This window comes from Populus nigra, chromosome 1 (genome assembly GCF_951802175.1).
Source record: "Populus nigra chromosome 1, ddPopNigr1.1, whole genome shotgun sequence".
Lineage (NCBI taxonomy): Eukaryota > Viridiplantae > Streptophyta > Magnoliopsida > Malpighiales > Salicaceae > Populus > Populus nigra.
Genome location: NC_084852.1, coordinates 15,107,189 through 15,161,740, shown reverse-complemented (window position 1 = coordinate 15,161,740; position 54,552 = coordinate 15,107,189). Strand labels below are relative to the sequence as shown.

Sequence of the window (54,552 nt, the reverse complement as noted above, 5' to 3'; positions counted from 1 at the left end):
TGAATAAACCTTGATAAAACAAAAAAGAAACTTATAGAGAAAACTAATATTAATGGAAACAAGTACTAGTTAAGTAATGCATAAAGATAATGAACTTGTAAGATAAGAACACAAATAATAAAATAAAGAGTGTAGGAGTAGAGAGATCAAACAAGAAAAATTTATCCTAGTTCAACCATGCCTAAATCTAGTCCCTAAGCATAATATGTGATTATTGAATCAACTTATGCTTTCCTACTTATATCACAAGAAAAAAGCCTATAAATCCTTTAGTTTAACATTAACACAAGTGTTGTTAATACATTGTCACTCTTACATACACGATATTTCAATTAAAAAAATAACTAAAAAAATTATGCCAATCTAAAGTGCAAATCAAACCAAATAAGCATGGTGACACAACGTATAAGCTTTTAACTAATCAAGTTTTTAAGAAAGATGTAGTTATAACTAAAATATTTTTTTATTTGTTTTTCTTCTTTTTCTTATCTCTAAAAACATATGAATGAAAATACTTTAAAAAACTAGTTGCTATCCTTTTTGTGGAAGTAATCATTGCACAAAATCTTACCAAGATATGTGTACTTATCCTGGTATCTCTTCTATTAGTTATGGGCTCAGTCTCCTTATAATCTTAATGTTCAATAAGTCATGAGGTATTTTTCTCAAGACCAATACTTGATTTTTCTCAAAATTTTCATTTATAACTAGTTTCATATGACCTTTATATCCTTATTCAACATGCATGATCCTCTTAAAAGTTTTTTTCAAATATGAATAGTAAGCATCATAGTTGACTTGTAAAATACATAAAATATTTTACAATATAATGCAAGAATTAAATAAAGGAAACTTGATCATTTAAAGATCCAATATATACATATATAAAATAATCTTCAAGGATAAAGCTTTTATATCTTGAGAATCATATAATCTCCTTTCATAATTGTAAAATATTATGTTTTCATACTTAAAATGTCTATTCATAACAAGTGTAATCAATAATGCTTCCACCTAGCTTGTACATATGCTAGATACAAAATTAGATAATTTTAAGTATAATAATCTTAAATGAATAAAACTAGTATGTTAGTCCTTTAAAATTAGAGTTTACAACCCTTGAGCCAATAGATTGGTTATTGGGTAGTCTATTTGATGCTTAGTTTTCTAAAAAGAAGAGGCATTGTTACATTAAATTTATTCAGGATAATATGTTAACTAGAACATATAAGGAGTATCAAATTCAATCTATAGTTAATAATTGCAGTTTAGTTTTTGATGTAAAGTGTAACGAAAGGATAAAGGGTTTTTTTATATTGAAAAATAAAAATAACAAGGTTTTAGAAAAAAAAAACTCATTTTTTATTCATCAATCTTCTTCTTCATCAAAAGGCTATTAGAACCTTTTTAAATATAAAACTCTAATAATATTGAAATAGAAAAATAAAATAAAAATAGATTAAAATTCTTAAGCTATTACTAATTTTCTAAATAAACACTTGCCTAATAAAAAATAGGTAACAAGTTTTAGGAAATATTAAGATTAAATAAATTTTATGATAAGAATAATTAAGTCCAAAATTACTTGATACACATCCTGTATTAGGCTCTCTCACTTAAAAAAAACATATCCTCTTGTTCACTATCTTAAATTAAACTCTTTATGCCAAATAATAATAATAATTGGAATATAATAGTATGATTAATTTTTGTTTAAGATAGTTTGTTTTAAACCTTTTTACTTTAAACTTCACATGATTGATAAAATAAATATGAAGATAATTCACTTTTAAACTAAAATCCTCAAATCCAATAAAGTCAACAAAATTTGCCTCTTTAATACTAGAAAAACAACAAGGATTCCCAAATAGACAAATTATATCATATTGTGCAGATTTCCATTTCAATTTTGGTAGACTTATTAGTCACTTGCACATGATGTCTTATAGTCGTTTCATAAGCCAATGTTCTTGCATTTTTTTGTCATTTACTCTAGTCATTACTTGCTTAATCTAGTTCATTTTCATAATTAAATATGAAAGTATCTTTGCTATCTCTTTCAAAATCTTTATTTGTCAAAAAAGACTATCTTATTTGTAGATTTTCTTTTCTTACATGGTTTATTGTTAATAAAGTTATTACATAGACCAACAACTTCTTTTATTAATATCTTAGTATAAAAAATAGCACTAAATCTTATAGACTCAACATTGTAATCTAACAAAATAAATCTATTTTTTAACTTATATCTCATACGAAACAAAATCTTATTAAACATTCTACCTTTTTCATAAAAAAAGTATTATAGATCTATTTACACCATCCAAAAGCTTTTTCTTTTAATCTAATCACAACCACCAATAACATATTCTCTTGTATCAATCTTAAATATTTCAAGCTAGTCCATAAAATTTTAAATACCTAAATATCTATTAAAAGTTTCAATATGGACTTTAATGGAAATTGTTTTCGGTTATAATTAAATTTATCATACTCACTAATGGATTATGATTTATTATTTTGAGTGTGGCTATGCGGCTCTTTGGCCAGGCGCCATCACCATGGTCTTATCACCCTAATAGGCCCAACTTCTCATATACTTGGGTTTAGGCATGTGCTGAGCTCAATGCAATGTGAGTTTGGTAACTTTCCAGACCTAATACACTTGAGTTCAACCATGTATTGAGTTCAAGACAACATAGGTCTTGAAAGTTTCCAGACCTAGTATAGATGGGTTCATCCAAGAAACAAGCTCAACTCTATTGGGTTCAACTAAGGGGAAGATCTCAGCTCTCATGGGCCCAACTACATTTTGTATCTTACTCTCACTACATCTCTAAATGTAAAAAATCTCTCAATGACCTATCATATTTATCCCTCATTAATGCATATGTAAGAGATATTTATTTCTTATTAAATGTTATTAGGAAAAATGATACTCCAGCCCTTTCTCTATATAAAAAAACAAGACTCGGGAGCTATCAATACTAAATGGATCCTTCAAGCTCCAGGTTCCTAATCTCTTTATTCACAATATTTTTAACATATATATTTTCAAAGTATATATCTCTAAAATATCATTGCACTTTATCTCTCTAAAATATCATTTTACTTTCTCTCTCTAAAAAGATACATACTCAAGCATTTGATAATTTTTAAATCTACAAAAGATAACCTTTTACGGTACTAACCATCAATCACCTTGGCCTACCAGGCCTCAGGTACAAGCTACCAATCACTTTAGCTAGAGATAATGAATCAAATTACTAGAACTAAGAGATTAACTAGTTATCCTACTCATAAATCTTGGTCTTAAGCTACTTGGAGTTTTTGGGACATCATTAGTGACGCTGTTTGTGGGAAATGATAAAAAAGCTATCGATTTCTTCCTAAAGCTTTCTTTTGATATTTTCAAGCAATTTCATGGCATAAAACCAATATCTACCTAGGCTAGGACATGAGACAAGTCTACTTGTTACTATGGACACTCCTACCTTCTTGGATTTTCAACAACTCACTAGTCAGGTGCAACTTCCAATAAGGGATTGATTTGATCTTCTTAGTGCAATAACACAATTATCTTAAGAATGAGCAATACTCCCAAGAAGAGATTGTCTTGGTATCCTTAGTGTAATAACACAATTATTCAATGAATATGCAATACTTCTAGGAAGGGACTTGGTCTTCTTAGTGAAATAACACAATTATCCTAGAAATATGCAATTCTCTTAGGAAGAGATTGACTTGCTTTTCCTAGTGCAATATTACAATTATCTAGGAATATATTCTAGGAAGGGATTGACATGATTTTCCTAGTACAATAACATAATTATCCAATGAATGTGCAATACTCCTAGAAAGGGATTAACTTGGTCTCCTTAGTGCAATAACACAATTATCATAGGAATTTGCAATTGTCATAGGAAGGGATTGACTTGATCTTCCTAGTGCAATAACACAATTATCATATGAATGTGTAATTGTTATAGGAAAGGATTGATTTGGTCTCCATAGTGCAATAACATAATTATTCTAGCAATGTGCAATTCTCTTAGAAAGGGATTGACTTGATCTCTTTAGTGCAATAACATAATTATCCTAATGCAATAATACAAGTATCCTAGGAAAGGATTGACTTAGTCTCCCTAGGATAATAGTTCCATCACTCTCTAAGGGATTAACTTGGTCTCCCTAGTGCAATAACACAATTAACCTAGGAGTGTGTAATTCTTCTAGGAAGGGTTTGACATGGTCTCCCTAGAGTAATAACCCTACCACTTTTCAAAAGATGAACTTGATCTCCTTAAGCTCACCCCCCCTTAGATTTTGCATAGCCACGTAGAAATTTTCTAAATATAGGCTCACTCTTTTTGGGCTCCATATAGCCACTTAGAAATCTTCTAAGTATAGGCTCACCTTTTTCCGGTTCCACCTAGCCACTTAGAAATTTTCTAAATATATGGCTTCCCTCCTAAAAAAATCTTCTAAGTATAGGATTACCCCTCATAGTTTTATTTACCTAATAGAAAATTATTCTAAGTATGAGTTCCTTTATATTTCTCCTTTTACATATTTATAAAATCCTTTTCAACTATGGTGCATACTCTTACACACGGGATCTATAGTATATCACCTGGGGTTTCAATCATAGTTTTGAAACCTGGCCCGGCCTGGCGGGCCGAGTCCGGGCTGGAACCGGGCTAGGTTGAAAAAAAAATAGGGTAAGAAAAAACTTGGTGTAACCCGGCGACTCGGTTGACCTGGCAAGACTCGTTGACTTTTTTTTTACTAAAATAATATCGTTTTGATTTTTTAAAAAAAAAAATTGACCCGACTGACTTAGTGACCTGGTCAAAACCCGGAACCCAGGCCTTGGACCGGGCCGGGTCTGAAAACTATGGTTTCAACCACCTTCTTATATGAAAAAAATTATTAAACTTGTCGTCCCGAGCATTTTTACAAGACTTTGTGTATAAATATCACAAAGACTTAAGGGGCTACTAATGGACCAGAATTTATCATTTTGAGTGTGACTTTGTGGCCCTATGGTCTTATGGCTCTTTGGCCAGGCACCAACACTATAGGTTTGTCACCTTATCAGGCCCAACTCTTATATATACTTGAGTTTAACCATGTGCTAAGCCTAAGGTAATGCAAGTTTAGCAATTTTTCAAATCCAATACACTTGGATTCAACTATGTGCTGAGTTTAAGACAACATGGACTTGACAACTTTCCAAACCCAATACACTTGGGTTCAACCATGTGTTGAGCCCAATGCAATGTAGGCCTGGAAAGTTGTCAGACCTAGTATAGTTAGGTTCAACCAGGGGACACGCCTAGCTCATTTAGACATAACTAAGGAAAGAGCCCAACTCTCTTAGGTTTTGATAAGGGGAAGAACTCAACCCTCATGGGCTCACCTATATTTTGTATCCTACTCTTCCTACTTCTCTAGGTGTATAAAGATATCCGAATGACCTACCATATTTATCCCTCATTGATGTATATGTAAGAGATATTTATCCTTCATTAAATGCTATCAAGACAAAATAACACTTCAGCCCCTCATCTCCATAAAAGGACAAAACTCGTGGGCTATAAATATCTCATAGATCTTTCAAGCTCTTGATTCATAATCTCTCAATTCTCAATATTTTTAGCGTACATATTTTCAGATTATATCTTTTTAAATATCATTGCACTTTGTCTATCTAAAAAGATACTTTCTTAAGCATATGAGAGTTCCTAACTCTATAAAAGGGGACCTTTTGCATGTACCAATCATCAGCTACCTTGGCCTACCAATCCTCAGGTACAAACTACCAGCCACCTTGGCTAGGAAGAATTGATAAGATTACTAGAATCAAGAGATTAATTAATTATTCAACACATAAGCCTTGCTCCTAAGCTACTTGGATTTTAGAATATCATCACTTACCTCTGTTATAATCTTCTGTTAAAATTTCATAAAAAGTAGGAACAAGACTATAAATAGACTAACTACAAACCTTTTTCACTAGTAAAACACCCATTATAATCACGATATTTGTTGGCATCTAACATCAAGATGTCAGGATCTTCTTCAATCCTTGTGAAATTAACATCAATTTTGCTCAAATTGACAATCATACCTCTATTTTAGATTTATCAATGTCACATTATAGACTTGCATAACACCCCAGAAGGCTTGTATCCTTTGAAGTATGTTATCGGGATGGTTGCTAACACTTTGTCCACCATGCAGGTCGATCCAACTCCGATATGAATTGACATAGCTTATTGCGAAAGGATATATGTCATGCTAAAAAACTCTAAAAAAACACATACGCCAAGGTTATAAGAAAAGCTCACAAAATTTATTTTTTATTTGTCAATAGTCTTTTTTTGTAACGAAAAAATATCTATTGCAACCCTTTAAATAAAAAAAATCCTAATAATACTTAATATAAAAATAATAAAATAGAATCCTAGAGTTATCATTAATTTTGTAAATAATCATTAGCCTCGTAAAATAAAAGTAATAAATTCCAAAGAGTTTTAAAATTAAATAAATATTACAATAAAAATAATTAAGCCCAAATTCTTGTGATATACATTTCATTTGAGGTTTCTCTTTCAAAACATCCATGTTAATTAAAAAAAAAGTTGGATTTATAAGTATTTATGATCTAACTATTATTTAGTATTCAATAAAAATAAAATACTTACTATATATGTTTAAAGTGTGTGTATATATATTAAATTATAAAACTATAAATATTATACATATATGTGTGTTTTATATCTATATTGAGGTATGCATATATATCATATTATATAAAAAATCATAAATATTCTACAAATATATTTATATGATATAAATATATATTTTTGGTTAGGTTTGGATGAGTTTTAAGTTAGATCGGATAATATTCATATTTTATTTATTATTCATTAGGTAAGATAATTATAAAAAAAATATATATATTTTTATGTCGTATTGGTATCCTTCGAGTTCATATTAAATTGTTATTCCTATAAAGAGATCTTAATCTAATTCTAAATCTATAAACTCATTTTTAGTTTCCCGAACTTATAAATTTTCTTAATTAAGTTTCAAATATATTTTTTTAAAAAAAATTCTTAATCAAGTCTTTAGTTAATGTTTATCAATATTATTATCAAAATCTCTTAAATCAATGCGTTTTAGTGCATAAATATACATATTAGATAGAAAATGTTAATGTTCATTAATTTTTCCATCAAATGTTTTTTCAAAAGGACACTATTTTAGTGTATAAAAATATGAAAAGTAGGCTTAAACTATGAAAGAAATTGATAAAAGATACAACATTTGGGACTTAATTGATAAAATTTATAACTTTGGGATATAATCGAAAATGCATATATAGGTTTGGGAATAAATTGAGGTTTTCCCTTGGATAATACTAAAGAAGAAGTAGAGGAGCAAAACAAGAATCTTTGAAGACCGCACGTCACAACACAAGGTTGAAGCAGTCAGTCAGTCAGTCAGTCAGTCCACTCGTATGTCCGGTTTTCTTGCTTTCTTTAAACCCCGCGAAAATCTCCTCCACTGTTAAAAATCTCTCCTCTCCTTGACGGACTGAATTCGACGGCTCTGATATTTTCTTCAGAAATGAAGCAAAAAAGCGAAAAGCTTTACACTGCCAAGCAAATAACCTCTGCTCTGATCGCCTTCATTTTTCTTCTGGGCTTGCTCTGTCTGTACTATGGATCTTCTTTTGTTCCTGCTCTCTCCAGATCTGACGGCGAACATGACGGCACGGATCCTGTTCTCGGCGGGAATATCCGGGATTTTGATGATTTGTTTGAGGACCAAGAACATAACCCAGAAGTCCCCAAAAGCATTCCCGTATGTTTTCCCCATTAATTACTAACAAATATGAACTGGGTTTTGATTGATTTTGTGTTTAAGCATTGTTTTGTTAGTATTAAATTGTGCCCAAGTATGTTTTTTCCTTCTTAGCATTTTGTTAATATTTAATTGTGTCAAAGTATGCATTTTTGTTTTTGTAAGTTTGTGAAAGTAATGATTTTTAGATCAACTTATTTGTTATTTTTGTGTGTTTTGGTCGGCTATTACAGATCTGTGATATAAAACACTCAGAGTTGATACCATGTTTGGATAGAAACCTTATCTACCAATTGAAATTGAAGCCAAATTTGACTTTAATGGAGCATTATGAAAGGCATTGCCCCCCTTCGGAGCGGCGTTTTAATTGTCTTATACCACCTCCTATTGGTTACAAGGTTTGTGAGAGTGTTCTTGCTGGTGTATGTGTTTGTTTAATTTTTGCTTTGCAGTTAGTTTTGATTTGGACGAAATCAATCAATTTTTAGAATTCCAGATCCCTATAAGGTGGCCGGAGAGTAGAGATGAGGTTTGGAAAGCAAATATACCTCATACACATCTCGCGCAAGAGAAGTCGGATCAGAATTGGATGGTAGTGAATGGGGAGAAGATAAATTTTCCTGGTGGAGGAACCCATTTTCATGATGGAGCAAATAAGTACATTGTTTCTCTTGCTAGGGTAATACAATATCTTGATCTTCTGTTTTGTTCGCTTAAATGTGTTATAAAGTGAGTCTAACCAAGCTTATGTTTTATTTTTTTGCTGGTACAGATGCTTAAATTTCCCAATGATAAACTTCACAATGGTGGGAATATCCGAAATGTTCTTGACGTTGGTTGTGGAGTTGCAAGTTTTGGAGCTTATCTTCTTTCCCACAGCATTATAGCTATGTCCATTGCACCTAATGATGTACATGAGAATCAAATACAGTTTGCGCTGGAGAGAGGGATTCCTTCAACTCTTGGTGTCTTAGGCACTAAAAGACTTCCTTATCCAAGTAGATCATTTGAACTGGCTCACTGTTCTCGATGCCGTATTGATTGGCTCCAGAGAGATGGAATCCTCTTGTTAGAACTTGATAGATTACTAAGACCTGGAGGGTATTTTGCCTACTCCTCTCCTGAAGCCTATGCACTTGATCCAGAAAATCGAAGGATCTGGAATGCAATGCATGACCTTTTAAGAAGAATGTGTTGGAGGGTTGCTGTGAAGAAAGATCAGACTGTTATTTGGCAAAAACCATTGGGTAATGGCTGTTACTTGAAGAGGGATCCTGGGACGCAGCCCCCGCTATGCAGTACTGGTGATGACCCAGATGCAACTTGGAATGTGCACATGAAGGCCTGCATAGCCCCCTACTCAGCAAGTAAGTAGCAATAGAGTGTACATTTACAGAGCAGAAGTCACTGGATTTGTTTTGCTGATACTCTCATCTTTGGTGGAATTGCTAACTTTGTTTGGATACTGGGAATTCAGATCAACATACACATATAATTTAAAACATTATACTCTATTACTGGGCCATATGACGTAATATAACCAGATAAAGAAAGAAAAGTCGATATCCTTGACTGGGTTGAAGTATGGATGCATTTTGAGAATAGATTCTTTGGTTTGCACCTAATACCTGAAAAATGACTATGAAAATGCTGTTTATTGCTCTTTTTTTTTTTTAATGACCTTGTTAAGAGTCTAATTTACTTGTCACTGTTTTTAAGCCTTTTTAACATTTCAGTTAATCTTTTTTCCAGTTTCTTAAACTTGCCATTTATCCACAGAGATGCACAAGGAAAGAGGAAGCGGGCTAGTTCCTTGGCCAAAGAGGCTTACTGCAGCACCCCCTCGGTTGGAAGACATTGGTGTCAGTCCTGAACAATTCCATGAAGACACTGTAGGTTTTTCAAGTTTATAGCATTGCAGAAAAATGATATATATTGCTCCCCCCCTCCCTCGTTTTTACTATTATGATACCCTTCAACAAATAAATATTCCTGTGGTGCAGAACATTTGGCAATTTAGAGTGAATGAGTACTGGAAGCAGATGAAATCTGTTGTACGGAAGAATTACTTCAGAAATGTCATGGATATGAACTCAAACCTTGGGGGTTTTGGTGCTGCTCTTAAAGATACAGATGTCTGGGTGATGAACGTTGCTCCAGTCAACATGTCTGCTAGATTGAAGATCATTTACGATCGTGGCTTAATTGGAACAGTTCATGATTGGTATGCATTTAACCAACCTTATATATATATCTCTTGAGGCTCACCTTGGTATTAGAGCTCATTTTCTGTTCATGTGTCATAGATAAAATATTAATGGTCTTGTCTGAAGAAACTCCAATCGCCTGTCTGGGTGATGATATGAATTCTAATGGGACAGCATAACAGAGACTCACTCTTAACTTTCTCCCACTGTATGTTGCTGTCTTGGTAGCTCAAGTAGGAGGACTGCTTTAATTAGGATTTGAAAAGGATTTTGCATTGATCATCCATATAATTATCTAGATACCATGTTCATCCATGATTGCTTTCTGCTAATGAATTTCTCTATGGTGCACTTGAACAAATAAATGGTGTTTAACTACTGTATAGTGCTCCTCTTCTTCCAAGCTCTCTCATTTGTGCCACTCTTGTTTTCGAGTTTCTAAATGACTCACATAATATAATTTATAGGTGTGAAGCATTTTCTACATACCCACGTACATACGATCTTCTTCATGCCTGGGGAGTATTTTCTGAGATTCAGGAGCATGGGTGTGGTGTGGAGGATCTATTAATTGAAATGGATCGGATTCTAAGGCCTGATGGGTTTGTAATAATAAGAGACAAGCCCTTAATTATAAACTATATCCGAAAATTTGTGACCGCCTTAAAGTGGGATCGTTGGTTATCAGAGGTTGAACCAAGGAGTGATGCTCTCACCTTGAGTGAAGAACGAGTTTTGATTGCAAGAAAGAAGTTATGGAGTGAAGGGATTTCAGCAATGTGAGCATGATGACAAGGTGATGCTCTTATCAATTCTTTTTCTTGAAGGACATGCCAGTCAGTTAGGTTGTGTTCATTTTGTATTCCTTGTGAAATTTGAATTTCAATGTTAATCCAGTTAGCTAAAATATTGTGTGTAGAGTAGCATACTCAAGACTAACAAATTGTTTTTCAATTGCGTTGAGTAGTTTTGCAAAAGATAACAGGGAATCTTCTCTCTGCAAATTTGGTTTTCTTATCCAATTGATCAATACAATGTTGATGTATTTGTGTTCCTTTGAAGGTGTTCAGCTACATGTTTGGAAGTTTCTAACCACCCAAGAACGTATAGGAAGCCAGGCCCTGTGTTGTGTCATCATTTTTAGAGTAAGATTCTCTATCGGCTGCAATGGAGACGAAACCACGAGACAGATGATATATTGGTAGAATATCCCAGCACACAGGAGACAACACAGCTTTGGAGTAGTTCCATACTCCCATGGGAGAAAAAGGAGAAACCACAATCTTTCATGAACTATTAAAACTAGGAGATGATGTTCTGTATTTATTCAAATGTCACTACTAAACATCACAGCTAACCTTTGGAACTTTTATCCCTCAATATTTTGCATCAACTCTTTCCGCTTTGATTCCTTTTCTTTAAACCTTCATTGCTTAATGATTTATCTTTCAGTGTTTTTGCATAGAAAAATAGTAGCCCACAAATTACATGATCGTTGCCTTGATTTGAGACCTTTGTGGAGCAGGCAAACCTGATTTTCTTTTACTTGCTATATGACGTGCGAAGTAAAAGAAAAATCTGAGAACAAAAAGCGCAAAAAAAAAAAAAAAACTTGTGTTAACCTATGAAACTTGCAAATCATTTCATTGGAAGTATTAAATATGAAAAAATCATGAAGATTAATTTTTATTGGAAACATGAAATATTGAATGGTGAAAGAAAAAAGATCATACAAAAAGGTTCTAAAAAAAAAAAATAATAAAAGCAAAAAAAAAATGTGAATTCACTTAAATTAACTCGTCAAACTCACATGTTAGGTCATGAAATTAGGATAATTCTATCAAAAAAAAAAAAAACATAAAACCATGAAGCCTATTTTACAGATAATAATAATAATAATAATAATAATAATAATAATAGTAATAATAATAAATCAATGTCATGTAATGAGATAAAAAAAAAATAAAAAAAAAATGATGTGAACCCATGACCTAGGCCTTTTAAATGGAAACACCAAACCTGGAAAAAGTATGAAAATTAAATTTCAATAAATTAAATGTCAAATGATGAAATTGAAAAAATAAAATCAATTAAAAAAGATTCAAAAGAAAAAATAATAATTAAAATAATGAGGATCAAATTTGAAAAAAACATTAGAGGATAAATAATTTTGAATTGAAGAGCTAAATTGAAAAAAAATCAATTTCATAAAAGAATCAAAGAAGAAACTACCAAAGAGAATGATGATAAAATCTAAAAAGTAAATTTTTTTATTAAATAATGAAATTGAAAATGCTTGAAAGTTTACAAAAAAGGTAAGGAACAAATGAAAAAAAAAAGGAATCATGACTAAATTTAAAAAATTCTAAAATGAAAAGCCTAGATTGAAGGATATAATTGAAAAACAAATAAAAAAAAATACAAAAAAACCAAGAACAAAAATGAAACAAGTAAAAGAATGGGGATTGATACTCGAATATACCCGACCAAGGGAACTGCTCTGAAATTTTAAAAAAGAAGGATTAAATTTGAAAAATCAAAAAACAAAAAGTCTAGATTAAAGGATAAAATTGAAAATAAAATAAAAAAACTAATAAAAAGCCAAAAATCAAAATCAAATAATTAAAAGAATGAGGACAAATACTCAAATATACCTAACCAAAAGGACTACTGTGAAATTTAAAATGCTAGGTGCGAATCTCGAGGGAGAAGAGAGAGAAAAAAAGCACCAGAGATAATCTGTCTATCAAAACCAAACACGCACCATTTATTAAGAAAAAAGATGTCGTGAGGAATCAAATGACACGAAGAAAGAAAGTTTTTAACCTCTATATGATGACAAACACATCGCTGAAGCGACACAGCTTCTCTCATGCCCTTGACATGTTGTTTTTAATGTTTTTTTAATTATTGTGAAAGGATAATTTACCCACATGAAAGCCATATACGCCTAAGTCTTGAAACACAAGCCCATACACTTGGTTTCTTTTTTTAATTTCTTAATAGGATAGACGACACAATTATCATTTGTCCCATTTGTTTTTTTTAATTGGTGGATGACATGTCGTTTGCTTGGGTAGATGATGTGTTATTTTTTATGGTCACTAAAAAATTAGGTTCCAAGTTTTAAAACCCCCTAAAAACCTGTATTTCAACCACTCGTTTACCTAAAAACATGAAAACAAATCCTATAACCCTCTATAATCTTGTTTTTAGCAACAAAACACATTCTAATCGGTCTAAAAATTTAAAATCCAATAAAAAAAACTTTCTAAGTTTCGATATGTTTTCTTTGGCATCATTAAAGGAAAAAACTACCACCATTAAGTTTCCATCTCAAAACGGAATCCATAGATATCAAAATCACAGTTATAGATGGTTGGAATTGGTTACTAAAAAACTTCCTATCTCCTCAAATCTTTTTGCTAACTTTCTTAAGACTTAGGGATTGAATGCAAGAAAAAATAAGTTTGGGATAAAAAAAAATCCAAAATCAAAAGGGACTAAATAAGGAAAAAAATTAAATTGATGGACCAAAGTGTAGATTTACACTCCTTTTGAACAAAAAATAGAAAACAATGTTGCTAATTATTTTCAAAGTCAAATTTGATCCATGTTTTTTTAATCTTAGCCCCTTTAACAATTCTAAACTTTCTAATGCAAAATTACAATGCTACTAAATTTTAAAACAATCCTCGACACCTATGGTAGGCATAAACTCAAAAAATAAAATAGAACAAAAAAACCTAGGATAAAATCAAAGTAATTTTAAAAAACCAAATTGAAAGAATCTTTATTTGGAGGATATAAAAAAAAATAAATCTAAGGACCAAGAAGGAAGTCAAGCATTGCATTGCTTATAAATAGAAAAATATGAGAGGATGAACAGGGATAACAATAAAATGCTGACCTAAATTAGTTTCCTTGTTAATAATAATGTTAATTAATGTTAATGTTTCTTTTGAATATATTATCCTAATTCTTACTTCAATTACGTTTTATTTATTTGTATATTTTAATTTCTTGATGTTGAAAGTATATTTGTTCAGGTGTTGCTGGAGGGATTGCATTTAGAAAAACAACTGTGAGTAATATGATCATTTCTTAGCTCCATGATTGACGTGTTGTTCTTGTCAATCAAATAAAATTTGTGTTTAATTTTAACTAGGTCAATTATTTAAATGATATTTGAGATCAAACAAAATGAGTAATTTGTTTGTTTTCATTTATACGATTCATTTCATCACTCTCTAAGTGATGATACATTGTTAAAAGTTCAAGATAATAACTTTGATCATCCTGACAAGTATTCTTATTTGTTTGTCTTTGCAACTTCTTTCTGATCAAATTTTAAGGTTCATTGATATTTGTTAATGCTTGTAGAATTCCAAGATTTTATATTGTGTTTGCTTCCTAGATGCCTTCCATCCAAACTTCTCCTTTCATGTATGGAGAGACTAAACATACCAAATTATGATTTTAAGACCTATAAAATAATTGAATTAGGAAGTAAGATTCTTGGAATTTTGGTGTGAGTGCTTTAAAAGTAACATCAAGAAAATTCTTAACCCCACAATCATATCTCATAAGTAAATAATTTTGTCTCTTGATCTTTAAAATGATTATACAGAACATTGATTTTTGTTTTGTGCCTAGATTCATGACATTGATGAGTGTGATTTTTCTTCTGGGCTCATACCTACTTGTTTTGGTTAATCACAGGTTAACCCTTCAGACATCATTATTTTAGAAGGAATTCTAGCTCTTCATGATTCTCATGTTCGTGATCTAATGAACATAAATATCTTTGTTAACATAAGTTCTATTTTATTTAAATATTTTTATTGATTTCATTGTTAAGAAAGCAAGAAATTGTGCAAAGGATGATGACTCCAAACACTTTTAGATTGGAAAGATTTTGAATATCCTTTGTTTATGATGGACCATGTATAAATTGATCTTTGACATCAAAGAAGAAAGTTGAATTGATTGTATAGTTTCTGATGGATTAGTGCATTCCATATTAAAATTCTTTTCCTTTTAAGGTCCATGGCTAAAAGGACTAAAAAAAATAAGGCTCAAGATAAAGGCCAAACAAGAAGTCAAAACTCGTGAAAAGAGGGTATGACAGCACACGAGACCCATCTTCCTTGGGCTTGGTTACGCGTGAGGCCCAAGTGCCTGTGAATCTAGGCAAGATGCCAAACTCAAATCCCTCGGGTTTGGCTACGTGATAAGCCCAAGTGCTTGTGGGTCTAACAAGATGTCAAACCCAACATCCTTCGACCTAGGATTACTTCAGATCCAAACACCCAATATAAGAATCTAGGATCATCATCTCCCTACACTTTAGTCGTGCAAAATATTCCCCTAAGATTCATCCATACGTCAATCAATATTATGTTAATTACAAGAATTGATCTCATTGACATTTATATCATGTGCAAAATGATATAGGACCGCTTTCTATAGGCACATGGTATTCCCATTAACATTAATGTTGTGTAATGAGAAACTTACATCAACATTAATGTTGATGCAAGAGTCTCCCTCCCTACTTGGATATAAAAAAGGAAAAGACTTATGACCCCTCAAATAAGAGGAAGAAAGTTCAAACTACAAAGGTTATAAGTACTCTCTGAACAACCTAGGTAAAAGGTTCACAATCTTCACTCTCTTATAACGTATTTTCAGCATTTATCATACATGAACTAAGAACAAACATTCTTGTTCTTAGAATTTAATGCTCATTTACTACAACTCTTAATTAAAAAGTCATTAACTTAATCATCATATGGTTCTTAAATTTCTCTAAAAGAAACTGTTTTGTAGGAATCTGGACCTTTGCCACCAACCCTCTACAACTTTAGTTATGGAGAATAAAAGATTAACATGAATATGTGATAATCCATTATCCAAACATTCAAAAACTCAAGATTCGTGACATACTGAATTCTGGAGCATTATTATTATCAATAACAGCAAATACCTGAAGGATAAGGTTAGCAAAATACTAATTTAGCAACAATAAACACAAGGACCAAATGGTGATAAATTCATGAATCTTTAAAGATTCCCTTACACACCATTTATTATATGATCAATTTTGATAATGTAGTACAAAATCTGAGTAGCTTGGGGGTAAGGCTTATATCATGGATAATTGATTAATCTCTTGATTTTGACAATCTGATTTGTTCTCTCTAGCCAAGTTGGCTTGAGATAAATGTTTGATACTTGTAAAAAGTCTCCTTTAATGAATTTGGACTCTTTAATGATTAAGTTAATGATTTATTTTAGAGAAAATGCAATAATATTATAGAGAGATACTTTGGAAATAAATTTGTAGTATACAATGAATATTTCAAACCTCTTATGGTTTAAGGATTCATGGTCTATTTAAAGCACATAAGTCTCTTATGGAGAAAAGGGGTTAAAACGTAGTATTGCTTTGATAGTTTTAATGAGAAAAAATATCTCTGACATATGTATTAACGATGATGGAAATATAATGGGCCTTTAGAGGACTTTTACACACTATCTCTTACACAATATTAATATTAGTGGAAATATGATGGGTTCTTAGAAGACTTTTATACACCTAACAGTGTAGGGAGAGTAGAATCTAAAATGTAGTTGTGCCCATGAGACTAGGCTTTTCCTCTAGGCTGAACTCAAAGGAGTTGGGTCCTTCCCCTGGCTAAGCCCAAGGGAGAGTGAGTCATTCCTTTGGCTGAGTTTAAGGAAGGTGATTTTTTTGGGCCTATTAAATCTGGATTTATTAGTAGCCTCCCAAGTCCTTGTGATATTTTCACGTAAAGACTTGTAAAAGTACCCAATATGACGAGTTTGTTAAGTTTTTTTGTATGAGAAATGAGGTGAAAACCTTAGTTAATATACCAGATATAAACATTTCTCATATATTACCCATGCACACAAATGAGTTTGAAAAAAAGATTTTCTAGGAGGCTGAGATGAAACTATAAAGGAATCTATACTTAGAAATGTTTTTTAATCGGTGGAGAAATCCAATGAGAGTAAATCTATATTTAGAAAATTTTCTAAGAAATTGAGAGAAATGAATTCCTATCGACATCCACACTTAGAAAATTTCCAAGGGGCAAAAAGGAACCCATGTCGAAGTCCGTACTTGAAAACAATTCTAAGGAGTAAGGGGAACCCAAAGAGAGTGAGGTGAAACCATAGAGGAATCCATACTCAGAAAATTTTTGTAATAAGTGGGGAAACCCAATAAAGATAAGCCTATATTTAGAAAGTTTTCTAAGAGGCTGAGAGGAACCCGTAGAGGGTAGGGCCCGTGCTTAGAAAACTTCCATGTGGATGAGGGGAACCAAATGAGAGTGAGCGTATACTTAGAAAATATTCTAAGAAGCTGAGGGGAGTGAATCTCTATCGACGCTAATATTTAGAAAATTTCTAAAAGACATAAGAGATGTATCCATGTCGATGCTTATACTTAAAAAAATTTCTAAGAGGTAGAGGGGAACCCAAGAAGGGTGATGTTATTGCACTAAAGAGACCAATTCAGTCCATTTCTTAGAGAGTTATTGTATTTTTTAAGAGTTCGAGGCTTGTGGCCTCCCTAACGATAATATGGGGCATGAGACCCCCCCAACCAAAAAGAGAGACTAAACCTAAGAGTGAGAGATTCAAGCTCATCCCTATAAATATCATAAGGTCTAGGAGCCTATCTGAAGAGAGTTGAGTTAGTTCTTTGGGTTCTAGTTAGCCTTGGTGGTATATATTTGACCATATGATAGGGGTTCTATTGATTTGTTAAGGTTGGTCATCTCAGGCTATCATAGAGGGTGAAGTTATCACACTAGAAAGAACCTCTTCTAAGAAGATTGTGCAACCGCACAAGGGATAACCCCTTACAAGGAGATTATGCAATCGCACTAGAAAAAACATCTTCCAAGGATATTTTGCAAAAGTCTAGAAGCTCCCATCAAAGATTTATTGATAGAAAGCGTATCTCAGATAAATGATTATTTTAATTTAAAAATAAACTTACTTCTTGATATGAATTGTTTTACTCTAGGGAGCTCTTTGATCCATTTCTTGAAGAGTGATGCTATTGCATTAGGAAGACACTTGGTCAATCCTTTCCAAGGGTGAGGATGTCATTGATGCCTAGATTTGCTAAGGTAGCAAAACTTGATTTTGCTCTTAAGCAGCTAACACAACTTGGGTGGTGGGTTACACTTGATTGATGAGTTGTTGGAAGTCTGAATGGGAAAAAATACTTGTTGTAATAGGTAGATCCGTCAAGCGTTGCAACCCATGTGTGTCATTGAATGACTTGGAAATGTCATTAGAAAGAAACCAATGGTTTTTTTAACAGTTTCCATAGACGACACTAATAATGATGTCATAAAAAATCTGAGTAGTATGGGGGCAAGATTTATGTCTTGGATAATTAGTTAAAATCTTGGTTCTGACAATCTGATCCATTCTTTCTAGCCAAGGTGGCTGGAGGCGGGTGTTTGATACATGTAAAAGGTCCTCTTTGGTGAATTTTGGGACTTTTCGATAATTAAGTCAATGACAAAAATACAATAACATAATAGAGAGATACTCTGGAAATAAATATGCATTAAAAAATAAAGATTATGAACCTCTTTTGGCTAAAGGATTCATGGTCTATTTATAGCCCATGAGTCTCTTTATAAAGATGAGGGGCTAAAATATAATATTGTCCTGATAGTTTTAATGAAGGAAAATATCATTGACATATGTATTAATGAGAGAAAATATCTCTGATATATGTATTAAAATTGAAGAAAATATAATGGGCTCTTAGAGGAATTTTATACACTTAGAGGTGTAAGGAGAGTAGGATTCAAAAATGTAGTTGTGCCCACGGGACTAGGCTCTTCCAGAGCTCAAAAGAGGTGGGTCCTTTCCTTAGTTGAGCTTAGGGGAAGTGGTTTTTTTGACGGGTTTTGAACCTATTAAATTTAGGTTTATCAAATCTCAAACCTGTTCACGTTATAACCTTGTCATACTTCTAAAGATATTGTGAAACAAGTTTCTCTCTTGGTACAACTTATATGTTCCTAAGACAACTATGGGCTTTGTTTTTTGAAATTAAAAACATGCATACAATCAAATTTCTTTTGACATAAGTGTTGACTTCGTGTTACTTGTGATGAGTAATTTCCAAGTAACAGTGATTTCATTTTATTACAAGGTTGAATGCTTCTCCCTAACCAGAGAATTTAGTATAATAGTTATAATATATTATATAATCTTCTTTTGCAAGGTTGATATCATATTCTTTTGTATTTCTTATTTAGAGAAATTCAATAAATATACAGATTTTCTTCGAGTAAACATGCAAGAAATATGATATGTAAGGTAGGCTATGTAATCAGAAGAAAAACTATAGACATAATACATATTTTGAACAAGGATCAGACATTTTATACCACAGGTGCTTATTGTATATAACACATGTTCATCTGTTTGATTCCAAGAATGGTCACCTATAAATAACCATCAACAATAATTTCACCATGCAGATTCTGACCTTTGACTTGCATGGAGAATTCGATGTGATATTGTTGAAAAAGGGAGGAATATCAAGAACATGTTTGACCAAGTCTGTGAAGTTCATTGATTGCCTGAAATTTCAATTGCTAGATTCAATCCAACTTACATAATCTTTGCTAAATGAAGTTCCTTGGTCATTCTGACTTGAAACAAGTTTTAAGTAGTTCTTGGAAGACTTTATCCTGTTTTTTATTCACTTGCAGCTTACATGTTGATGTTTGTATTTCCAGTCAAACAATTACTATTCCACTAGTTTGAGTATTATGGGTTTTGGATATTCCTCTTACCTGTTAGTTGCATATGATTTGCAGTACGCTTGATAAGTGAAGCTAAGTTTTGAAGAGTTTATACCATAGTTATTAAACCCGGATCAGCCTGACAGTTCGACCCAGGGGCTGGACCGGTTCGGGTTTGTCAAAAGACCGGTCAGTGCAACGACCCAGCCAAACCCGACCGACCCGGCAGGTCAACCCATGACCCGAGCGAGACCCGGCCAAGACAGGGTTTTTTTTTTTAAAAAATGTGGGATTTGAAACCCATTGATATATATACTCTATGTTTTCAAGAAAAAAATTATATTTTTTAAATGTGAGATAAAAAATTTTTGATTTAAATACTTCAACTTAAAAGGATAATATAGTATCTTTTTAATGTTGAATTTGAAATCCATTAGTATATATACTCTATGTTCCCAAGAAAAAAATTATATTTTTTCAATGTGGTATGAAAACTCATTAATATATATACTCTATGTTCCTCATTAATATATATACTCTATATTCCCAAGAAAAAATTATCTTTTTTCAATGTGGGATGGAAACTCATTAATATATATACTCTATGTTTCTAAGAAAAAAATTATATTTTTTCAATGTGGGATTTGAAATACATTAGTATATATACTCTATATTCACAGGAAAAAAACTATGTTTTTTCAATGTGAGATTGGAAACTCATTAGTATATATACTCTATGTTCCCAAGAAAAAAAATTATCTTTTTTCAATGTGGGATTTGAAACACATTAGTATATATACTCTATATTCCCAAGAAAAAAAAATTATCTTTTTTCAATGTGGGATTTGAAACACATTAGTATATATACTCTATGTTCACAAGAAAAAAGCTATGTTTTTTCAATGTGGAATAAGAAACTTTTTTGGTTTAAATACTTTAACTTAAAAGCTTAATATAATATCTTTTTAATGTAGGATAAAAAACTTTTTAAAATATTCTTTTAAACTTCATTATTTACAATATGTATAGCCTATATTTATATGGATTTTTTCTTAATTTTTTCATATAAAATATTAAAACTTTAACTTTTTTAATTTTTCTGGGTTGACCCATAAAACCTGAGACCCGGCCTTTGGTCGGGTCAACCCCCGGACTGGGTTTGATAACTATGGTTTATACTGCCTTAAAAAAACATATGTCGATGTTATAATCCCCCCAGGGAGGAGATAATGATGTCACATTCAACTTGATAGGACAACATATCCATGCAAAGCTTAGCCAGCATCATATATGTAAAATATATCAAAATCTTTATGTTATACACTCAACATTTCAGGTAATACTGTTAACTTGATTTTACTATTGTAATTTCTTCAGTAACCTTTCTTTTTGTAACAAAGTTTTGAATAATTTCTTCATAATTTCTTAATTTGAATTCTCACAATCTTAAGTGTGAGAGGAAAAGGAGAATTATCTAGATGCAAGGAATGCACACATTTGTACTTGATGTTGAAACAAGAAAGCATAGTCTAGGTCATGGGGTTGATCTCGGATCCCCTATTCTCCAATGGAGTCTTGAACTTGCACGTTCTCCAAGTTTTATAGGGCCTCTTATTAATTCACCAGAGATTGATCTTGGATATCTCACCTCTCTAATGTAGTCTCGAACTGGCACCACTCTCTAGTTGAGGGCTCTCATGTCTTATGTCATCCAACGAAGGTCACATCCTAGGAACTTTTCTAAGCCCTTTATGGTTCCCTTCCAAATACTTGTAAAGTTTTTTAAACATGATGCACACCCCTATACACGGGCTCTTTAGTTTATTACCTAGGGTTTCAACCTCTCTTCTCATATGAAGAAATTTCAATGAACTCATCATAGTAATCGGGTATTTTTACAAATCTTTGCAGATTAATACCACAAATACTTGGGGGGTTATTGTTGAATCAAAATAAAATGAACTCAAAATCCTTTTTAGGATTAGGCTACCACGGTTAAGCCCAATTGCTACCAAAATGCATGGGCTCAAGCATGGTGGCCCGAGCCCATATCAAGTGTGCTATCACGCCCAACAAGGTTGGGTGTGAGACCTTAATAGGCATGTCATGCCCAGTAAAAGTTAAGAGTGTTGGTCACACCAACACCTATTATTAGGTCTAAGCATGACACTTAGATCGATTTAATTAGGGTGTTGGACATGCCAACATCTAATTTCTTAGGGTGTTGGCCATACCCCCCCAGCACCATGATAGGCTCGAGCACGTGCCTCTAGTCCAACACTCAACTTTGAGACCTCACACATGTCCTTTTGTATTTTATACTGATTTAATATGTATTATTTTGAATAGAATACAACTCAAAATATCACAATGATGAAATTACATTTTAACCTCTTCTCTCAATAAAAAAAAAAATACTCATAAGCTATAAATATATCATGAATCCTTCAAGCTAAAGGTTCACAATCTCTTTATTCTTAACACTTTCAACATATATATTTTCAGAGTCCATCTCTCTAAAATATCATTTTACTTTCTCTTGTTCCTCTTTTTCTTGTTTTTTTATGAGATCTCATATGTGATACTTAGGCTCCGTTTGTTTGCAGGAAAGTTGTTTCCTTTTGGAAAGTGAATTTCCGGGAAAAGTGAATTCCTGGAAAGTGAATTCTGGAAAAGTATTTTCCGATGTTTGGTAATGTTATGGAAAATGAACTGGAAAACACTTTCCAGTGTTTGGTTATGTTATGGAAAATGAACTGGAAAATAACTTATTAATGAATTAATTTTTTTTTCAAGTTTATCTAATATATATAAAATATTTAATCACTTACAATAAAAAAAATAAAATCTAAAAAGTATAATGATGAATTTTTTTATTATATCTTATATTCATATATAGCTTATTTTATAAAATATAATTATATATATCATATAATATTATAGAGATATAACCTTGTGAAATTTTTCATAAATAAAACCTATTATTTTTTTTTCAATTTTATGCCTGCCATTCACTTCTTGGCAAATGATACATTTGAGTTTCTGTTTACACTCTAATTGATTCGTCTTATGGCTGAAATCAGTTAAAGTTGTGTTTCTTCCTCCTCAGGGTAGCGTTCAGTTACAGATTGCAGTAACAACCTTCAAAGTTTTATCTGTTCTGATGAATGGAGTTGTGAATTCCTGTCAACGGGAAAGGATAGAGAAGGTGAGACTGAAACCAAAGAAGATGAAGCTCCATTTTTTTCTCAAATGAGAAAGACTGGATTTTCTGCATAACTATATCTGCTGGCAGTGCACGTTTTGTCAACAAAGAAAAGGAAAGAGTTTTTCTTAGAATAAGAAAAGGAAAACACTTTCCTGCCATAAAGCCTCTTTTTTTTCTTTGATTGGAATTCAGTTTCCTTGACCAACTTTTCTTATATTTACCAAACATGGAAAAGTAGGGAAAATAGTTTCCAAGAATTCATTTTTTTGAAAACAAACAAGGCATTATGAAGAACAACTTATTGGGATGAGGAAGTTTTGTTTAAGAAATGATAGATAATAAACCTCTTCAAGTTAAGAAAGATAAAAGAAAATATATTATTGTATATTATTATGTATACAACAAGATTGATGCTAGATTTGAGGGTTATTAAAAAGATTTTGGATGTAAATTCCTCAAGTGTGGTTGTTTAAGAATTTGTATCTAATAAAAAATTTTAATTACAATCCTTAAAAATCTTGAAATCAAAAAGAAAAAAAAAAACACTACATGCGTTTGTTTTTTAGGTAGCTTTTATTTTTTGAGGTAGTTTTTGTGATTATGATTTTAAAAAAATAAATTTAAAAAAACTTTGGTTATGTTTGATTAGTTGGATTTAGGTACATGTTTGGTAATAATTATGGTTAAGGTTTATATACAGCAAAAAACATGTATAAAATATTTAGTTATGATTGCTTTTCAAAAGTACTTTTTACTTGGAAATGTATTAAAATAATTTTTTTTATTTTTAAAAAATTATTTTTGATATCAGCGCATCAAAATGATCTGAAAATACAAAAAAAAAATTAATTTGAAGTAAAGAAAAAAATAAAAAAATTTCAAATTTTGAAAAAAATCCTTTTGAAACGCAAAAACAAGCAGAGTTTTATAAAACTCGGTTAAAAAAACATGTAAAAACTGCATTTCAAACTCAATTTTTTTATGGATCCCACAGTATAAAACATAGTTTGGTGTATTGCCAAACACCAACTGTGTTTTTTACATTGCAAACACAAAATCATATGCAAAACAAACACACCCTACTTGTACCAGTGGAATTTACCATGCTCTAGAGAAATGTGAAGGCTACTGGAAATGAAACACTACGGCAGTTGCTAATCAGGGGAAGAATACTCCACAACTGAAACAAAACAATTTGATGCAATATTGTCATGAGGTGGCGTTTACAGGAAAAATGCATCCTCTTTCTCTTCAGAGGAGAAATGTTTGGTTTTGTGAAACGGAGAAAAAAACACACAGACACGCCCCTAAGTCAGTAGAATGTTCATCATTGCTAGATTTAAAACAAACGGCAATCAAACAAAACTTCAAAGTGATTTTCATATAATTTACTAGACAAAAAAACCAATCGCAAGGAAAATCTTTAAGGTGGATACCAATTTGGAGACATCGAGTTCTCTAGTTCCTAACACTGACTTACTTTTTGACATTGCAAACTGGTAACAGTCCAAATACTTTGTTTTACAATCTCTCAGAAGTGAGGACACATGTATTTGAGCCGATCAACTTGCAGGGTCCTTCTTGCTCTTCTTCTTTCTAGAAGCATAGCTGCTGGGTCCAATTTCAATTGACATTCTCTTAGCCCTGCAAAACAGAACGAAGAAGAAATGTTCTCTAAATAAAGCCAACATGAAGAAGAAAATGAAGTTCCAAGAAAGTACAGGAACACAGAAAAAAACATACCGCGTAGAGAGCTCTTTTGATTCCTCGCCATTATCTTCGACTGCATCATCTGTGAAAATATAATCAAATTAAAGAGAATACAAATGTAGCTCTACGTAAGTTTGCTAACTCAACATCAAGGCAGAACTGAAATGTTGTTTCGCAACCATTTAAATCAAGATTATTTGGCTTCCCTCGAAAAGAAGAAGTATGCAAGCAATATTCTTTCAAAAGAGCACGCAGAAGGAATAGAAGCGAAAGACATCATTATCAAAGTAAACTTTGATGAAGCTACCGCGCAAGTTGCCAAGGTTAAGCAAAATAATTGACAGCATAAAATCGAGCTAGTGCCATCACTTGAACACATCTCACCATGTAACAAATCACTACTGTACTATATATGCTGTTGCTGTCACTGTATTAAAGCTAGTCTGAGTTTGTGCTAAGCTAAGAACTGTGGTTATACCATCAGGGTAACTCGTCAATGTCTGGAAAAAATCATTTCCTAAACCTAGGTATGTTCACCATCATTCTGATCTTTTACATTTCTGTCCCAAAAATTGCTTCATTGCTTGCATAAAAACCATAGAAAGCAGAATCAAAACACTAAACAACTCATACTTTTTTTTTGCAACACACCTGCTGGATTTTCTTCCTGGCTTTCGTGCTCGGACTCCGCATCAGAACCCCACCGATCTCCTCCATCGTCAAAGTCCCAGCGTTCTCCAGCAGGTGGAATCCAGAAATCAGTTTCTTCCAAATCACTGTCCTTATCAGAAGAATCCCTTACTTGAGAAATAATTTCCTCAACCTTGTTTTGCTTCTTCTTATTCTTTTTCTTTTTCTTAGCACCATCCTGGCTCGACTTCAATTCTTCCTCAACTTCCTCCGCTACCAGTCCATTGGATTCCAATTTCTCCATTTCCTTTTGCTCTGTCCACAACAATCATTTCTTCAAATCTTAAAAAGAAACACGAGCCAATACTTGTGCAAAATTACAGTACAATTTTTTTTAAAAAAAACAAACCTAATTTGTTAAGAAACCTCTTCCCATTGATGTGCTTCCAAATATGTTCCTCAGACTTGTTGACAGTATCCCCAGTTAATTTACATATCAACTTTGAACTAAAAAACAAACGTAAAAACAAAATTTTATTACATAAATTAACGTTAAATATCCAAATGGGTTACTAGAAAAACAAAAACCCAGAAAAGAAAAGGTGTAGTTAAGGTTAGAAAAGTACCGAGAGAGAGGGTCCTGCTTGAACATGTTGAGAGGGGGTTTGTTGTTGGCTAGAGCAAAGTCTATCAGACCCAAACGGCAGCGTTTACTGTGTGAATAGGATTCTTTGTCTTTGGCTAACACTTCGTGTCCACTCTCAAGGCACTTGAACCTGCCATTTTCGAGCTGTGTGAAGGTAGGTGAGCCCAACAAGTTGCTCCCTTCCTTCGTCTCCATCTTCGTGCTCTCTTCACTCATCGCCGCCTTTCAGTAGAAATATCAAAAACAAGTCGAGCTGTTTTCTTTTCTTTTGCTTTTAAATCTGATAGCTGACGCGTCGTTTTTTATTTATTGCTTCAGAAAGAAAACCGGCATGTCGTATGCACTCCGTTCTTCAAACATTAGACTTGCTCTTGCCTAAATTAATTAAATTAAATTATTAAAAGAAAACTAAAAGATCCGGTGGTTTTTCTATAACCACACTCACAATGCACCGTTGAGTGTAACAGAGCATTGTGAGGTTTTTTTTTTATTATTTTATTTTATTTGATTAAATTTTTTTCTAATTTAGATTCGAGCTTGGTTTATTTTGGCCGGCTTGATTTGAATACTCGTGATATTAGAGAATAAATATAACTCTAAATTAAATTTAGATAGCTTAGGAATCAAAATATAAAAATGATTGGTACGTACAACAAACACGTCAATGTGTTGAGAAGATTATTGTGTTGTGGTGGCTTATGTGACTTCCTTCTTAGCTTCTAAAGCAATCTTAAATGATATTGGTGGAATCTTCTTAGTGATGGCATCTTTACGAGGCAATGTGTGTTGGTGTTAGAATTCCAATGTAGTTCTAGCGATTTATTTATTTATTTTTTCTCTCTCTCTCATTAGTTTTTGTTTCTGACTCTCTCTAAAATAGAAAAAAAAAAGTTATTAGTTTTTATATTAAATATAATTTTTATTTTTTTGATTGTTGTTTTTAGCAACAATTATTTTTTAAATTCATAATTTAATATTAAATTGATTAGAAATTGAGTTTTTTAATTTTTATTGTTTGCTTTTCACGGAACTATCCTGGTCTCATAACCTATGTTGTAGATTTGGAAGGTTTATCTAAGTTTACTTGAGTCATTTGTTTTTTGTTAATTGATTTTTTTATCTCATCTTTTACCATTGAATTTGTTGGAAATTGGGTTTAATAATATTTTTTATTAGGTTATTAAGGTCTTAAACCCAGAGTCGCGGATTAGGTAGGTTAATCTAAGTTGACAAAAATTATTATTTGTTCCTTCAATATTAGTTTGGTTGTGAATTGGGCATTGTAATTTTTTTATTTTCTCTTTAAGGATATCCTATTTTCACAACATGGATCACATGTTTGACAGATTAACTCGAAATTTTTTTATTTATTAATGCTAAATCCTAGGTCCTTATAAAGCAAGTTTTGTTCCTATACTTTATCCTATTTTATCTAAATCTTTCACACTACCATCAAATACATATTCTACAAACAAACAAAATCACAAAGCTTTAGAATTATTATCTTGTAATTAAGAATGGGTTTAAGATTACTATAATGTAAAGCGTTTAGGGTAAGTTGACATGAGAATCCTTATAACTAGAAATTTATGAAAACATTGAGTGAGAATTAAAAAGCATCGTTTCCGAAAATGAATTTCAACATTAGCATATTGATGGAGAACTTATTTTTAGGCATTTGGTATAATAGATTACCAACTTAAATACAAAAAAAAAAAAAAAGTTTCAACAAATGGTGGCAAAAAAAACACACACTACCCATCACATATGTTTAAGCCACAATCAAATTAGATGTTTTTCTATAGATTAATGGGCCTAGGCTATTAGGGTGTTATGGTCTATTTATATCATTCATATTCCTAGAGGTTTTGAAAACATATAAAATAAATTTATATTTAAAAATTTCATGACACAAGTGGTGTAAAAGATTTTTACTTCAAATCATGCTAAGAGATGACATTGATCAAAAGCAATCCAAAATATGAGTTTAGGGAGTTTTCATATAAAAAAAATAGATAAATAAATACATTATATCAAATGTTTTGGTAAAACATATCTACTTTAAAGACAATACAAGGTCTAAGAAGTTAAATTTTAAACTTATGACATAATATGATATTTATTTTTTAAAAAATAAACTTATGACATAATATGATATGTATTTAAAAAAATAAACTAGTTTCATCTTCGTATGAGTTATGTTGTGTTCATTATAGTTTACATAATTTTTAGGATAATCTTGCATTCCAAAAAAAAAAAGTAAAATGTAATTCACATATTTTCTATGTTCACACATATACTTTTGAATTAGTCTCGCTTGTATAATAGGTCCACTAACATTGAAAAATAAAAATAAAAAGTTATTTCAAGTTTTAAAGTAATGTATGTGACTTGGTTCTAAAGCTAATTTTGGCTCCTATTAAGTGAGAGATAAATTTAAAAAAAATAAAAAGAAAATGAGTACATGAGTGAAGGGAAAAATAAAGAGATATAGTTATTTTCATGTGTACAACCACATGTTTTGCTTTAAAATTAAATCTAGCTAAAATTTAAGTATGTTACTTCTTGTGAAATGCTCTTAAAAATGAATGGTATGGATCTAAAAAGGATGATTTATTTAATGAGATTTATTTATCTTTTTTTATATTATTGTAAATCCATTGGATTAGAGAGTTGGGATTTGTTGATAATTTGATTCAAGTGATTGTGCTTGAATATTGTAATTCTTTTTTATAAATTTAAAATTTTAAAAATTATATGTGAATAATCTTTGATGGGTAAGTGGTGATTGACGCTACACCTATAATAGGATTAATTAGATTTAACTTGAAAAATTAGGTTCGACTTTCATTGCAAATTTGGTTTGCTAATATCATATGTATTTCCATCCAATAGTTAATATACAAATTACTAGTTTATTTTAACCTTATAAATTAATGTAGAAAAATTATAATTCACAATAATGCATGTTCAATTATGGAAAAATATTGCATATTTGGAGCTAATATAAGTTCATGATTGTATAATTAAATGGGTAATTAGTATAATATTTATTTTATTTAGCCAATGTCATGTATAATGAGGTTTGTTTTCAAGATATTTACAAGATGAAACAGCTACTTGTTTATTTTAAGAGTTTATTTTTCAAAAAAGTTTAGTAGTTTTAATGAATATATAATAATATTATTCACTTCAATTATTAACTAGCTGAACGGTCACACTACATAATATGGATATTTTTTTTATGAGTATAGGATTTTTGCTATTGAAATTCAAAATACTTTATTTTTTCTGTAACATATATATTTGTCTTCCAAATAAAAAGAAGGTTTTATTATTCATAAAAAACTAAATGACCCAACTGATATTTATTTATGAGCTTCTAGTTCAAAATACTCAAACATTATACACTCATATTTATACACATTGTTTAATTCATGACTAATAAATTCAGCGGTCTCCACTCCATGTTAATGAGAAGATATCATAACTACATATCAACTAAGTATTTGGTATATGTTATCTTTAATTGTTTGATATCAATCTTTGAAATCGTTGTTTAAAATATATATTTATAAAACCAAGAAAATATTGAAAAAGAAAGTACTTTAAGGATACATGATTTATGAAAAGGTGTTCATGTTGAATTTACTAAATGCAAATAGCTATTAAATTTGTTAGGAGGATGACAAATATGATTCGAAACTATATAACACTAAGGGTTGTTAAGTTATGGTTATGATCACTTGCATCTTTAAAATAAAAGTATAAACATTGTTTTGTATATACAAAATCAAATCTATTTAAAAAAAAATGCCATATAGAGCTAACAATACTAACTCAATATTAATAATTGCTTACTTTAAATTATCCCCTGAATCAATTTATACACTATTTATACACATATTATCTCTATCAAAGTCCTCAAATCTTCTTTTTTTTTGTTTCAAAATTGTAATAGCCATGATATGTAAATTAATCTTTTAAAATAATTATATATATGAATCAAAGTTTTTACTAGAATGGTCATACCATTAAGTTGACCCTTCAACTCTTACATAAAACATCAAACAAGGATGGCACAACTTTGTAAATAGGAATCTTCTCTATTGAATGGTGGTGTTTGGAGTCTCTTAGGTGGTTAGAGATGTCACGTTCATTCATCTAAAGGTGACAACTCGATCAACCTTCTCTGTTAAAAAGGATAACAAAACAGGGTCAAATGATGTTTCACTTAGTTTTTTTTTATTAAAAACGAATGACATGTCGTCTAGTTAAACCCTAAAAATTAAGGTTTAAGAAATAGGATTTTATAAATCTCATTTTGGTCCTTGTTGTTTCAATTGTAGTATATGAACACACAATTGACCATGAAAATTCTTAATTTATATAATGGCACCCCTAAAAACTTTGATTTAACTCCTTTGATTTGAGCGTTTTTTTTTCAAATTGATTTTTGGTTTTTAATTTGTTCAATTTGACCCTATCAACTATCAAACTTTTAATTTCTTTCAAATTAACCCCTGATTTTGATTGATTTCGGTCCCTAAACTTGTGTGCCTATTGCATTTTGGTTTTTGGTTTTGAATTTCTTCAATTTGGCCCTTAGACATTGATTTTCATATAATTTCACCCTTGATTTTATCTAATTAAGCCTGAACAAATTAAATATGGTCCTCTAAAATTCCAATCTTCTCAATTAAACCAAAATTTACCTTCTAAACTTAATTTTTCACCAATTGAGTCCTTAATAAAATTAATTTGACCTATTAAAAGCCTAATTAAGTCTTTGCACTTAATTAATTATTTTAATTTTGGCCTAAATTAATTTATAAACTTAATCAAACCTTTAATTAGATTATTGATTAAATCAAATCAGACTATTAAAAATCTAATTAAGTCATGAAACTTAATTTTTAAGCAAATTCATCCAATATTTCTTTTTAAGTTAACTTTGAATTTGCATTACCTTTCACATTTAGATCCTTCAATGATGTAATTGAGTTTCTAAAAATATCAAAGATCCAGTTTGGTCCCTTTATTTCTTATTTATGCATGTAGATCCCTCTTCAACCTGTTCTTGTCAACCAAATCGCTTGTCTTCCTGTAATTTTTTATTTTTCAACCTTTTTTTCCCTTTTATTTTTATTTTTGTATAAAAGAAAAAAATTAATTTTAGGAGAACCAAAAAATGAGTTGTGACATAAGGTTTGAAACACGTCTAATTGCTAAGTGCTTTATACAAAAAGAAGGTGTTGACTCCAATGAAGTTCTCGTCAGTTGTGAAGTATAGTTTCATATAAGTATAGACCCTTTTGCTAAGTGTTTTCTACATGGTGAGCTACATAGGAGGGTCTATATGCATTAGTAAGAGGGTTTCATTGCTTAATGTAAAAAAGACCATGTATGATTATTGAAAAGTCATTGTATGGCTTGAAGTAGTCACGGAGGTAATGGTATAAAAGGTTTGATACTTTTATACTTGGACATAATTACTTTATGAGGGATAATTGTGTGTATTTGAGGAAGCTCTTAGATAGTTTATTTGTGTATTTATTGTTGTATGTTAATGACTTATTGATTTCCTCTAAGAACATATTTGAGATCAACAATTTAAAGAATCAATTAAGTGTTGAGTTAGAGATGAAAGATTTGCACGCAATTAAGAATATTTTGGGTGTGGAGACATATAGAGATCGAAGTGTTGGCAAGTTATGTTTGTCATAAAAAAAGTATTTTGAGAAGGTACTTTAGCGTTTAGGTGTGGAAAATTGCAAGCCAATGAGTAATCCACTTTCAACCCATTTCAGGTTATCTTCAGGTTCGTCACCAGAAACTGAGGAGGAGAATAAACACATATCATGTGTTTTTATATGCTAGTGCAATTGGAAGCATTATATATGTTATGGTTTACTGTTGTCCGAACATTTTACACATTGTTAGTGTGGTTAATATGTTTATGAGAAATCTTAAAAAAGTTAACTGACATGTCATGAAATTGATACTTTATTATCTACATATATAGGCTTAATATATGACACGAGTAGTAGCACTAGAAGTGATGCTAAGGGCTTTATAGATTTAGATTACACTAGTGATTTAGATAGAATGAGATCGTTAACAAGTTATGTTTTCACTCTCTCAAGTTGTGTCATTAGTCGAAAAACAATTTTGCAATCCACTATTGCCTTGTTTATAACAAAGGCTGAGTATATGGCATTAATAGGGGTAGTGAAAGAAGCTTTTATAACTAGAATGTTTGGTTAATAATCTTGGTTTGTTATATGAGTTGATTGTTAAACATTGTGATAGTCAAAGTGTTATTCATCTGGCCAAGAACTTGATGTGCCATGAAAGAACTAAACATATTGATGTTAGATATCACTCTATTCTAGATATCATGTCACAATGTGTTGTATTAGTGAATAAGATTTTTATAACTAATAACCCTGTAAATATATTAACAAAGCCTATCATATAGTCAACTTCAAGCATTGGTTGAACTTGATTGGTTTATGTAGTACTTGAAAGATGTTTAGTGGAGACAATTAGAGAGGAGTTCAAAAAGTTGGCTCAATTTAAGCCAAGATGGAGATTTATTGGGTTTGTCTTAAAGTATAAGCCCAAATGAGAAAATGAATATTCATGTACTTAGTCTATGTATAAAAACTTAAAGTTGTCATATTTTAGGATTAATGTTTATTTGTAAGTGCTTCCATTCTCTACTCTTTAATGGCTAGAGAGAAAATATGATTTTTAAGTTACTTTAAAATCTTAGATGAGAGAGCAATTTTGTGTGACATATTATAATCTCTTACTTTCTCATAGCAAATTTCCTTAATCATCTTACTTATGGAGTAGACATAAGTTGTTAAATCATATAAATTCCTCGTGTGCTCTTATATGATTGATTCTACTTACTTGGTAATTGGTTTGAGACTCTAGGGTTGTTTCCATAATAATAAGAAATTATATGTTGAAGAGGATTTTTTTTAATAAAAAATTAGCCACAATAAATAGTCTTTACTTTTTCATTGGACAAAGTCTCCATACAATATGAAAGTAGTCGATGTAGAGAATCATCCAAGTAAGACTTAGTTGTTGTAGAGAATCTCCCCTCCATATGAAAAAATGCGTTAGAAATATCAACTTAACATAAATAGCCATTGTGGATAATTCATCTATATAGACATTATCCTTTGAAGAGAATCTTTACTTAATAAGAAATTATCCACCTAAACAAGATCTCTCTTAACATGAAAGAAATTGTTGCATACAATCTCATTAAACGAGTTAGATTGTGCGAAACTCAACCTGGCCGGTCTTGGAGCTCAACTTAGCATATTTTAGCCTAAATCAACTATAATTCCACTATTTAGTTGGTTTTGGTATACGCAGAACATGTCAATCGATTTTGAGCTTATACTCAACTGGTTTTACTTATATTCATCTAATTATTCTTGTTTTTTTTTTCCCATGAATTTTATGTAATCAAACTCCCAGTATAATGAAGTCTTTAAGTGCATTATTTAGTATAACAAAGTTTAAATTAATCCATTTTCATTTGATTAACAAGCTTGTTCATTTTATGTGCTTGAATAATTTTGTTAACATTACAACACTCAAGCACAATATTAGTAATACAAAATATTTTATTATCATCAAAATTACAACCATTAAGATCATACTTTTTTTAGAGCTAGCAATATTGTTCTTCCACTAACTAAAGGATGTTGTCTTCATAAAAGCATATTTTTGTTACCACAATTATCCTCCTGAGAAAGTATTTATGAAGACAAAAAAACATAAAAATGAAGAAAGCAAAATGAAGACATTAAGGGTGAAAAGAAAGAGCTCTGAAGCAAGGGGAAATTTGACTAAAAGGAGCAACCGTTTATTTATTCGTGTTTTTCATCTTCTAAACTTATATTAAAGTAAAGTAGAAGGACTAGAATGAAAGTTATAAACATTTTCTCTCTTTCCAGGCCTCTTCGGCCCAGTCCAATCACAAATCAGCCCATTAAAAAAACAGCCCCTAGGGTTTCATTTCCCATATATACATCACCAGCCACCCTGCAATAATGCTTCTAGGTTTGCAAGCGGCAACAGAGACAGAGAGCGGCAAGAGCAGCGAAAATGGTGAAGTTCTTGAAGACAAACAAGGCCGTCATAATCCTGCAAGGAAAATATGCAGGTCGCAAAGGAGTAATCGTCAGGTCCTTCGACGATGGTACACGTGATCGCCCGTACGGCCACTGCTTGGTTGCAGGGATTAAGAAGTACCCAAGCAAGGTTATCAAGAAGGACTCAGCCAAAAAGACTGCCAAGAAATCCCGGGTCAAGTGCTTCATCAAGCTAGTGAACTACCAGCACCTGATGCCCACACGTTACACGCTGGATGTGGACTTGAAAGATGTTGTGACCGCTGATTGTTTGTCAACCAAGGATAAGAAGATTACTGCTTGCAAGGAGACAAAGGCTAGGTTCGAGGAGCGGTTTAAGACAGGCAAGAACAGGTGGTTTTTTACAAAGCTGAGGTTTTGATTTAAAAATGGTGTCTGTCAGTTGTTGAGCGTTTTCAAGCCTTTATTATTATGATGGATTTTAGCAGTTTTGTTGATTTTGGATCTCTCTGGGTATTTTTATAAGCAAACTCATTGCCTGGTTTATTGTCTCTGCCGATGCTTTTAATGCTCAATCTTTAAGATTAGTTTGCGAGTTACATTGCTGTTCTTGTATTGTTGCTCAAGTTTGGTGTTTCTAGCATTTCTCTATTAATAACCTATATATATATATATATTTTAATTTAGGATGCTAAACTTTGTTGTTGATTGAAATTGGCCAAAAAAATAATGATATTCTAGGCTTAAAATAAGCAAATTAGTTTGTTCTACGGTGCTTGTTTGTTTCTCGTAGGTTAGCAACTGCTGTTTATTAGCCTGAGTCTGCCTTTTGAATTAATAAAACCTTCTGGATTTATTTCGATTGATCTCGTGAAATTTTAGGTCCAAATGTTTGTACTCTAGGATTATCTTTGTAGATGTAGGAAATTCAAATACCAAACCTTATTTCCTCTATACACTGTAGATAAACCTTATTCGGTTTTGGAGCTTATCCATTAGCTGTGTGTAAGAGGGAGCTAGAGGTCGACAGTGGTGGCATGGTCCGTTACTTGTGGATGAAGGTTATGACTGAGCAAGAGGGATTTTGGGAGCAGTTAGAGATAAGGCTGTCATAAAGGAAAGATGTAGTAAAGTCTGCATATATTTCCAACTGAGTGTTGACACATCTAGGTAAGAACTACTCAGATTTGATTTGTTCTGGCCACCCAAGTAGATAGCTGTGCAAGACCCAATGTGAGAAAGGAGAAGAGATTATTTGGTTATAGAGGAAGGGAGGGTATCTCTCATTTCATGCTTTAGTTTTGTTGGAAATCATCATTCATGACATAGGATGGTTGCCTAATCTACCTTTTGATATAATAAGGTAATGGAATCTACTCATGGACCAATGCATTTGGTCTCGAGTTGTAATTTGCCACCATTTATTCTTTTGAAGTAGATGGATTTAGGAATCTAGTTAGCTCGGGGTGTGGTAATGGAATCTTGTTTTGTAGAAGTTAAGTGTTAGGTATTGTTTATTTAATTTACCATGTTTGTAGTATTTTGGATCGAAAGAACGACAACATATTTCTCATTTCTTTCATAAAGCAGAAATTGGTACTATGTTGTGCGTTAATTTGCTTGCTTTTCTAGCTGTAACGGGTTTTATATTGAAGCTTGATAATGTTATTGAGGTGCGGGGAAGTCCTCATCAGGCATTATTATGTTTTGTGTTTTGAGTTCAAATGAAATGGGGAGTCGTACATGGGGAAGCTCATGGGCAACCATAGAGTGACCATTGACTGTTGATATACATTGTAAAATTATTTGTCTGGTTTTCTTTCATAGAGAGAGATTACCTCCCCTGTTGATCTCATCATATGCTTTCATGGACTGAGAAATCTTGCATCCGTTCAAGCGTGTAGGGCTGTTTCCTTGGATGAATTTTGGTGATCAGTCAATCCTTTTGTTTTGATATTGCTTTCCATTTTAGCTTTCTCTGTTTAGACCACTAGTAACATGATGAACTTTATATTTTAACAAGGGTTTGGGGTAAAAAAGGATGTTTTTGTTATGAACAAGTTTTTTTGAAAAAAAAAATATATATATATTTTTTTTATATTTATTTTTAGTTCCCAAAATCAAACTAGTTCTTTTTTTTTTTCAGTGCAAAACCTAAAGGGTTTGCAAAGTAAAAAAAAAAGAAAGCAGGTGAATGAAATAAAATGTTTTCTAGAAAATTTGAGATTGACCATAAGATTTCTCCTCGTTTTATACTTTGGTTCTCTTTTATTAATATGGACATGGAAGATTGCAATTGGAAAAAAAAATGGTTATTGTTGATTATTACAATGTTTTATATTGAAATTTTAGTATATTTATAATTATAATTTGTAATTGTAATATTTTGTCTAGTAGGATTTTTATAAGGTGCTTGTTTTGAATCTTTGTAATTATGGTGTAATGAGTATGGTATCTTCATCATTTTATTAATCTTAAAATTTTCAAAAAAAATTAATTTAAATATATTTTGCTTAAGGTGCTTGTTTTGAATCTTAAAATGTTATTAAAAGAAAAAAAAAGAATATGTCATATTAAATGGCTGGGCTCGGGCTTTGGTCACCGTTAATTTCGTTCATACAAGAAAACAAAACAGTGGTCCTAGGTATGTTCCATGCCTACGTTACAGACTCTAGTGGCTGCTTGTCTGCTTGTCTGCCTTGCATGCACCCAGACAAACCATGTGGGCCACCCTCGAGAGACTTCTGGTATGCATTATCACCGATTCCTTTCACTTTGAGGATATTTACCATCACAACCACATGATTATCCATTTTAGCCAATCCATCACAAAATGGAGAACCCTACCGAGTGAGTGTAGTAGGTCCCTCAGCATTTAATCCCATGGTCCTTTCCTTTGACACCTGTACCTTTTACTGCGCTCCCATTTTATCCCATAATAAATAATAGTTATTCAATAGATATTTACCAGCCTATTAGTCTGGACTCTGGAGTATGCCACGGCTGCTTACAGTAAAAAGAAATTTGAGCATTAAAAAAAATATTTAGATGTTGGTAATATGTTTTTTTTTCTGGAGTATGCCACGGCTGCTTACAGTAAAAAGAAATTTGAGCATTAAAAAAAATATTTAGATGTTGGTAATATGTTTTTTTTTAAAAAAAAAATTAATCAAGAATTAAATAATATTTTGATTTAATATTCAAATAAAAAATATTTGATTTATTTAGATTAACTTAGGTTGATCTGCAAAACTCATGGGGATAATTTTGAAAAAAATAAATTGAAATGTTCAATCTCGAATTAAAACAGTGTTGAAGGATAAAATCAGTAAAAAACAGAATTTGATTAAAAAAAATAAAATGAATTCAAGTCAACCAAGCAAACTCAAGATAAAAGTTATCTATATCATTGGAGTCAATAAAAATTTTATTTTAGAGATTATTTTTCATTTAATTATACAATAATAAGGCGCATGATATTTCTTTTTTGTATGAAACAATATATTTTTTTAAAAGTTAAAAAAATCATGATAGGCACGTGGGGCCGAGATATCAAAGGTAAATCATCAACAATAAATAATGAAATTGTATTCTTTTAGGTTCGAATTAAATAAAGAAAAATAAATCATCGATAACAAATGATAAAATTATATTTTAAAAAAATTGAGGGACAGAAAAAGCATTAAACATAAACAGAAAAAAATAATAGCATGGATGTTGTGAATTAACCTGTTAAACTTGTTACTTGGATAATTGATGCTATTGGGTTCAATGATTTATTTTATTAAATTTTTTAAACTAAATATAAAATAGCAAAATAAAAAAATATATCAAAAAGAGCCTAACCACATGAGCATTATCATTAAAAAAGCAACAACCTAGGCGCGAGGGCTTCTCGCCAAGCCTGTGCCTATCTTATTTTTTTATTTCTTATAGAAGCGGACAACTTGTCATCAATGTAATTTCTTTTTTGTTTTAAAAAAAAACAACAGATTAGATATCGTTTGCTTTTCTCAGATTCCAACGATTAGGGTAGCTCGAAAATCAAGGGTTTGGTTTTTTATTTATTAAAAACTCATTTCAACCTATTATTTTACCCAAAACAACAAAAGAACTTAAAACATCTTGATAAATCTATCCATGGCTATAACAAATGACTCAAAAACTGAAATTAACCCAAAACCAAAATTATTATTGGGGTTAGATTTACCATTTTGGAAAAGGAGAAGGAACAAAAAAACTTAGGTCAAACTTCTCTCATGAAATGAAACCTATTGATACAAATACCAACCATTTGATGTTTGAAATCATCAACAATGACGAGTTTCTCTCTTTATCCTAAAATTCAACAAGCCTTTCTCTCTTCTCACAACAAAGACTGAAAATTAAGGAAATAAAGTTTGATGCTAAAATTGAATTTCAGAAAACTAAAGGGATTAATTACCTAATAACTAAAAAAGATGGTAGACTAAAATCAAGTTTTTAAATGAAATTCTAAGACACCATTCCAATTTACCTGCCCTTTGCACTTTAGTTCTCTGTTTTTTAATTCAACCATTTTTTTCCAAAAACAATATGCAATTAGATGCTAAGAGCTCAATCGTGAAAAGAAAAAGTTTTAGAACCAATAAAAAATTTAAAGAAATTTGACTATTTCAACCTAAAGTGATTTGTGAAGGAGTGAACAGTGAAAGAAGCTACAATGAATTTTCCACACAGCTTAGTGTTTTGTATAATTAGATTATTAACTTGTGTCATGCTGCGAGTTAAATCAAATGTTTTTAATGTGAGAAAACATCAAACCAGTGTTAGTGTATTTTTGAATTAAAAAAATTAATCATGAACTCAAAATATGATGCATATTAATATTTTTTAAATATTGACATTGACATATTTGATGATATTGTTTTTTTAAATATTGAAATGACTACAAATTGGAGCGACTAGGGTTAACCTATCAAATCTTTGACTCGAGTCATGAGACTATGATAACCTTATAGAAAGAAAAAAAAATATGAAGTATTCCTAAGCAACTTAATTTTGAAGGACAAAATTACAAAAAAAACATTAATTAAAAAAAGATAAAAAAAAACATACACGAGTCAACCCGAATTATTCTGTCAAACTCATGACTAGAGTCATGAGATCATGATAACTTCATAGAAAAGAAATTAAAAAAAAATAATGAAGTTCAATTTCCAAACAACTCAAAGTTAATGGATGAAATTAAAAAAAAATCAATTAGAAAAAAAACCTTAAAAAAATAACTCAAGTCAACCTAAATTAACATTTTAAATACGCGATCTGAATTATAAGATCGATATAACTTCATAACAATCAAATAAAAAATCCATGAGACCTGGATAACTCCACAAAAAAAAAACTACGAAACCCAATTCCCAAAAACCTAATAATGAATGATGAAATTGAAAAGAAAAAACTAAATAAAAAAGAATATTGAGTAGTTACATAGTGAAGTTGAAAAGAAAAATACTCAATTGAAAAAGGACCTAAAATATGAACTGAGTCGACATGTGTCTACCTGCCAAACCTATGACATGGATTAGGAGATTTAGATGACCTCATATAAAGCAAATAAAAAAAAATTGAAGCCTAATTAAAAAAAAAATACTCAATTAAAAAAGAACCCAGAAAATATGAAGAGAGTCAACTCGAGTCAATTTATTAAACTCGTGACCCGAGTTATGAGATCAAAATAATATCATAAAAAGCAAATCAAAATAAACTATAAAGCTCAATTTCCAACTAACTTAATGTTAGGATGAAATTGAAAAAAATCAATTAAAAAAAAACTCAAATCAACCTAATTTAACTTGTTAAGCTCGTGACCTAGGTCATAAAACCGATATAAATTTATAAGAAATTAATAAATAAAAGATTACGAAGCTCCGCTTCCAATATATCCAATGTTGAAAGTTTAAATCGAGAAAAAAAAACTAAATCTATAATACCAATATATAACCTAACATAAAGAAAAAAAATAAAGCACAATTCCCTAAACAACCTAAATTTCAAGGACAAAATTGAATAACAAATAAATAAATATAAAGAAGACCAATTATTATAGGATGGAATTGAAAAAAAATAACTAAACAATAAAAAACAAAACAAAACACAAAACACTATCGCAATAAATAATGTGGCTACAATATTTTAGCCACACCTTTTAGTATTTTGTTAATATAAATACCCCGATATTTGATGAATATAGTATAAATAATAGATTTATTTTTTTTGTGTTACGTCGCAGGTCGAGTCGGATTTTTTCTAACATAAAACAAAATGTGAATGTGATGATAACCATAGTCAACCCATGTTAAATTGACAAATGCGTGAGATATGAGATTGGAATACCTTGTAGAATGGAAAGCGAAACAAAACCTCAAGGCCTAAAAACCTAATATCAAATGATGAAATTGAAAAAAAAAACAATTTTAAAAAAGTGTTAAAGAAAAAAACTTGAGTCAACCCGGGTTTACTTTACTAACCCGTCACTTGCGGAATGAGATTGAGATTGAAAAATTATTTTGTTTGAAAATGACATAGAAAAAAGGATCTAATTAAAATAAATAAATAAATAATTGAAAGTAAACCGGAGTCACCCAAGGCTAACTTGACTAACTCAAGACTCGATATAACCCCATAGAAAGAAAAAAAAAATAAAACAATTAGAAAGCTCAAGACCTAGTAGTCTAGTTTTAAAGGATGAAATTGAATAAATAAATAAATAAATTTAATAAAAAAAACATACAAAAATCCAAAATAAATCGGGTTAACTTGACTAATCAATGACATATGATAACCGCATAAAATAAGAAAATGATATGAAAAAAGAGCAATTAAAAGAATAAAGACCAAAATTGAACAAAAAAAGAAATAAAATGTTGAGGGATAAAATAAAATAAAAAACAAATTAAAAAATGAGAAAAAATTGGATAAAAAAATAAATGAAATAAAATGTTGAGGAACAAAATTAAAAGAAAAAAAAATTAAAAATGGATAAAGAAAGAAATTAAAAGAATGAGGACCAAATTTGGATAAAAAAATGAATGAAATAAAATGTTAAGAGCCAAAATTGAAACAAAAAGAAATTAAAAAGGATAAAAAAAGAAATTAAAAAATTAAGGACCCAAATTGGATAAAAAAATAAATGAAATAAAATTTTGAGGGATAAAATTGAAAAACAAATCAAGAAATGTTTTTTAAAAAATAGTAATAAAAATAATGAGTATTATATTTGATATAAAAATTAAATAAAATCAAATGAAAAGAGATGAAATTAAAAAAAATAATTTAAAACGAAGAAAAACCAATAAAAAGAAAGAGGATGACAATTTAAAAAATAAATAGGACACCTCTGAATTTTGACTGACTCAACATGAATTTGAAGGAGAAATGAGAGGAAAGAGGGGGAGTAGAAAGAAATCCAACCTTTAAGAATTGTGCTACACGCATTGCCTCATCGATTGCATTATCACTAGATGCTTCAGAAGACATGGTAATTGGATCTCTATGCCTTCCAGAAAACGCCACACAAGCCATCTGAAGGATAGGTGCACCCTTTTTTTATTATTTTTATTTGTTAGAAGACGGACTTGCCCCTAATTCAAATAGATTATAATGAAAAATGCAAACATGATAAAAATATCAAAATACCATTTTACCCATTATTTGTTTTTAACTTGAAGGGCAATGAAATAATTTTACTATTTTAAAAATAAAATAACATAAAAGCCCCTCTTATCCTTTATCTTTTTGTTTATTTTTTATGAGCATTTATGTCATTTAATTGTTAAAAAAATGTTGATAAACTATTATTTTCCTAGTAAATGCCATTTTATCCTTGTAGAATATACCCCCATTAATTTCATAATATCAAATGAATTTCATAAAACTATCATTTTACCTAGTAAAAAACCATTTGATTTTTGTAATGAAAGACAAAAATAGTATTTAACTATACTAATCCACGTTAACATTACAATGTGTCTAGCATTTAGAAGTTTGAGGGGTTTAGGTTTTTTAATAGAAATTCTTTACTTAATAAATAATAAAAAATATATAAATGTGAAAAAACCTGACTATGGATAAGACCAAGGTTGTTAATTCCTTTTCGTTTCGCTTGGAATGGCCGAAACATTTCGTATAAATTCGAAAAATGGAACAAAACAGAACAAATTTCATCTCATTTTAAATCTCAGTCCGTTCCGGATTTTTCTGCTAAATTCTACCCGGAACCTTATTCAATTTAATTAATTAAGTCATCCAATTATAAAAAACTCTTTTTCATTACTATTTTCAATAACAATGATATTAATAATAATATTGAAAATTATTATTACTATTTTCATTAACAATGATATTAATTTTTTTAAATTAGATTTATTACTAATATATATGATTTATATTTATGTTGTTTTTTTCATGTTTATACTTTGTAGGAATTTGAGCAAAACAAGGGATGCTTTAAATTTCATTAGCCTTGATAACATTGACCTAACTTTATATTTAAAATATTTGTGTTAAAACATTTTACTTTCATAATATTTTGTTTAAGTTGAATTACTTTAAGTTAAAGATCTATTTAATCTTGACTATTTATAAATATTTTAAATTTTGAAATTATATTTGTTTGACATTGTATTTGTATTGTATAATTTATAATTAATTTATTTTGAATTTAAATTATATTTGTTAAATATATATATATATATATATATATATATATATATAAACAATATAATCTTGAAATAATACACCAAAACACTCTAAAACTGAAACATTAGATTTCAATTAAAAAAACAAAACATTTATCAAAACAGAATTGAAACCTTGGATAAGACTATACCATCCCTATATCAACTCAACGGTGTGAAACTATATAGTGCGTGCTTGCTAATAAAAACGGTAGGCAGTGATGGTGGATGACACCACCGAAAAGAGCAGGTCTCGTATGTGGAAAACAGGAGTGACCAAGATTAGAGAGAGAGAGAGAAAAGTAGATTTTTACTTCAGATCCCGAAAAAAGAAAAAGGAGATATACTTTTGTCCTTACGCCATTGGGTCTCCTTAAAACACTAGAAGTTCTCAGAGAGCCAGAGCGAACAAAGACAAATGGGGTTTTGGAGATCAGTTGTGGCAACTTGGTTTCTTCTTGTGGTTTTGTGGTTTTTGAGTTCTGTTGTGGTTGCTGATCCCTGTGAATTTCCTGCAATCTACAACTTTGGTGACTCAAACTCAGACACTGGTGGTATATCAGCTGCATTTGTGCCCATCTCTGCACCATATGGTGAGGCTTTCTTTCACAAACCTGCTGGCAGAGACTCTGATGGCCGCCTGATTATTGACTTTATAGGTAAAGGAAAGAAAAACATCCCAGCAATGCAGCATCACACTTACATTTCTGTCTCACTTTCTTTATTGAGTGTTTGTTAATTGGCTCAACTATTTATTTATTTATGCAGCTGAGCGCTTGAAATTACCCTACTTGAGTGCATACCTGAATTCAATTGGGACAAATTATAGGCATGGTGCAAATTTTGCCACGGGAGGATCAACCATCAGGAGGCAGAATGAGACCATATTTGAGTACGGGATTAGTCCTTTTGCTCTTGATATGCAGATTGTTCAATTTGATCAGTTCAAAGCTAGGACCACTGATCTATACAATCAAGGTTACTAATTTGAATCAAAATTCCCTCTCTTTAGACAGCCTATCATTTCATTGATATTGACATGTTTTTCTTTTCTTCATGATGTTTGTTCAGTGAAAAGTACCCCAGATGCAGAAAAACTACCCAGGGCTGAGGAGTTCTCAAAGGCTCTTTACACATTTGATATAGGCCAAAATGATCTTTCTGTTGGTTTTAGAAAGATGAGTTTTGATCAGCTTCGTGCAGCAATGCCAGACATCGTTAACCAGTTGGCATCAGCTGTCCAAGTAAGTAGTGCTGCTGCATATGCTACGATGATTTCTGTTTACCAACATGTTTTTTCACACATTTTTGTAGCATTTATATGAACAAGGAGGGAGGGCATTCTGGATACACAACACAGGTCCAATTGGGTGCTTGCCTGTGAATCTATTCTATGTATCAAACCCAGCACCTGGTTATCTTGATGAGCATGGCTGTGTCAAGGCTCAAAATGAAATGGCGATCGAGTTTAACAGCAAACTCAAGGAGAGAATTGTCAGATTAAAAGCTGAGCTCCCAGAAGCAGCAATAACATATGTGGATGTCTACTCTGCTAAGTATGGACTTATTAGCAATGCAAAGAACTTAGGTAATTGTCAACATCATTTTTTAACTAGGTTAGACACAGTTCATCAAGCAAACCTCTTGTCAAGATTCACCATTAATGCTGTACGCACTTCAATTTGCAGGATTCGCTGGTCCTCTAAAGGTCTGCTGTGGGTATCATGTGAATTTTGACCATATATGGTGTGGAAACAAAGGAAAAGTGAACGATTCTGTAGTCTATGGTGCCTCTTGTAAAGATCCATCAGTCTTCATAAGCTGGGATGGCGTTCACTATTCTCAGGCTGCAAACCAATGGGTTGCTGATCATACACAGAATGGTTCTCTGACAGACCCGCCAATTCCTGTTACTCAAGCATGTCGTCGGATGTGAGTGTAGCAAGCAGTAGTCAAAACAAGGGGGTCTTAGTGTTGAAAGTGCCATTAACAGAGTAGCTTCTTGTCAAAACCTAAGGTGCAAGGGTAAGGTTGCCAGTGTCGGTGAGAAAAGTCGATCAAGACCTGGAGAACTTGTATCTCAACTAGAGAGAACAGATGAACAACGGGCAATAAACAACTATTTCCGTACTCCATTAATTTTCTTCTCATGGATGACTAGTTCAATTATGGACTAGACTCTAGAGTGAATGCTTGATGGTGATATTGAAAGCTTGATTATCTTTAATTACTTTCTATTTCGACAAGGCTGGAGTTTAGCTTGTAATCCTCTGGTTTCAAATCTTTTACGACTCTTCTTGGTTGCCCAGTGAGCTAGGCCCCTCTGCCCTGCCGTTGAACTCTCATTGCATTTATGAAGGAAAAATAAAACAAATTGAATTCATCCACATTCAACACCGTCTCAAGGCAAATTTAGCATGACCGGCCCTAGATCGGACCAGATTCAGAACTGCATTTAACCATTAGCGCTCAATAATTACTCGCTTTTAAACCTTCATGGAGCAATCTTGGGTTCCCTAAAATCTAAATGTTCTGTTGCATCAATGACAAATTCACGACCAAAACAGAGAACGGTGTAAGGAAAAGCCACTTCACTACACAACCAAACAAATAAATATGGTACGTCTCTTTTCAAGGCATTGCCCCCTTAGGTCAAAGAAAGAGGAGAGGTAAGAGGATGCAAGATGCATGGTCTGTATTACACTGCTACACAGGAGCTTTATTTACACACAACTATGAACAAGGACTCATTGACGATGCCCTTCTGGTAAGGGAACCACCTTATAGAAGGGAACAATCCTCTGAGGCAAGGCACCATCTTCTTCATCGTCATCAAACTCCAACAAATAACTGTCCAACCAAAACAATAGCAGCTATGAGAGCATGATAAAAATAACATAAATAAGAAGGGCATAGCATTTGGAAACCACATGCATAACATATCTTGTTCCAGACTGTGCTTCTATGGGCAAACCATTTACAATCTGCAAAAGTTTTGTTTCTTAGACATATCAAGATAGACTACCAGATTAGCCCTCCTATTTTATTATATATTACCATCTTGCAGATTCTTTGGATAAAACAATTACGAGAATCTTTGGAATAATCATTGTGTTCATCTATCTAACAAAAAAAAATGAAGAAAAAGAATAAAGAAACGAAGAAAAGGAAAGCAGGGAGAAGGGCATGGAATATTGCAATCATTATAGTGTAACATAACGTAAACACCAGAACAATACTGGACAATTTCCAAAATCAGCAAACTAAGGATAGAACATGAGAAAGATATTACTTACTCATCTATCTTCCTCTGAAAAACACAAAATGATTTGTTGATGGCATCCCACAGCATGCACAATACAATTAATTGTCAGTCCAAAGTCAGTCACCAAGCATATTCAAAACTGACAAAACTACTGAAGAGCAGGAGGAAAATTGCAGTTACTTTAGTTTGGATTCAAATCTATCTAACTAGGTGGATGGAATAGTTACCTTCCGAAGGGGGCTCACAACAGTTGCCTTATAAAGTGCTGTTGTTCCTGGATAGACAGCCAAAACATGTCTCCCAGGAGGAAAATCTGGGGCACTAGAAGGATCATTTCGCTTGGGGAAAGGTATAATACATGACATGGGCAGCTTGTACTTTCTGAAGCAAGTGAAAAAAAAAAAAAAAAAACCCATTCATGTGAGTAAACCAGCATACTTGGTTTAGGCATTTCATACGACAAATCACAAGATACTAATATACAATCTCTGGGAAAGAAATACTGCAAATAAGAAATTCAGTTCCTGATAATAAGGGTGTATCAAAAGACAAATCAACCTTTGGCCACCACTCTCTTCGTCATCTCCCGGCTCCTCATCAAGTACTTCGAATCTGCACATAAAAAGTTACTAATTATGGACAGAGTACCAGAAGATTACATATTGAAATAAATGAGCTAGTGGAGTGGCATTTTCTTTTAAGATTATGTCCATTTAGCATTTATTTGAAAATAGAAATCATGTATAATATATTTAACCTGATTTAGCATCACAATAACTTGTGAGGGTTTTTGGCTCAAAATAGAAAAAAAATGAGGAAAAAGTATACATGTAACTGACTCCAAATAGTTCAGGGTGACGAAGCATGGATAGGGATATAATGAACGGGCAAGACACAGTATAGAAACGTCAATTCTTGAAATCTTAGGATATGATATGTTACAGATAAATTTTAATATTTATCCCATTTACTCTATTATTTTTTAGAAGATGTAAGCTATAGCTATTTTTTTAAGAAAAAAGCAAATAAAAATGCATATTCTATTAATGAGCTCGTATTAGTGTGAATACAACTATAACAAGAATGTACAGTCATATTTTTTATTTTCTTCAACAATATTCACCAATTATTATCCATGTAAGCTTTGATTGATATTATAAATTATAAACTACAATCTTCTCAAAATATTATTTTCTCTGTCCTCAATTATCCAAAATATTCCATACATATCATGAAGTATTGGGTCAAGTATGGTATCGGATTTGGCCTGATAGGAATAGATCAGAGATTTTTAAGTATATGTGCTTCATAGTGGTTAGAGGTGCAATCAAAATATAGTCCATATACATGACAACATTCTTAAATAATAGGCAAGGTAGCTAACATCAAAGAAATACCTATGCATTCACATCTATAAAATTAGCATTAAAAATGAATTAATAATATGGTGTCACCAAATTATAATAGTCAACAAAACACATCATAAGTGATCCAACTATTAGGCAAGGTAATTATTGAAGAATCTCATGTACAACAGCTCAACTTACTCTTTTGTTTCTCTATCAAAATGAATCACTTTTACAACAAACCACTCATCCTTTTCAGCATTATCACCTGTGACCCTAGCTGCTACCTGAATATAGCAACATGTCAATCACTTCTGCGAAACAGAATGTAATGGAACTCTACTTGCAAAATAATAAAAGAAAGAAAGAAAGAAAGAATGAAAGAAATAAAAGGGGATATAAATGTATTCTGTTCTTTAAAAAGACATGCAAACCTGTTCACCCTTTAGACTAGCACATGCTTCAAGTTGACTTCTTACTGCAGGAGAGAGCCTTGAGATATCTGAATCAGCTTTGATTCTTTTCCTTTTCTGATCATTACCTTCTGCAATTTATTTTACATTTTCTCATGATATATGGAGTTTCTCAAATAACAGTAGCAGCATCTAACTAAAATCAAGATACAGAAAATGAAATTCATTTTCCTAGGCATAAGTCATCTATTCTACAGTTCAGCCATCCATGTTTGCAAGTCTAAATGCTATCTGTGTTTAGTATTTATATAGTTGTATAAGGTCTTGTCTCATGCTCACTTGGTGCAATTTATCATAACCAATGAACATGTCAATCTCTAGTTATTGAAAGTCCCAGGTAGTTAGCTGGTAAAATCTTTTGCACAGTACCAGAGACCTAAAATTATCTTCAGAAAGAATGGTCTTATATTGAGACAACTGGTTTTGTTGTAGTCAGGCCATTGGACAACACATGCACCAAGGACAGTAGTTAAATATATTCAAAGCTTCTATAAAAGAATTAATGTCTTGAGACAAGGGATGTCTTCCAAAAGAACTTCATCCTTGAGGGTGTGAGGAGGTTCCTTGGCAGTGAAATAGCTATATGCTCATTCAAGTTACAAGAGATACTCAATATATTCCTGGGGTACTTGATATCTAGCAGCTTGAACATTGATTTCCAATTTTTGGAATTGCACGTAGCCCGTACCAACCTCCTTATGTTCATACATGTATGCATATACTGCTGCAGAGTTTACTTTCACTTCAATACAAATGAATGATTTGAGTCCCTAATACATCATGTAGTGATAGACCTTCACTGAAATTTACACATGAGAACTTCCTTACAACATTAAAGTAAACACGAATACTTTCTATATGTACATCTCATATGCAAAAATCAACAGTATGTAGCACACACCTATCCTTCTTCGTTGTTGACCTGGAGGTCCAGATGGTAACAGAGTATCCAATTGAGTCAACAGGGTACTGGAAACACTGCATCCACAGAGAGAGAAAAATATGGTTGGTCTAAACTATCAATTACATTCAAAACTAACACGTGTTAGGAGCCAACCACTACAGCATATCATTAATGTGCTACACATTATGAAAGAATTTTATTGAGCAAGCACAAACACTCAGCTTTAGTCAGAAGGGAGAGAGTGGTTAACTTTACTAAAGATTTATATACATGTACCTTACTTCACTCTCTGAAAGTTCTTTGGCCTGAGTATATAAAGTTTTGAGCTTCGCCAACGAAGTATCACCAGGCTTCTCAACCACCTCAGGAGCTGCATTAAAAAGCAAAAATTCAAAGTTAATAGAACAGTTGAAGAGGAATGCTATAAACACAATTAAATCTTGCAAACAATTATTACCAGTTATTGCTGTGGTTATTCTAGTTCATGGCAAACCAATCAAATTATTTTTATATAAACCATCCATCACTTGCCACATCTATATGAAAGCACTTTTAGTATGATTTGTTCCATGTAAAATCTTTCGTTAATATAAACCAGCAGTAATAGTTAACAATGTGTATTAAATAAAAAAATCCAGAAGCTGTAAAAAAATAATTAATAATTATATCCTAGAGTTTTGTGTAGATTCAATCACTATCTGCTAAGAATGAAAAAGGGGGGAGGAAAAGCTTGACAAGCTAGACTTCGAGAGAAAATTAATGGGATGCACATTTACAATTATACAGAGGATGCAAAGGGGATAAAACTGCAAAAAGAATCATCTGCCACATTACATTTGCAAATCTAACATAGAATCATGAGCAGGAAAAAAATGTCCTCCTTTGATATTCTTTAATATAGCTGCTGAGCTTACTAAAATGATTCTCTAAAAGGTAGAAATTTAAACCAGCATGCGTTATTTATGACTGGAAGTGTATATATATATATATATATATATATAAATTGCAAGTTGGAGAAGAAAGCCAGTCCTTAAGACTTGGTTTTCCAGAGACAGGTTCCATTTTTTCCTATTCATTAGCTTCTGCACTGTGTTGTTAAAAGTGCTATATGCAGTTAAGCAACAACAGATCTTGGATGGAAGTTGAAGGCTTAAGACATGGCGTAAACTTGAGGAAATAAAACTCAGCTTTGAAATATAATAAATTGTTTACATGATAATGATTCATAAAAACATAATAGGAAAAAAGACTGGAAAAATTAATAACTTTAACTTATTAAGTCTATTTAGCATGTTGTTTAGAGCAAGACATGTATCTTTCAAATAAAATGTGCTACAATTCTTACAATAAAGATAATGCACAATAGCAAAACATCATACAAGGAAAAATAAATAAATAAACTAATTGGTTCAGCATGCTATGCCATCAACTACGAAAATTCAACAAATATCATCGATTTGATGGCTCATGTTTGAGGTATACAAGTTTGCCTAGTTAAGGCACCTTACCTACACTTTAAGAAATGTTGTAGTCTTGGCACTCTATGCCTTGCATCAACGGCATGGTGTAAGGCACAGTTTTAACAAAGATGCTTTTGTGTAGAGCTAGCACAAAGATCACTCAATAACAGCTCATATATAATTCTTTTGTTTTATTATTGTTATTTACACGAACAAGCAAAAGATGAGTAGAAAAAATGAAGATCACACCATAACAAACTTGTTACCTGAGATGCATTAAATCCCATCCAAATCTATAATAACCTCCAAAAAAAGCATTACAAGCACATATAACAACATGATGAAGCAAGCATGTATTTTCCTTTTTCCGAAGAAACATATAAAATGACGGATTTTGTTAAGACTCTTTCCCCCACCCCACTTTCTTTACCCAAGCAGCTGGCGATCACAACATTTAAGAAAAAAACCAAACATTTTCAATCTTTTAAGCTTTACAAATTACTTAGACATGAGACACGCTCATTTTCTAGTATAACAAAACCCGTGTAAATACCATCTCCACGCCATCAATTTACTACAAACTAACTTCAATCAACTCATGCCATAGCCGTATTAAACTTCAATTACTCATACCATCAAGTTAATTTAATGAGTCATCGTAAATCTTACCACAGGTTGCATAAAAAATGATCACCAGTAAGCAACCTACGTACTACATTGCATAGATTTGATTACGAATTGAGAAAAACCCAGTTATCATTACATGCAATTCACCAGTATAAAACAAACCCATTAAGCATAACCTCAAATTTAACCCAATCTCAACATGATTCAAGCTAAAAAAAGGAAACAAACCCATTAAGCATAACCTCAAATATAACCCAATCTTAACATAATTCAAGCTAAAAAAAGGAACTCTCCCTGGCATCAAAATTTCAACAATCTAACAAAAACCCGTTAATCTATAAGACTGGTGATTAAAAAAAATGGAGAATAGAAGAGAAATTTAACTAGCTTGAAGCTTCTTGTGCATTTTGTTAATCTCTAAAAGAACTTCCTCTTGCTCTTTCCTTAACCGATCGAGCTCTTTCGAGTTCTCCAAAATTAACCCAATGTCCGATGACGCCATCGTTTTCTTGGAAGAACCAGAATCACAATGCTGTCGTTTATTTTTTTCTGTTTCAGAAAGAAGAAAAAGCAAAAACTAAAGTTGGAGTTCGATCATGTCTTACGTTGTTGTCAATGAATAGAAAAGAACACAAGGCTGTTTGTTTAGATACCCTCGTAATTTCTCGGAAATTAGTGGATGATAAAGTATTTTTAAATTATTTTGTGCGGAGTCATCGTGTTATTAACGATTAGGATGAGGATTTGACACGTGGGAGAGAAGATACGATAATTGGATCTCGACTCCGTAATAGAACGTTTGGGAACCGCGTTTTAAAAAATTGAAAATATTTTTTTATATAAAAAATTAATTTTTATTTATTATGTTTTGGATCATTTTAATTGTGTTAATTTTAAAAATAATTTTTTTTAAATAAAAAAAATATTATTTTAATATATTTCGATATAAAAAATACTTTGAAAAACAACTATTCAAACCTTTAAAAATAAATAGATGGTTAAGATATCAATATTTTCTTAATAAGTCATTGAGGTTTAATATAATTATTTTTCAAGTGCCTCTAATTACTTGGGATTTTTTTTAATCTTCTTTCGCTTTTCAAGATTTTTTAACATAAAATTCAAAGTGTATAGTATACACATAAAATGACTTAATATTGTTGGTTTATTAAGAAAACATTAGTTGTTAAAATGTTCAATAATTAATTTTAATTTGAGAAAACATTAGTTGTTAAAATGTTCAATAATTAATTTTAATTGAAACACAAATTGATTAAAGAATACTTAATAAAAACAAAACTTTATATTTTAAAAATGCTTTTAAAAAAATTAATATATTTTATATGATGTTCAGATGAACCTCTTTAGAAGAATTTCTTGAAAACTTAATATTCATATTTCAAACATTTTGAAATCCTAATTATTCAAATTGAATGACAAGTATTAATAAAAGCTAAAAAATTTTAGAAGAATATTTCTCATCCAAACTTTATGGCACTTATCGGAACAATGTAATGATGGTTTTCTTCTTTCTATAAAAAAATCATGTAAACTATCTATTGGGAATGGTGAGATCTTTTCACAAGGTTTATTGGTTATTATTAGATTGAATGAAAATAATTTAATTTTTATCTATTTTTAAAACATAGCGAAAAGACTCAATTACACTTTAAAGCAAAGATTTAAAACTGGTATTGATGGGCTTGTTTGTATTTTTATATATTTTTATTATTATTATTAGATTGATTTAAAGGCAACTTGGCATTTGAATAAATATAAAATATAATTGAAAAAAATGGTTGCTACATGCAATGCACTTGCCAGCATATGGGGGGACACCTACTTCCTTTGAGCGGCGCATGTGACGCCTCTCGGCTGTTAAAATCTCATTTCTATTGTGTCGTTGAAAGCGTCACGTCATCCTTTTCTATTTGGGATAATGTTGGTGCAATGGTGCGACACTGTTAACACTTTTTTCTCTCTCTCATCCCATTGAAATTCATGCTAGTCATGCAAAATTTCAGATTTGCCCTTTTATTTGTTAAAATTTCAACTTCAGTCCTTATTTTTTTATTTTTAAATTTTGTTTTTGGCCCTTTTATAAAGTTTTAATTAATTTTTAATTTCATCATTTATTTCTAATTTGTGATATTTTTTTTTAATTTGATCCTCATTCTCTTTATTTTTTTTAATCCTTTTGTTAAATTGACTTTTCTTTTTAATTTCATCATTTAATAAAAAATGTCCTTTAATCTATTTTTTTTTGTTTCAATTTTGATCCTCATTATTTGAATTGTCCTTTTTTAAAATTACTTTTTATTTTCAATTACACCTTTCAATAAAAGATTTGTTGTTGTCCTCTAATTTATTTTTTTATTTCAATCTTGATCCTTATTCTTTTAATTTGTCTTTTTTAAAATTAATTTTTCTTTTCAATTTCAGTTTTCAATCAAAAAATTTTAGTTGTCCACTATTTTCATGTTGATCATCAGTTTTTTAATTGCTATTTTATTGTTTTGGATCCTTTTGTATAGTTTTGTTTTTCAATTTTATCCTTCAACATTTCATAGTTAAATTTCATCCTTCAATCAAAATATTTTAAATGTCCACTATTTTCATATTGATCGTTAGTCTCTTAATTGCTATTTTATTATTTTGGATCCTTTTGTATAGTTTTTGTTTTTCAATTTTATCTTTCAACATTTGATAGTTCAATTTTATCCTTCATTCAAAAAAATTTAGTTGTCCTTTAATTTATTTTTTATGTCAATGTTGATCCTCATCTTTTGATTACTATTTTTTAGGATCTTTTTGTATTTTTTTCCTTTCAATTTCATATTTCAACAATTGATTTGTTGGGGATTAGACTTCGTGTTTTTTCCAGGTGGGGTGCTTTTGGTCTAATGACCCGGGTTATAGGTTTGGAAAGTTAATATAGGTTGATATTATTTTTTATTTTTTTTACTTATTTTTTTTATTTCATCATTCAATATTGTATTTTTTTTAAAATGAGTTTTATGATTTTCTTCTTTATCGAGATATCTCAATCCCATAACCTGAGTCATTGGTTTGACAAGTTAACCTAGGTTAGCGTGACATTTTTTATAGGATCTTCTTTTTTAAAAAAGAAATTTTAATATTTTTTTCAAACATTGTTTTACTAAATAATAATAATAATTTGACTTTGTAGTGTAGCGTGGGTCGACATATAGTGATGACTATAACTCTAATTTCTTTTGACATAAAATCTCTTTAAAATGTAAAACTTGACACTTATAAACTCCAAAGTAATTTGAAAACATAACCCATTCAAGCACTATTTTCTTTTCCTCATTTGTTTTAATCCAAAACTTTACAAACCCCAAAGTAATTATTTTCTTTGAAAATCTAGGCCTTCAAGTTGTATAATTTTTTTTCATTTTCTTCCTAACCCTAAACTTTAAAAACATGAAATTAAGAATTGTCTATAATAAAAGTAACCCTCGACAACTAAATGGATGACAAGTATTAGCCTAGTAGCGAAAGGAAAATAAATTGTGTTGAAAGACA

The 54,552-nt window shown here is 31.2% G+C and overlaps 5 protein-coding genes across 6 annotated transcripts; 3 read left to right on the top strand and 2 right to left on the bottom strand.

Moving 5' to 3' along the window:
* Positions 1-7,455: 7,455 nt before the first annotated feature.
* On the top strand, positions 7,456-11,490 carry LOC133670731 (probable methyltransferase PMT9). 2 transcript variants are annotated; one of them, XM_062091327.1, is made up of 8 exons: positions 7,456-7,875; positions 8,109-8,273; positions 8,372-8,554; positions 8,648-9,242; positions 9,655-9,767; positions 9,879-10,099; positions 10,550-10,878; positions 11,153-11,490. In XM_062091327.1, the coding sequence occupies exons 1-7, from the start codon at positions 7,639-7,641 to the stop codon at positions 10,863-10,865; spliced, it is 1,830 nt and encodes a 609-aa protein (XP_061947311.1). In that variant the 5' UTR covers positions 7,456-7,638; the 3' UTR covers positions 10,866-10,878; positions 11,153-11,490. The 2 variants fall into 2 exon arrangements, with proteins under 2 accessions (XP_061947311.1, XP_061947301.1); XM_062091317.1 differs by having other exon boundaries at positions 7,457-7,875; positions 11,145-11,490.
* A 12,967-nt stretch (positions 11,491-24,457) lies between these two features.
* Positions 24,458-26,346, bottom strand: LOC133694490 (uncharacterized). The gene is made up of 5 exons (XM_062116025.1): positions 26,069-26,346; positions 25,852-25,949; positions 25,464-25,757; positions 24,846-24,894; positions 24,458-24,746 (listed from the first exon to the last, which is right to left on the bottom strand). Exons 1-5 carry the CDS (start codon positions 26,302-26,304, stop codon positions 24,665-24,667), a joined length of 759 nt encoding a protein of 252 aa, XP_061972009.1. The 5' UTR covers positions 26,305-26,346; the 3' UTR covers positions 24,458-24,664.
* A 7,816-nt stretch (positions 26,347-34,162) lies between these two features.
* On the top strand, positions 34,163-34,810 carry LOC133686969 (large ribosomal subunit protein eL27x). The gene has a single exon (XM_062107007.1). It carries the CDS (start codon positions 34,225-34,227, stop codon positions 34,630-34,632), a length of 408 nt encoding a protein of 135 aa, XP_061962991.1. The 5' UTR covers positions 34,163-34,224; the 3' UTR covers positions 34,633-34,810.
* An 8,323-nt stretch (positions 34,811-43,133) lies between these two features.
* Positions 43,134-45,063, top strand: LOC133705212 (GDSL esterase/lipase At5g14450). The gene is made up of 5 exons (XM_062130346.1): positions 43,134-43,587; positions 43,697-43,906; positions 44,000-44,172; positions 44,243-44,516; positions 44,617-45,063. The coding sequence occupies exons 1-5, from the start codon at positions 43,347-43,349 to the stop codon at positions 44,862-44,864; spliced, it is 1,146 nt and encodes a 381-aa protein (XP_061986330.1). The 5' UTR covers positions 43,134-43,346; the 3' UTR covers positions 44,865-45,063.
* Positions 45,064-45,504: 441 nt separating this feature from the next.
* Positions 45,505-51,669, bottom strand: LOC133705222 (SAGA-associated factor 29 homolog A). The gene is made up of 9 exons (XM_062130353.1): positions 51,388-51,669; positions 49,193-49,286; positions 48,914-48,990; positions 47,974-48,083; positions 47,741-47,826; positions 46,752-46,805; positions 46,421-46,574; positions 46,225-46,238; positions 45,505-45,778 (listed from the first exon to the last, which is right to left on the bottom strand). The coding sequence occupies exons 1-9, from the start codon at positions 51,503-51,505 to the stop codon at positions 45,676-45,678; spliced, it is 810 nt and encodes a 269-aa protein (XP_061986337.1). The 5' UTR covers positions 51,506-51,669; the 3' UTR covers positions 45,505-45,675.
* Between the last annotated feature and the right edge of the window lie 2,883 nt (positions 51,670-54,552).

Bases quoted from the DNA above. Each gene is read 5' to 3' on its own strand.
- LOC133670731 (XM_062091327.1), top strand. From the start codon at position 7,639: ATGAAGCAAAAAAGCGAAAAGCTTTACACTGCCAAGCAAATAACCTCT. The intron at 8,274-8,371 runs GTTTGTGAGAGT...TTAGAATTCCAG, and splicing joins CACCTCCTATTGGTTACAAG to ATCCCTATAAGGTGGCCGGA. The intron at 10,100-10,549 runs GTATGCATTTAA...TATAATTTATAG, and splicing joins ATTGGAACAGTTCATGATTG to GTGTGAAGCATTTTCTACAT.
- LOC133694490 (XM_062116025.1), bottom strand. From the start codon at position 26,304: ATGAGTGAAGAGAGCACGAAGATGGAGACGAAGGAAGGGAGCAACTTG. The intron at 25,950-26,068 runs GTACTTTTCTAA...TTTGTTTTTTAG, and splicing joins AAGCAGGACCCTCTCTCTCG to TTCAAAGTTGATATGTAAAT. The intron at 24,747-24,845 runs GTATGTTTTTTT...TCTGTTTTGCAG, and splicing joins TCAAAAGAGCTCTCTACGCG to GGCTAAGAGAATGTCAATTG.
- LOC133686969 (XM_062107007.1), top strand. From the start codon at position 34,225: ATGGTGAAGTTCTTGAAGACAAACAAGGCCGTCATAATCCTGCAAGGA.
- LOC133705212 (XM_062130346.1), top strand. From the start codon at position 43,347: ATGGGGTTTTGGAGATCAGTTGTGGCAACTTGGTTTCTTCTTGTGGTT. The intron at 43,588-43,696 runs GTAAAGGAAAGA...TTATTTATGCAG, and splicing joins CCTGATTATTGACTTTATAG to CTGAGCGCTTGAAATTACCC. The intron at 44,517-44,616 runs GTAATTGTCAAC...TTCAATTTGCAG, and splicing joins TAGCAATGCAAAGAACTTAG to GATTCGCTGGTCCTCTAAAG.
- LOC133705222 (XM_062130353.1), bottom strand. From the start codon at position 51,505: ATGGCGTCATCGGACATTGGGTTAATTTTGGAGAACTCGAAAGAGCTC. The intron at 47,827-47,973 runs GTTTGCATGTCT...TGCTATATTCAG, and splicing joins CTAGTCTAAAGGGTGAACAG to GTAGCAGCTAGGGTCACAGG. The intron at 46,806-47,740 runs GTAAGTTGAGCT...TTTTATGTGCAG, and splicing joins TTTGATAGAGAAACAAAAGA to ATTCGAAGTACTTGATGAGG.